Here is a 72,089-nt window from a genome sequence, read left to right as displayed (position 1 = left end):
ATTCAGAAAAATGACAACAGCTACACGGACTCTGTTGCTCTCAGGTTGTAGAGGGCCATGGCAGTAAAAGTCCCTTTGCTGCCACTGAGAGCGAATCTAAAATACTGTTTTCCGTACCTCTTAACTTTCTGTTAAGGTCATAAAGTGATGCAACCCTGTTGACTAGGTCTGAGCTTTGTATCACAATATCCAGGCTCAATTTTGTGCATTAGAGGAGAGTGGCTTTTATTTTCAAAGTTCTCTGGGCAGTTCAGAGTCTCAACAGGGAATCAATTATGATTAAATTTACCATGTAGGGAACATGAAAGACAGTATGTCTCTGTTCTATTCAGGTTTCCCATGTGAGCAGTGACAGAGCGACAGTGAACCAGCATGAACAACACATAGACCCTGAAACTGAAGCAGCTAAATGCAATTCAGCTATCATTTATTCTTACTGTTTACACTTGTACTTTTCCTGCTCTGACATCAAAAGAAGGCCTATTATGGACAAAGAGTTATTATATAGAGGAAGTGCAGGTAGACACGGTCAGTGTGTGTGTGTGCATATAAAATGAAGATCATGTAATCAATGTGTGATATATTACTTCACAAAGCCATCAGTGGGTTTATTTTTACAAACACTGACTGTACACACACATATTGAGCAAACCCACAAACTTGAATTTAACTTCCAATACTGATCCCAAAGGTTTTCAGAATATCGATTACTGTACGGCGGCTGGAAAGTTAAAGTTATGTGATGCAAAACACATCTACACTTTGTAATGGTCCATCCATATTAACATGGCGTCTCAGGGTTCATTAATTCACTCAGTATAAACATGTAATGGTTCATATGAAGTGTTAAAACAAGTTGATACAGAGAACAGTCAAAGGGTGAGGGAAATTGTTTTTTCAAATTTTAAGCTACTTAAGGGGACATTAGAGGGAAAGCCCAGGAATTAAGAGGTTGAAAGAGAAAAGTATAGGAAAAAAGAGGGGTTTACATACCATAAATTGCAGTTTTCTTTGTATGTTTGCCCTGTAAAGAACCTGTTGCCATTTCTTTCGCAGATGCCTGAGAGGAGACAAAGAGGGGCATCTTAATATACATGGTTTGATGTGGCTAAACAACCAGGATTTTACTACTAATCTCACAGAAAGCCACGCACAGCCTCGAATACAGAGACACAGATCAAACCTACATATACAGCACTCACAATTAATATAATATAAACACAATGGCTATATTCCTTCACCTGCAACCACAACAAAACGTGTTCACTGTAACTCCTCCAGTGTGTGCAGTCTGCGTGGGTCTGTGTGCAAGTGTATACACAGAATATGTGAGGTCTAAGGAGCTCTGAGCTGCAGTAATCCAGTGTAGGAATGCGGCGTTAGCTTCTTCCCAGGCTTCCCAGGCCCTCGTCATGCTTTAACCAGCTTACGCTCAAATTCACCACCTCTTGCAAGATTGAAGGAAAGGGCCGGAAAAGTACATTGTGATCATAATTAAGCCCCCCCAAAAAATGTATTGGCATTTGTGAGCTGCAAAGGTCAGGGTTAAGTCTGCTCTGCCTTATCACAAACACACAAAAACGATCCAGGAGTGACACATCATTAGCATTCCTTTTGAATGAATCTGACCCAATGCACTTGAGGTTTGAACCTTGCTCGCTCACAGGTTGTGAAAAATCTAAAAATCTACAAGATAATTTACAGCGGAGGGTGCTGTCAGTGTGAATTTCATGTGGAATTTATGGCATGAAAAATTTACAGTGCGAGTAAAGTTTCCTGGTCTCTGGTGTGAGGCCCTGAGATAATAGTGTGATTTATGACTGACGTCCACTGATACTCATCTTCCCCCTCCCAGCTGTCTCAAACCGCCCTGTCACAACTCAGTTACTGCAGAGCTGCACTGTTGGACGAGTTGCACGTTTATAGAGAGGGATTTTATATGCAGGAGACAGACTGCTGAACTGACGATATGCGATTTCATGTAATGTGGGTGGTTGTGACATTTTTTACTGAGCACAATGTGTACAATTTTTTTCTGCATTTAACTCCACTGGTGGTGAATATTAGAAAAATTATATACTGACTTTGACAACATAATGAGCAACGTCCAGCTGAATAGAGCTTTGAATACTGAGTTATAGATTTTAACAAACTGTGACTGGAGCACAGTGATAAGAGAAAGGACCCATTGTAAAAACCTGTCACCTCCTTTCTTTAGCTTTCATAGCTTTCCTCCAGGCTGCATGATTGTGATGTCAAAAACGTGAGTGTATGTGTGCACACACTCTTAAATATGTAGTAGTGTGCGTGTCCCACCTCGTGATCCCCCTACCTTGTCGCCCAGGGAACACATACCTGCACCGACCCCCCTTTACCCTGAGTCCTGCGCTCGTTGTCTGTCTCTTCCTCCCTCCACATAGCCCACATTCTTTCTTCTGACCTCCATTCATCCTTCCATCCACCCTTCCACCCTCCCACCCTCTGTCTGGGTTAATAAGAAACCTACTGTTCCCTGCTCTGTTTTCAGGTAGGCCTCTGCTGGCACATTTTACACCTCTGCGCTGAGAGAATAGTACTATAAATGTGCAGGGAGTCCAGATATCTGAACATTTAGAAAGCTGGGGAAAATGAGCTAAAGCTTAACTCGTCTCCATAGGGACTGTACCATTATTATTGAGGGGGAAGGAGGTCAGAAATGGTAAGTGTAATTCTTATTTTTGCTGAAGGGGGTTTAGTTTTTATTTCAGCCTTCTATTTTAAGATTTATTGTACAGAAAAGATTAAATAGTTACATCAGAAAGTTTCATGTGCACTATTGGTCATGAAAGTGTGTTCAGTCATATGTATTCCTGTCTCTGTATCAGGGCTTTTTTATCATCATCAGAATCAACATGCCCGTTTTGAGAAACACAGTACATGTGAAGCTAAATAATGGTTACTGATTGGAAGTTCTCTGTAGCATAGTACGCTTCTTTCCCAGTCTTAAGCATATTTTTTTCTTGTGAGTTTAAGAGCAAGCAGGTATGTAATTGTAATTCGTTTTCAGGTGTCATGCTGCTTTACATTGTGGTCGAGCACAGAGCTTGTCAGCGGGGTTCTCTGCTGCTTTCTGGCAGAGCTTCACTAATTCTGTCAGACACACACACGCACACGCACACACGCACACACACACACACACACACACACACCAATGTGCACCCATACTTACCAATGAAAGGTGGCTCCACGCCCAAACAGTGACTCCAGAAGTCAGGGCAGCAGTCCGAGACGGTGCGGTTGCAGAATAGGTCGCAGTAGCAGATGGTGTCCAGGTAAGGCACCGTGCACAGGTCGTCTCTGCCCGGGCAGCAGCCTCCTCTTCTCTCGCAGTACGAGCCAAATGGGTCCCTGATGCCACCAACATGGAGAGGACTGGCAAGCTCCCTCTTGGTCCTCCTAGACAGGATTCTGTCTGCGGTACCCTCTCCCACCACCAGGAGCAGCACCGAAACCATCAACAGGATGAGCTTCATGATAAGTCTGTAAAGGGGGCAGAGATTCAGGTTAAGGTAATTTTATTCGAGCCATGCTTTAGAATAATATACTTACTAAAACAATGAACAGTTATATGATGGAATGGAAAATGTTTGCGAAGGTTGGCCCATTTTTCCCAAGAAGACACACTCCGGCTGCTTCACACTTCACAGGGAGGTGAGGAGGTTACGCTGTGAGCAGGATAATTGGGGTATGACTGCTGCCAACACACCATCCACCCCCCGCTGTGTGTAATTCACATACACACTGATGCATATACACTTGCTAGCACACACACACACACACACACACACACACACACACACACACACACACACACACACACACGATAAATTTTCAAAGCTGGTAGCAAATGTTCAGAATAGAGACCCACATGATCCTTGGAGCATCATCTGCTTACTTTTTTCCAACTTTCCCTTTCAAGCTGCCAAGACAAACAGCAGCTAAATATGAAAATGCATTCAGCAAGAAAGTGATGGAAAACTTGATAATACTTGATAGAAACACAGATTGCTTCAAATGTGTTGAATCATGTATGAGGAGCTAACTCTACCTTTTTTTTTTTTGCTCTCTGCCCCTATATTTCCTCTTTGTATGTGCTGGTATTTAGTCCCTCCTGCACTTTCTTTATCTTTATTCACACAGCACTTGTTGCATTGCAGAAGCATATAAATCCAGCTGCACTATATCAGCTTGTAATTAAATACTGTACTTTATCTGTGAGAGATGCCACTGCAGTCACTTGTCATAGGGAGGGGACATTATCGTCCAAGATTAGGATGCTATCACAGTCACGGAAATAAAGTAATGTCCTGCTGTCAAAGCTAATCTGTCACCCTTTAGGAAATAGTTTGGGTAAACAGATACACTCCATGTGCAATATGAACAATAAAGTTTATCTAAATGCCATGTAGCCTGGTAGCAGGGCAGCAAGAGGAACTACACACATACAGTAAACGGCTGTTTAACACAAATCATATGATCACACTTGTGCCCCAGCTGCAGAGTCTGCAATCTCACAAGTATTTTAGAAGAAATCAGAGAGTATGTGACTTCATATAACATACACTGTGATACATTTTCATTTCTTTTGATAAAGTTTCTCCATTGGTTTTAATTGTCATACAGTTTATTCTCCACTATGTGTATCAATACCCAGGCTTAGCTTGGTGTGTGTGTGTGTGTGTGTGTGTGTGTGTGTGTGTGTGTGTGTGTGTGTGTGTGTGTGTGTGTGTGTATGAAAGAGCATTACAACTCTCGCTCTAAGGTTTGACAAAGGTCAAACAATCATCCATATGTATGGTTGTTAGCTCGAGTGTGTCTGTCTCAGATTACTGAACGGGCGAGTCTACGTGTGGCCGCACAAGACGAGGGGTTGGCCCGCTGCTTACATAAATAGCATCATTAATTATCCAATCAGATCTCAGAGCACAATAGACACCCCGCATATAAAGCGGGGCTCCGGAAAAGATCTTTGCTGTGCCGTTTTCTGCATGACTGCGCCTTTAGTTGAAACACACACACACACACACACACACACTCAAGCATATGGCAGCATGGGATGGGCAGGTCTCCTCCTTTACACAAGTGTTTTGTTGTGGCAGACTCGCAGCAGTGCAATAAAACACCCACCAGTCTGCTGAGGCCTTTAGGTCAAACTGTCAGTGTAAAAACCAAGTGATGACCATAATGGTGCCTGCTGACAGTACCCCGTCAGTAGCTTCCTTACACAGAGCACCTTAAACTATAAATCACTGTTATTCTACCAGTAGCTTCAATATAAGAAAACATGTGATAGTGTTTGGCACCGTTCTCAGCAAAAGTGGGACAAGATTATTTTAGCTGATGAGTCCAAATCAAACTATTCTGTAAAACTCAATATTTCAAACATATCAACAAAATCAGGTAAATAATGAACAGCATTTGACCTTGAGCGATAGATATTACAGATTTGATTGCAATACATAATACACTGACGTTGCAGCTCACTTGAGTCTTATGAAACATGGGTTTTACAGAGTGTCACTGAAGCTGCCATATGGCCCATCAGTGCTCCGGACAGCTGCAGCCAAGCTACTGATCCCACACTGAAGCCACGGGACAGATGAACCCTTAGCACTGGCAACACACACACACGCACACGCACACGCACACACACACACACACACACATAGATAGATATAATGTACATACACATATCACACAGTGCATACAGAGCCCAGCTGTGTGTCACAGCTGGGCTTCAGTCACAGCTTCAGGACCAACCTACACAACTAAAGCGCAGTGCTTTCGCTTTTAAAGGGTCAGTTCACCAAAAGAACAACAACACATTTTCTCTCCTACCTCCACTGGTATCGAGGCACCCATTTAGTTTTGTTTTTATTTGGGATAACTTCGATTTAATTTGAAAGTAGCAGAAACCATACTGAACAATTTTGCTTTCAACTGAATAAATTGTCTCTATTAAAGATTTTAACAGCATGCTGAAATTTTCAAATGTAATTTTTCAATGCCGTAGGGACCAGTAATTAAAATTTCTTCACCTAAGCGTCTGAAATTAGAGACTAATATCTCAAAATACAGACAAATAAAAACTGTATGGGTAAGTGAAAAACCTATGCCATATTGTAATTTGGGTGAATTTAACCTTTCATTTCCCTTGTTAACTCATGTTCTGTGAATGTACCGTTTCACTTTCCTTCACACAGCTGACCTTTGAGATATCTCAGCGCCACCCACCAGATGATTCAGGAATCTTGGCTCAGTATATCTGTATAAAAGCTCTTTCAGCTCTGTTTCCCTCTGTGTGACACAGTCCTTGACTATTATCTGTCCAGCTGTATTTTCAAAACACCCCGCGGGTCAAGGCAGTGGACAGCATTTATAATGCCATACAGGTGTCTAATAAAGCCTGCACCCCAACAGGTGAGTGACGGGATTACTGCTCTTGATATATTATCAGTCTCATTGTGAATTACACAAGAGGAACAGACACAATCAATGAACCCAGTAACCCTTTTGAAAAGTAAAATCTCAGCTGTCTCCCACTCTTATTCTTGAACCTATTAATAACATGAATATTGTGTCCTATAATCCCACACCCAGAAGGCAAATATGCAACAGTAAAGACTTAAGTTCTGCACCTTTGGCTAAATAAAGATAAGTAGTGATGCAGAGAAAGAAAATGAAGGAAAGAAATAGAGACCATCAGCAAACATATAGAATAAAATAACTAGTTTCCTCTAAGTGAGAGATGTTTAAAGTAGAGAAAAGTGTATCTGTGACGTTCAGTTTGCACCTGCTTCGAGTCTGGAATAAAACAGAGCTGCTGTCGAAGGGTGAAAAAGAAAGTGAAAAGTTTCTTTACCTTGAGCTGAGAGAGAAATCCGGGTTTTGTAATCCGATAGAAGCTTTGTTGATGTGTTGCTCAGGAAGTCATTCACAGGTAGAGTCAGTTTGGGGTAAAAGTGAACTTCCCTCCCAGCCTCTCTCACAGGATCTGCTCCGTCAGACTCTGTCTTCTCTATATACAGGCAGGCAGTGAGAACTACCACTCCGCCCCTCCGACCCCTCTCTCCACCCCCCCACTCTCTGCCCTCTGTCCCTTCCTTCATTGCCTCCTGCTCATTCTCCCTCCCTCCCTCCCTCTCTCACATTCACACTCACATTTCTTTCCCTGTGACTCCCACAGGTCAGCTATCTCCTCATGTCTTTCCCCTCCTTATCAGACTGGAACCACTGCTTTGCACTCAGCCACATCTATATTCTCTCTGCTGCTCCTAATGGTATTTTCTTTCCACTGTCACTTTCTACTAACAGCACTTTCCCCTGCACTATCTGTGGTTTTCCCCTGCAGGTTCACATCTACTTGTGGCAGACACAGTGGTGAGTAATACTGACCTCCTGTCCACCATCTAGTGGTCAGTGGTTGCAAAGCTTCACCTCAGGCAGCCAGGAAATAATTTGATAGCCTGTGGAGGACCTCCCAGCTTCTAGAAATGGACTAGCCTCTAGAGGTGAGGTTCTGGCTCAAGTTCTAGGAAGGCCAAATTCCCTGAATGTTAAAAAAAAAAAAAATTACGGATGTTTTCTTTCTGAATGAGCCACTTCAGTTGTCTGCAGTCTGTTTTGTAACATCTCCTCCTTTCCAAGCAGAATAGATTATGGCTTTTCTTTAACTAGAGTTAAAGATTTTCATAATTTATCTGTGAGCGAACCATTTCGTGTACTGTATATATAAATCAGTCCACTGAAAAGATGGCTACTTTTATATTTGATGCAAAATTAAAGACAAAATATAAAAACGATCAGCAGTTTCCAATGTTATTACTCAAAGTAGATATGATTTGTTTCAGCATTTTGTATTTTTTCTGGATAAGAATGGTAAACAGGTATTTAGAAGACTGACATGGTGGTCCCGAAGGACACAGCTGTCCCATGGACCACCATTTGGGTTGATCAATAAGCTAAAGGCTGAATCAATAACTGTAACACAGCAGGGTGTTAGACGGAGCAGGGAGGGGAGGGCTCCTCAGGACAAAAGAGAACACTGACCACACAAAGGTACGTAAATATCAGTGTGTTGAATTTGTTGAGGAGAAACAGCAAGAGAAGAATATTTACAGAAAACGGGCTCCAGCAGGTCCAGACTCCAGTCATGCACTGGCTGATTGATCATTGGTCAGTTTCAGCCGCTACTCATCAGAAATGAACAAACAGTAAAAACAAACAATTGTAAAATATATAAGCTAAATAAATAAGTTTCAATCAGTTTCAAACATTCAAAGATTTTTTTCAGTCCATCAGGGCAACGTGACTCCACTGTAAAAGAGCATTTAGGTGACGTTATTAACTTGTTACATGTGAAATCTCACCATAGTCTATCACATAAATGAATGAAATGCTACGACTTCTGTTCCAACTTTGATCCTAATATGTCAGCAATTATTCGGACATCTAAAACTAAAATAAGTCAAAAAAATAATACTCCAAAAATCAAGTTTTGTTTAGCGAATAAAAAAAAATGTCATTGTTAGCTCACACGCCCTGTGTTAGCACAAAACACTCTCTCTTTCACTAGAGAAACATATTCCTTCCACCAATACTACAATATAATATGAAATATGAATAAGATGGGTAACCACTACTATAAAGCAAAATATACTTTATATTTGACACAGCATTTTGAAAAAGGAAGTCCAACTTGCAAAGTACCATAGGGCACACTTAGATGTGAGACAGAGTTTCTTATGCAATAACCATCTCTAAAAGCAGTGACTGATATCAACCTTTAAAGCCTGAATCTGTCACGTACAAGATTCAAAATAGTGTCTCTGATTTACAGGACAGAAATGAAAAGCTCCCAGACAGTTTCTATCAATAATGTGAGTAAGATGAGACTGGTTGGCATGTTTGCTTTTCATACAACTCTATAATTATGGCTTTAAAACCTTTTACGCAACCTTATACTTCCTGAAGAAAAGCTGTAAGCTTTTTATTACTCAATCATTATTACACCTTTTACTAAACATGTTGTTGGCCTCCCAGTGAAGATTGATTCAGTTGTACTTGCAGCAAATGATTCATGCACATTAGAGTATGGCTGTGATTCTTCGTTGACGGTAAATGCACAAGAACTTGATTGTAGCCATCTGTACAAGACGTGTGTGTGTTTGTGTGCGAGGACCCTCAGATAAGGCCTTAACAGACCCCTGAATCACAAGAGGAAGTCACAGAACGAGGGAGTGTGTGTGTGATTCATCCTCAACTCATCAGCAAAGACAAGGAGAGTGAATCACTGTGGATGGCTATTAGAAATACTGTATGTTTTACAGGATCTGTAGGTGGCGTGTTGTAAGACTCATGCCAGAGTGTACATTTGATATGTGCGCACGTAGGTCTGACCAAGCCTGCAGTGACTCAGGCCCTCACAAGCCCTCCAGATGTTTAAAACTGTGACACTTAATTCGCCAAGGCAGCAGAGGAAAAAAAGAAACAGATATCAGATCAGCAGTGCTTCTGTTTGTGAGGTCATTTCCCGAAAATAGATTGAACTGTGGAGGCTGAGGACACACATGGTAACAATAGAGCCTATACATACACAAGGAGTGCTCAGCGAGTGCACTCCAAGGAAATACATACACAGACACACACACACACGCACACAAAAAGACAGTTGTGTGCACTTACTGACGTCTGCACATTTATATGAATAGACTTTAAATGTGTTTAATTAGGAAACTTCAGGAAAAAGGCTGTACCTTTGAGATTGGACCTGACAGGCATATGGCGTAGGCCAGAAACACACACACACACACACACACACACACACACACACACAGTCATCTTGAGGAACAATCCCTCTCTTTCTCATGATCATTGCATCAAAATCCTCCAATGATGCTTACGCAGCGAGGCCGGCAATCCCAGCTGCAGTGTGTCAGGGTGGAGGTCTGCTCCCTTGACCCCATGGAGGAGTGGACACATAGCCATCTCCACCTCTCTGGAGCATTTTCAGTTCCAAGAACATGTAGGATGAATGCCGCTGATAGTAAACATGAATGGGCGTGCCGACAGCATGCACGTGGACGGAGTGCATCAACAATCTTCCTGGATGTTTTGTGGCAGTTACTGTAGCAGCAGGTGTATGGAAAAACACCCACGTTTGTGTTGATGAGAAGCACAGACATTTGGGAGGCTATCAGAATTTCATTGTACTGTTTGTTCTCTCTCCTCTGCAGCTGGAGCTATGGAACATGACAGTTTTGTTTTTGAAAACAGTGGACGTACTTTGGTTTGGACGCTCAATACTTCTCACAAAATGACCCTTACATCATGGAGTGTGGAAATGAGATTCACTACATCTATACTAGTCCCCTAATCCTCTTGTTCAGGTCATTTTCGGGCTCAAATTGCTTCTCATGTTGAGTAAAACAGGTCTCGATCCTGTTTGGGGATATGCAGTTGCTTTCGTTCTGTGTATCTCCAGGACAAAACACCTGTGCCTCAGTCAGTCAGCAGAGGACAAGGACAAGGACGGTAAAAGGAGAGTCTTCTTTTTGAAAATCCTTTTGACACTCAACTTAGCAGATTTGAAACTAAACTGTGGAAAGAGGATGTCAGGTCAATTCCTGAAAGTGACTGACTGTGCTAAAGGGCAAAGGCAACAATCGCAACAACTCAGTACAAAAACTACACACACTGCACACACACACACACACACACATACATCTGTTCATTATCAAAAATTATGCTGTAAACTTTTGTTATACCAAAAAAAAAAAAACCAACAGCCAAGTCTCAAGGAAATTTCATTGATTTAGTACCAAATACGTGTTGAGGAAAATGCAGTTACTGCCTGAATTATGTTCTGTGGCAATGATTGAAAAGAAGGAAGTGATTTGTTTTTGTACCACATGCAGGTTGTAAGGAGGTGGTCAGGGTGGAAAGGGGGTGAAACTCAGAAGTTTGACTCTGAGGGAACTGGGTTTTCATCCTGAGTGCTGTGTGGTCACGTTTAGGCAACAGAAACACTTTGCTTAAGTTAAGGGGAAGATCATGGGTTTTGGTTAAATGTAAATTAAGTAAACAGTTTGTGTCTCATGCTTTTCAGTATTTAGCCAAGACCGTGATCTTTCCCCAAACGTAACCACTGCATAAGAATAAAATCATGCTTTAGTTGCTATGAGCAGATATCATATCAGTTGGTATACACACCTCGACAAAGCCCTTTTCCTCAGTTTCTATCAATCTCAAGCACATTCATCTTCATGAGATGAAGAAATGGATTAGTCAGCATGTACTGCAGGATGCAAAACGCCATAAAGGTCAGTCTGTCTGTCACTTTTGCCACCCACATATGTCTGGCCGTCTGTCACATCAGATTCATATTGATTGTGAAACCACTGACTTGCAGACTGATTTTCGCTGACTAAAAGTGACAGATTCTGAATCATTCAGCCATAGGAAAAACTGAGTTGCTAAAAATCTCTGAATTTCATTCACATCTGCAAAATTAAATATGTATACAAGATTTGCTTGATAAGATTCATCAGTCACAAGTTCAGCAGATTTTGAAATAAATTTTCTCTGGATAAACATGGAACTTCAGTGAATATGCCGCATGTGCAAACCAGAGACATGTTCATCATGTTGTAAATTACTGATTTAAGAATAGATGTTTCACCATCACAAATTATATCAGTGCTTCACATTAAGTCAACTACTGTAGTATCTCGGTTTAGGTATTGTTCAAGGACTTTGTAATGAGAAACCATTACGTATTCATTGACAGTCATGTTATCACTTTAGTGAATGCTATAAATCAAAGCGTTACTTTGGCTAAGCTGAAAACACTAAAAACTTCAACTTGTCATGATTTACTTTGAAAACATACAAGGCACTCGGAGAGGGAATGATGTACAACCTCTCATCAAATGCTTTCTTTTTTGTCAAGAGACAGATCTGGCACTATTGTATACGGTCACTATAAATCTATTAAAAAAGATATTTTATTACTTTAAATTACACTCCATGGTATCTTCAGAGCCAGAGATTACACATGAAACAGTGCCTCAAGGTGTCTGTTCATCTGATTGCATTTTGTTGACACAAGTCAAATTTACTGTGTGTGACATGCAGAGACTTGTTGCTTTGATAGTTTTGTATTTTTCAGCTGCATGCACACCAGTGGCGTGCTGTGACTTTTATGGATAGGCAAGCAATTCAGGTGTTTACTACACCAATGACAAAAATATAGACCAGACTGAAACGTACCTTTCCATGACAGCAGCAGTAGCAATTGAGGGCCTGTCCTGTCTCATGATTTTGTGCTGCCTGTCTTTCCTGTGCTGAAAGTTGCTGCCCTGTGCCTGGACATCTTCTCCTTACACCTTCCTGGATGAAAAGGTATTAGGATTATTCTTCTCAACTGACAGTAAACATATTTAATGTGCAATATGGAGGAAAAACATATAAAAATCACTTCTATCAAAAATATATACCATTAACTGACAATGACACACTCCAGTAACCACACAGAATCCAGCATTTTCCTGCCTCAGTGTTGTTAACCTTTCATGGCTCATAGTCTGGTGTGGTTGGGAAGCACAGACGTGGGATCTTGGGTCTTGAGGAATTGTAGCTGTAGTTATAACACAAACAAGCACAACAAGCTTAAGGCTCACATACATAGCACTGTATGTTCAGAGCTATACTGCTAACTGCTAACCAACTAGCTAAATCTGTGCTCCAGTCGCCAGCATCAACGCGCTCTCTCTCTCTCTCTCTCTCTCTCTCTCTCTCTCTCTCCCTCTCACGCACGCTACGCACATAATTCCTGAGAGGAGATGCGCTGCTTGTGTAACAATGTCCCGTCTCAAACTTCTCAAACATACAGCAGATCTTACACCTGCTCGTTTACATATTACTGCTGCCTCCTCACGCTTAACGCTGCCAAGTTTAGTTTCTACACACGTCTGCGCATGCGTATGATGCGTGCAATATCAGAACGGTAAAAGCTGAGGTCGTCAAGGAAAGGTACGAAGGTTACCGTAAACGCGCGTGCGCAACCCCCTAACAAAAAAACCCAACAATCTCCATCCCTTATCAACGGGACACGGTCACGTAACACTCATGAAAATGACAGAAATAACCGTTACAAGAGCTGGAAGTTAAGCTAGCTTGCTAATGCCTTGCTGCCACCACAAATGGGCAGTAAATTACATGATGGATGCAAACAGGCATGAGGTTCTTACTGCACAGGACGCTGTTGAGAGATCAGATGTGAGGACAGATTTCGCCTTTATTTCAGTGTCATTCTAATTCATGTCTATTTTTAGCTTTAACTAAATAACAAAAAACATTAAGTGAAAGATTAATTTTGGGGACACAGAGATTCTTTGACATTCGAGTGGAGGAAATGTAACAGTGGACAGAGAAGGAATAATACACACCCTCCCCCTTGCCAATGATGTCATCCCCTTACTTTAAACAAAAAGACAAGAGGAGGCATCAGGTGGTCCAACCCCTCCCCTCCCCCTCCAACCACCCAGGTCCTCCATCCATCCATCCATCCCTCCATCCCCACAGGACCTGACCTACCCGTGGTAATCTTAAAACTCTCGCTCAACCATCCGTTCACTGAAAGTACTCATCACTACTAATGGCGCATAATACATCAACCAGGTGTGTTGTATTGACCCTTGTAAAGGTCTCGTCACCAGTATTTAGAATACAAAAAAGACAAAACTTCAGGATCAACTCATTCAGTTCACACATATTTGCACCTTGGACTAACAGCAGGTTGTCTTGACAGTGGTGATCTTAAAGGGAACCTAGAGCTGGAGAGTGCAAAATGGAGGAAGCTATCATACCGTATTAGCTGTGTTCCTACATCCACTTTTGTTTGACCATCTCTGGCTGAATATGAACTGCTCTACAAAACAGTGATGGTTTGCAGATATTTATGAGACAGGAAATTATACTTCCTCTGAATAAAATGGCCGGATGTATTGTCCCCTTAGCCACGAAGCTAACAAGCGCCCGTTAGCTACCAAGCTAATAGCCTTTCTGAGTTTATACTACTTGTGTGTAACGTGACATCTCATTATGAGATTATTAACAGAAAGTAATGTAAGCTACATGCCATAAATACTTTTTTAGTCAAATTGAGGTAATTTCTGAGGCCCTTATTGTGTTCAAAATTCGGAAAGTAAATACAGAGCATTACAGCATATACAGTATAGAGTGAAGAGTAAATAGAGCGTCATTTCAGACATAGTCCTAGTTAATGGTCGGTTAGTAAACTAACTTGGTGAGCTTTTCTTTCTCTCTCATAATAACTCTTTATTGAATTAAATAATGTACAATCTTGAGTTCAAAATGCCAGTATGGGGAAGGGAACAGCAAAGTACAGCTCATAAATCTATTGTCACCAACCAGTGCTAGCATGTTTCCATCTAAAATGTTAGCAAAATGCTGTCCCATCAGGTTGTACCATTATTTAAAAGCATACATGGTAGCATCTAAAAAAAGCTGAATCACCTTGTAATACACTCTTTCTTTTAGAAATACCTTTAAAGCAACATGACTCCTTACAGCATGACATGTTTACAGCTTAATTTCCTCAAAAGTATCTTTTTACACAAATAAAGCGGAGGTAGGCTTGGCCCGAGGGAAGAGTTTTGTTTTATTTGGAGCAGAGTGGGGTTGAGAGGGCCAGTGGTGAGGCTCAGGGGGCGGCAGCATCAGCAGTGCTCCTCACTTCTCCTGTGTTTATCATCTGTTTATCCTGTCTCACACACAACTGTTACACAATCGATCCACTGATGCAATTCAAGACTGAAGAAACATCCCAAGGTTAAGAACAATTTGGTTCTTTGTTTACACTGGTAAATTATTATTTTTAAAGGGCTTTCCAAGTGTTATTTTAGAGCCAATGTTAGACATTTTCTGGCAATTTGAAACCTGCTTCTCTCTTCTTCTGTCTCCTGGACCTGTCTCAGTTCAGCAAGTTGTTTACCATCCACCTCTTGGTCTCAGTGGTTTGTATTGAAAGACAGCAGGACAGTGGATGGTCTCATTGGCTACAGGATGCATGTATGAGTGAAAAAATTAAGCATACAAACACATGCATATGCAAGGTTTCATGGGCATGTGCAGGGCAGCCAGGGACTGTATGAGCTTTTTGATACTAGTCAGTGTCACAGGAGCGAGATTGTCTCAGTCAGGGGCTACAACAAGCTGGCAAAGACATGAAATTAAATTCCTGGATGCCTGCGGAAACATCCAGCACCATGTCAGATGGTTTTACAGTGACCGTTACGATGGAGACCAGAATAGTATTGGTCCAAACAGAGTCTTGACTTTCGAGCAGCATAAAGAGGGTGTTTGGGTTGTCACAGAAATGTCAAGAGGGTGAGAGGCAGGAGATGAACAAGTTCAGTCACCAACTTGGTGCCCAAATATTTTAAACGGAAAGTATTGCTAATATAAAATGCATTTAAATGTCACGTGTGTTTAAATGGCATCTATTAACAGTCTCGTGTTAACAAACCAGAGCACTTTATCATTCATTCCTGCTTATCTTATCATCTGGAACAAAGCATTTTACATTCACTCAGCGGACACTTTTGTCCAAAGTGACTCATACTGTTTCCCCACATACTCATAGTGCTCGTCATCTGGAACAGTTTGAGGGTCATTGTTTTTCTCTGGGACCCTTTGACACATGAACACATGACAAATCACCAATATGATTTATGGACAATATTTGTCCCCTCATTGGTCACCAAACACAACAACTTCACTTCACGTATGCACAGTGGATGTTTAGACTCTTTCGAGACAATAGTTGTAACATTGTGTGTGGTGTGTGTGTGTGTGGGTGTGTGTGTGTGTGTGTGTGTGTGTGTGTGTGTGTATGTGTGTGTGTGTGTGTTTGATTGCTGTTTGTTTGTGTATTTGTGAGAATTTTAAAAACCATGTATGGAACTAAAAACCATCACTCGTGCATCAGCCACTTCACATAGCCCTGACTTCTGACCCTTGTAAACCTGAAACCTCTTTGTCTGTAAAACCATAACACTAACCCTGTAAGACCATCAACACCGATCCCCTAAGACCATCACTGTTTGATGACAGCACTTGCTATCCATCAATATGCTTTACGTTAAGTTGCTGACAGGATTAGGTTAAAGAGGCACAGTGTGGCCAGGAGACACAGAGCAGACAATTCCACAGATAGTATCAAACGCACATTAAAGGACAGCCACATCAGTGAGGGTCTTATCTTAAGAGACTCGTTCCACCTGTGGCCTCTTCCCATTCCACCTCCATCTGTATGTCCCCCTCCTCCATGTTCCTCCTCCCTGGCGTGTTCCTGCAAAGCTCCTCTAGGATTCCCAGGATATCTTAGATACACTATCACAAAGCATGGCAGAAAATTAATAAACAAGGGGAAATAAAAGAACAGTGTGCTTAGAGAAGACATAACAAAATAGCTCTGGTTTCTGATGTTCCCATTTGGTTCGAGACAGGTTGTTCGGGATTTCTGAAGCAGAGAAAAAAAAGGTTGAGAGTTAGAGAAAAGAATATTCTAGTTTCTTAAGAGCAGGAACCTGGGAGTCAGGACACCCCCAACAGGTCCCATCATAAATCTGTGTGGTCATGAGATGGTATAAGACAGGAAAAAGATTCTGTAACACAAAATTATGTTCATTTTATTTGCTTATTTCTTGTAAAATCTTGGATACTTGTACCTCTTCTTCCATCTTTACATCCTTCAGATGATCTTTGCTTGAACTTGCACAGCTCATGCCCTTGCACAAGGACATAACATGTGAGGATGTGTCACAACTGGGCATTTCCTCACTTTGAAAGGTCACAACCCAAACATGTAGAAACAGCTTCACATGCATCAAGTAGGTGCATTACTCTCATTTAATTTGGAAAGTTGATTCTCTTCAAATTAATTATAATCTAATAATAAATACAATGTAGAACATACAAGATCATTTAAAAAATATTAAAAGCGTGGTTGAAATTTAAGAAAAGAAAGAAAATATAAATAAAATATATGAAAGAAAACATGTGTGAAGCAAATATTGTTAGTCTGTTGTCATCACCAAGTGAACCATAAACACATAAACAGATAGAAAAAAAAGATAAACCAAAGGTACTTGTGTTTACTCACGGTATTTAATGTTGACTTGAGCCACACTGCTCTACAGCATCACAATATGCCATACAAAGACAGGAGCCGAGTGCAGAGTGACTGAGAATAACCCAGCTCCCCTTGGGACTGCTGCCTGACCCTGGATAGAATAAAAAGAGCTCAGTAGCAAAGTTCACTCTCACCATGACATCACTAGGAAAAGTTTCATACTGATTCAACCATTATCAAAATACCCCAGCAGAATTTTTGCATTGTTCTCCAAGTCTGGGCACAACTCCTCGCCTTGCTTCCTCTTTCTCAATATCATCTGCCGGTGTCTGATTTTTAGACAAACAATAGCTCATACATTTCTCTCTGCTCCATAAAATGTAATTTTCCATTTGCATCACTGCCCTCATCTTAACTAAAACTCAAACATCACTGTGAAAAATATAATCCATAGAGGTGTAAAAGAAAAGACACAGACAACTAATTTTTTAAGCTTTGAGACAGTTAAAAATGAATGAAATTTAACAATATTTAACGTGCTATAATATGAGGCGAAACAATTAGGGGAAGAAACCACAACAGATGATGGTAGTGGTGAAGATGATGACGTGGCGTGTAATGGTCCTGCGAAGGAGGGGGTGGTGCAAACTGGAGCCACGTTAAGCCTCTTAATTGTTTAAGTGACATTTAGGAATGGGAAACACAGCCTGCATCGACAGATAATGTCACTGGGCCTGGAAACACGATCAGTTTAGTTAACCAACCAGGAGTCACACCACTGAGACTGAGTGCTCTGAAGCCACAGGGCGTCTCAGCTCAAGAGATGTTTTACTTAAATATTGTTATCACCCAGAGCACCGTGCCTCGGCTTTCTCCTCTCCCTCTCTCTTTCTGTTTAACTTTCACTCCTCAACCTCACTCATTTGAAAAGCTGTCCCATACCCCACATGCTCATCCTGCTCAGGCACAGGTGGGTATGGATAACCACCTAATGTATACACATCCGTTGCTATAATCTCTCGCTATGAATGGAATGATGCAGAGATAAGGAAAGAGGTTTCAGTCCAGTCGCTAAAACATGGGAAGGAATTTGGAGTGAGTATCAGCAGCTTTGCTCTTGCATAAATGTCCATTTTCTGCCTCTGCATGTGGAAACAATTGTCCATTTTTTGTTATGATTTTACTATATTATGACCAGGCAGTTTGATTATGCAGGGGAGGACTCTAGAAAATAGTAGCTGGGCAACTGTTCTTCTACACCTCGTCCATAGAGAATGTATGTAACGAAGCAGAAATCACGCAGTTGTCATGATTTCGCAATTACATAGCAGCTGGAAAAAGTTCAGTCTCTGCTGTTGAATTTTTATAACAGTTAGGAAAAGATACGATCACAGACAGCAATCAGTGCCCAGCATTCCTCAGCAGTGACATCTTCTCACCTGCCTCGCCCTCCTGCCTGCCAAGTTTCAGTTTTGATCCTGATGGATCTAATGAGGAGGAATCAAGTGCCATTACCGCACAGCAATCAGCAGACAATGAGAAGCACACTTTTATTTCAACGACCTGACTCAGCTGGAAAGTGTCAAAACATCAATTTGGCTCAATTTTCTCCCTCCTTCTGTCAATTTTAGGACTTGGGCCAACGATGTTTTGCATTGGGCTTGTCACTAGCTATACATGCATATCAATTTTCATTGTGAGAACATAAAGTTTAAATATAGTTATTACTCCAATTAACAGCAGTATTTTGAATACGGTAAAATAGTTGACTTGTGGCTAATTGCCCCCACCCCAGCTACTACTAAAGACACACTAGTCTACAACTAAAGACACACTGGTCTGCACAAACTATATATATTTAAAAGTTATGATCATTTGTTTAATAAAATATATAATAATTTAAATATAATAAATCAGATAGGTGTAAAATCACTGCAGTGTGTCTGAAAATATTTCTGTAAATTTCTTTAATAATATTCCTGTGATATTATTCCTGAAAACAAACCGTTAATCCTATTTGCTAAGATATTGCTAAGAATCATAAATACCAAAATATAGTAACTAGAGTCTGTCTCTCTTATATACACACAAATAACATAGACAATCAAATTACGAAACTGCACAAATCCTTCATCCCACAAATAGATTAACAAGAGAACCTACTTATTATTTGAGGTCTGACCTTTCTTGTTTTCATCATCAATTAGTACCAAAATTATATACAATCATAAATAGCAGAATAAAGTAAGACACATTGCTAACATAACTCTCTATATATAACTATAAACTAATACAAACAAGACACACACAGGTGGGGGAGTGCAGGACGTTCCTGTTCTGTTCACTCATTGGTCCTCGGTGGACCAGCTTCAACAGTGGTCGACTCATATATTCTGATGATTGAAATGAGTCAAAATATTTAAAGTAGTGTTTTGATTTATTTATGTCTATGCTCTGTTTTTAATAGATTCACATGGAACAAAGCAACACCAGACTATGAGACTATCCAAATCTTTTCCAACTTTACGCATAATTTTATCAACGAAAGTAATGAACCACACAGACAAACTGGGGCTTGTCTGAAAGAATTATTCTTTAGATTAACTGAGAGTAAACCTCATGTCAGTTGTTCAAACCACTGAGGAGTAATGACGCTCTAAAGACAATGATATAATGATAATAATAATAATAATATAGGACATATATACACACATATATTTTGTATCTAAATCCGCCATTGCACAGTGGTCTTACATCATAATACATTTCATGATAATAGTCTCGCCAGGCATAAGAGACAGAGTCGTACATTATAACATCTTCAACCTGCAACTTTAATCAATTCAAATAACAAGAAGCAGCATCATTGATGCTCTGTTCAATTTATATAATCACATAAGCTCTTTAAAACTAAAATGGTTAAGATTTACTGTGGGACATGATGGAGAGATTTGTCTGTATCAGACTCAGTGACCCACTGTCACCTCACGATTTCTTGTCTTTCTTCATCACTCACGTCATCAGCTGGGACTAAACTATTTAAAACCATTAGAGGCATTGTGTTGTTTAAGTCGAAGAAAAAAGGTCCAATCCAGTAATATGATAATCCATTACAAAATGCTCTTCATATCACATTAGTGATCACATCAGTTGTCTTCAATGTTTTATGTTTTAATTAACAGTAATCAAAGCACTGTGACTTCATTCATGCTCACACAACACATTTACATTATCATGACTTTAGGGTGTCCCCACACTAGACATTCTTGGCTCCCCTCATGGGGAATATCAGGGTCTGGGCGTCCTATAATGGAATGTGGATCAAAAGGATACCACATCCTCGACCATCCTGGAATGTTGGGAATGAAGGGAATGAAATGAGTATTTAAGCCAGGATGAATAAAATATTTGTAGGGATCTGTAGGGAGTTAGAAGAAGGACTTGTTTGGAGAAAAACAAGGGTGTAGGTTGTACAAGAGAAAATATCATCCTTAACTAGTAAGAAGCTTCAGAAGACAGTGCCCTTTGGATATGATGAAAAGAAAATCATCTATAAATGTAAAAATGTTGGTTAAGGAGGCTTTGCCCTTTGCACATTTCTGAGGCTCAGCTGTTCCTCCCTGATTGAACAAACTTTACAACATTTAGCCATCTGAGACAAAATGTGAAACATCTAAGTTATTAGATGCATCACATCATGTTTGGTCCACTTTAAACTGTGTCACATGGTCTGCACAATCCAAAACAAGAGTAGGCCCTATATTAGACCTGTAGTTGAGATTGTTTGTAATGTGTCAAATAATGGCAAGCTCAATGCATTTTCTTGGCTCAAATAGATGTACTGTAGTAGCAGAGCTTATCATCCCCAAAAACACTGACAGGATATCTAACAGCTACCTGTTTACATCCCGTATTAAATAGAGGAAAGAATGAGAAAAAGGGGAGGCCAAGATATGAAGGATGGCAATGGATCCAAAAAAAACCTTGACATCCAGTAAAGGGAGTGTGTTCTAAAGCAGGACAAGGTCGCTCTCTGGTGGCTGTAACAGGTCTTCCTCTCCCCGGTGAGCGCTTACTCACGTCGATTGGTGTAATTAATTCGACACATTCAACAGAAAGTAAAATACAGAGACAGAGGCAGCTGCTGAAGACAAACAATAACAAAGTAAAATGAAAAGAACCGGCGTTAGCGTTAGCTCTATGAAAAAGAATGTTCTAGTCATGTTAACAGCGTCCGTTGTCAAGGCAACACCATACGAATCTGAGATAGGCTTAAGAAAAACAAGAGTGCTCACTTTGTTGTCATTTCTTGCAACCGGAACAAAGCGGCAAAACCAGACGCTCATTGGCTATTAGTGCGCACACCTGTCCCTGATTGGCCCGTGAACGCCTACAAACTTGCTACTTGTTTGCGAAGACGTGAGAGTTCCACGGTTTTTGTAGGCTAACAACAACCAAAGAAGGAGTAAACATGGCACAAGAGAAATCCGCGTTTGAACAAACTTTTTCTTTTAATCCTCTTCCCTCAAAGACATTCTCTTTCCTACAGGACAAAGGCGCTTTGGCAGTGTTCATGAAATGGTGAAGATATTTAGCTAACCAGAAAACTTAAAAAAAAAAAAAAAAATTAATTTCACGAGTTATCACCTTCCTCTTTAGCGTAGCTGCTAGCTGTACATTTACTTGTCCTGGATGTGTGTGTTAATTTCAGGTCCATGCTGGGGAGGATTTCAGCTCAGTCTTACAGCTTTGACCAGAGCTTTTACCCTTACAACAGTGAAAGGTTTGCTCTGGTAAGACCCACCACAATAAGATAGGGTACTACTCTCACAAATAATCTGAAATTATAGTAGTGAATGAGCACTGACTATTAGGACAGGCTGGATAAATGAAAATTACCCTTAATCATGGACTGTCTTATTGTAATGGATGTACAACTGGTAATTACTTAGTAAAGAAAAAGTAAATTAAGCCTAATTAAATTAGCTTACTAAATGTGGAATTTGCTGCTTTTCTTTGTCATATATGATTTATTAAATATTTTTGAGTTTTGGATTTGCAGATTTTTCACTATTTTTGACATGTCATAAACTAAAAAAGAAAGAAAGAAAACTAAAGACAGCTTAATCAATTAGGAAAATAGTTGCAACACTAACCTGACACAAATTACTTTGTCTCTGAGGTCCAAAACAGATTTAATCATTTTCAGTACTGAAAAAACACATTGAACAGTGATGCTGAAATAGATTGAGTTCATCAGTGTCACAAAAAACAAAAACAATTGCAGGTTGTCTGTTTTAATAAAATGCATTCCGTGTTTATAATCACATTTGAATGCTCTTGATTTCACTCTGTATGATCAGTCTTTCTTCAGAGACCCTGATGTGGCTGCCAATCTGAAAAAGATGGAGGCCGGAGTCTGGGTGCCTCTTGGTATGTAATATCCCCAAGAAAGCCTTTCATCACTGATCATAGGAAATTGGTCTCATCTGCTGGACAATATTTGCTGTCAGATCTCTGTGGAATGTTTTTGAGTTTTGTGTTCATAGACAAGCCAGTAGTGTCTGTCGATGTGGAGGTGGTGCCTTGTACTAAAGTTTCCATGGAGCTGTTTGACCCAATCTACTCTTGTGGCATCCTGAGGGCCTCTGGACATATTGTTAAATGCTTTCATGACGTCTACCCCGACTATGATGAACTCAGACAGGTGACTCTCTCCGTCTGCTTCCATCTGTCTGTCTTGTCTGTATCTATGTGTTTTGACATGAGGTCAGTGTACGTCTTCCTCTGTTCCTCCAGATGCTGCAGGAAGAGGACAGTGAGCACTACTACGTGGTTGGGAGAGAGGAGCGAGGAGAGTTTCTGTTTCGCCTCTTCAAGCACCTGTGTCTCGGAGGAGAGCTCTGTCAGTATGAAGACACCATTGATCCTTACATCAACACTACTAAACGAGTGTACAAAGATCTGATCAGGTGAGCAGAATCAGGCCATGCTTGATGCTATTCTGTCCAAATATATAGTCAAATCAGGTTTCCCTACATCTCCATGTATACACACATATCCTGTCTGTGTAATTTTAAAATGGTCTTGTAATTTTATGCTTTATTCTGTAGTGTTCAAAAGGATCGAGACACAGAGAAGATCAGTGTTGTCTCCACGGTGCTTAAAATCAGTGCCTATGTAAGTTACTTGTTGAGACTTTATGTCAGCTGTATATATGAAAGAGTGTCTATCACAACATAATTTTATTGAATCTCACCTCTAACTGGAATGGGAATAATCATGACTGCACTGCTCTGTTTGAAGATATTACATTAAAAATTTAAGCTTAAATTGCGTTTTTCAGTTTAAATCTTACAACCATTATCAATAATCTGCAAACCATAGCTGTTGCTTCCCATAACTTCAACAAACACTATTGTTTATCCCTTGAAGGATGAGTCAGGACGATGTTACCCAGGGAGACGAGAGGAGGAGCAGACGTTTGCCTATTTAATTATCGACCCCTTCAAGCGACATGTGACTTTGTTCTACCACTTCTACGGTGTTGGAAACTTCACGTCGTGACAGTGAAGAACCGGAAATGGTCCTGTGGGCTGAATCGGACCAGGGTGCAAAAGGGAATAATTTTCTGCTATTGAAGTGTCACAATAAAATGTACCAGTCTTCATTCACAAATGATTTACCTTACATGTTAACTATTTTTAAAACATCAGTTCCATGGTAATGTTCGTCGAATTTGAATTAAACTTAAGATTTTTTTGCCATCCAATTTCACCCTCTGTTATCCTGTAAATATAAACCCTTACACAGTTTTATATAGAACAGTTCAGTTTAAAGAAAAGAGAACAGGCAACATACAGTCCAAAGAGCTTTATTGAAACAAATAAATTAATAAGTTAGTCAAGTGAGCTAATTTTATCCTCAGCAGATACACATTTTTGTATCTCTTTTAAAGATCAAATAGAGGTGTGCATTAGATTAGAAAATAAGATAAGTGCCATATGTCATCAACCAGTAGCTACATCAATCGGAATTGGAAGACTTTGTTAGGTTAGCATTTTGCTTATTGCTTTGATCAGTTTTCATTTTAACAACAGTTCCAATACCTTAGAGAGCAGTTAAAGGGCAACGAGCTGGAATGTCAAATGGCAGCAAGTCAGTGAACGATGGATGGTAAGGACGTCATGAAGAAGAACAGAGTGAAGAAGAGAAAAGAGAACGTGCAGATTGAGTCATGCATAGCATTCAGTCAGTTAGACAATCAGTTACTGTTTTTCATACTTGGTTTCCTAGACTAGTGCCCCCTAGTGGCCTCAGAGGTAGTTGTGTGGAAGCCATTCTGGTCTAAGTGACATGCTTATGAAAGGACACATGCCTGCAGAGTTTCCTGTGGCGATACAAATGTCCATGCCTCCAGTCTCCAAATCTGACAGGTGTTAAAATACAGTAAGGGCGTCGACACGAAGAGGTCCTGGTAGGGTTACAATGATATGCTGAATATACATTAATATTCTCAGAAAATATCAAAGGATGCAACAGTCATAAAAGACTAACACCCCTAAAAACTATGTGTTCATAACAATTTTGATAGAGTTTCTTCAGTTAGATCAACATTTTTGCAAAAAGAGCTAATGGCTATTCTCATGTGATATTTCTATCAAACACTGTTGTCTTTAAAGCAGCATTAATATTTAAGTTTGAGATAGAAAGCCGCACCGTATCAGTTACAGAACGAGGACATAGAAGGCACAGGTCATTTCCTTTCATGACTTGACTCAAGACTTCACAGAAGACAACCTTAATTTTTTTTTCTAATACTGGGGCCACTACTAACAACAACATGCAATACAGTGGTCTCACATACATTTTCATGAAGCTCAACATTCCAGGTGACAATGATGTGACAGTACTGTTCAGAGTAATAACGCCTCTAATAACGAGACATCTCTGTTATAATTTAAGTCAAACAATAAAGCTACCTAGCATTTCTCTTTGAAATGAATGCAAAGATTTTACAATGCCAACAGCAAGCTCGAAGTGCCATTTTATTCCTCATGGCAGCGATCTAAAATAAATAGATCTAAAGAGACCGACAAATGAAGTACTGTACATTCACTGTTTGAAGTCTAGGCTTGGCTTGAATGGAGAAGTGGAGCACCTGAGTCAACTGGCTTGACTGAACCAAATAAATGAATCACTTGCAGGGACAGACGAACTGTTTTCACTAGCCAAATACAGTATGATGAATGTTTTCTTAGTTGAAGCTGGCAGCAATTATCTGATGACATTAAAAAAATATGAGCTTAAAATACAAATGAGCTCTGCGAGTCGTGTGCGTGTCAACCTGATCAGCTGTGTATAGTTACAGTTGTGTCATCCATGATTTAGCTTGACAAAAATGCTACATTTATTTAAAGATCATATCTAACTGAATTAAATATATTAACTTAAACCCTACATTCACTTTAACAACCAAAGAAAAAATCATTACAAAAACATAGAAATTTGCTGTTATAGGTTACACAAAATCGAGTACATCAACATAGTTACAGTAAAGAAATTAAAACAAAATGATAAAGTTACACATGACAAAAATGTGTTATATTTATCAAGTGCCAATGTATTTAAGTAAAGTAATTGCTTTCATTGTGTGTATGTGTGTGTGCCTTTGTGCACTCTCCAGTTTTGTCCATAAGCACGGAGCCTTTACTGTGCAACAAACATGTCCAAGAAAGAACCAGAAAAGACAGACAAGAGTAAAGTGGACTGGCATTGACAGTCAGTGTGTAACACCTATAAGTGATGACTGAAGCCCAACCCTGCACACTGTCTGTCTGTAGTGAAGCTGTAAGGCCGGAACCATTTCCTAAGACACGTGCATTCATGAGGATAATGGCCTGGAATTCATGCGCTGGACCTGGACACCTTACAGGTTGTTCGTTGTTTAAAACTGCACCAAACTGGCCAAAAAGTCTCTGCAAGTGCATGTACCATGTGATGACTGTAAGAGCGACAAGTATCCTGCTGTAAGAAAGGTTGTGAAGTATTACTGACTGCCTGAACCAGCTGACGTGGTAAACCTGACCTGAGGCTTGATGTGAGTTACGAGGAGAAGTGCAGAAAATGAATATCTAAAAGAAATGTCTAAATTCTGAGGATCAGTGAGGTTTTATCTACAGGACTCGTCTGAGCATCATGCATGTTTGGAGGATGGGCTGCAAGACAGAGTTTTAAAGATCATGTTAAGAACATAAATTCTAGTTACTAGAATACTCAAATAGCCTTTCAAACGCTGCAAAGGAGGGATTTTAGACCTGTGATAGGACATTTTGGCTCTGTTAAATCCTAAACAAGTGGGAACATTCCTCACTTGAATGCCAGCCAAACAGGGAATAATGTCTTGTTTTTTTGCAAGTGGGCCTGTTGGAGAAAGAACCTCTGAGAGAAGGAAAGGAGATCAAAACAAACAACAATGTACAGTACACATCAGTCACATTCTTCCAGCTCTGTTTTCATGTGACAGGTTTGGGCGATTAAAGCAGGATTTACACATTTAGAGCTCCCTGGTTTGGGTGGGAAGTTGTACCGTTTGTTTTGGTGAGGTCAGCCCAGTCTGGTGTGGTCAATGGTGTGAATGCAATATCTGCAGATGGTACCCATTACATTCATCACAGTATCATAGTATTGTGATGCCATCCTAAGGTACTGAACAAACGAGTGGCATGGCACGTGCAGCACTGTCAACTGAGTCAGAACACTCTCGGGGGGGGGGGGGTCTCCAAAGATTTGTGAAACCTCAAAGCTCACAGTATCTGATTATCTAAAGGTGAAGCTTCAAAGTAGGCATAGATATAAAGCATGAGGTGAGTGGGTGAAAGTGGTTCAGTAGTCAAGTAATAGTTGTTCATGTGTCCTCTCTTTATCTCCATCCTAATCTGGTGGGTTGAGAGGGGGGGGGGGTTCCTGTGAGCAGCTTTGGCTGAGGCTCCTTGTCTGGTGGAGCCATCTGGTGGCCTCTGTCTGAATCAGCTGTGGAGAGACATTCACTCGAAGAAAATGGGGGTGAGGATGCTGTTTTGAGATGGGTTGCAGACAAAAAATGAAATGAAGGGAAGAGGAGACATGTAGTTCTGGCTGCTCGGAGTGAGGGCTCAGCTGACGGAAGACGTACTGCGAAGGGTTTCTGTCTGTGTTCGAACGACCCCCAGATTGCTCAACTCACTGTCATTCCAAGTTGCCACTTTCGGACTGGGAGATGTTGAGCGTGTTAGCAGAGGGGAAGAGGTCTCTTTGGTCCGTAGGGCTGTGGTAGTCAGATGTCAGGTCGGGCTCCAGGAGGGAGGACAGGGTAAAGTGGGATGAACCTTTCTTTAGGCACTGGGAGTAGAAATTGAGCAGGAGGTCCAGCTTGTTCTCTATGGACTGTACCTAAGGAAACACACACAAGTGGCAAGTTTTTTTCACATTTTGTTTTTGCCAAATCCTGGCTACGTTAATGCAGAGGGGGGGTGTCCTGCAGGGAGTTTCTTTCATTACTGTTTCTGATAAGATGGACGATGACACTGGGGCTAAATGGGTATTTACTAATGTATTGAGTGCTGGTAACACAATACCTTATTATTTCTTAGCATTCAAAAACAACCCCAAAGCCTCTTGGGAGCTGTAGTAAAGACTGACCGATGACAGAAAACCCATTGACTAAGTGGAACAGGGACTGCAGCTGCTAAATTACATCATTTCCTGCTCTCAGTTTATTGCACTTCCCGTACTTTTTATGGCAGCTTTTCTTTTATAATCCACCAAAGTGAGTAAGAGCGATCCATTGAGATTTTCTGACTGATGTAAATGATTACACAGAAAACACTGTTTTGTTACCTGTTTCTCCACCTTGACTACACGTCCCATCATGCTTAGCTCATCCAGTGGGTCCAGTTCTGGTGGTGTCTTCTCTCCTTTTTCAGGGCGTGCCTTCTTATCGGGCTGAACTGTTCCTCGTCCAATTATCTGGTCCACCCTTTCACACAAATACAATAAAATTATAATGAATACATATCTAATAAACTTGAGGAAGACAAAAGCTTGGCATTCTTTTTATATTCAGCGAATAAGAACACTTATATGCTTTTTTGCCACGAACTAGATGAGGAGAGCCATAGGAACTGCGTCCCCCTGCTTCCAGTTTCTATCCTAAGCTAAGCTAACCAGCTGCTAGTGGCAGCTTCATATTTACAGTTCAGACACGACCTGGCAAGGAAGTAAATATCTTTAAAAGAAGCAGCAGCACAAAGAGCAAAAACAAATCATGGCATGAGCACACAAAGGAATCTTTATCTCCAGTTTAAAAAAAAAAAAATCTCATTCAGTTATGAAGCAACAAACCAGTAGGAATTAAATGTGTGAAACCCACCGCATCTGCAGACTCTTGATACGGCCCAGCATGTCCAGGTGTCCAGCAGAGTACTGCTCTATGACGTCCTTCACATCATACGGACGCAGCGTCTCCTTAAACTTCCTCTTGGCCACAAGGAACTTTAAGATCCTAAAAAAGGCATCAAAAACAAAAAGCCCAGAATGTTATCGCTCCTCTGGGTGCCTTTAAAGAGCCCCACACCGCACAACCACATATATATGGACATACAGTAAACCTTTGGAAAAATGCAGGGGCAGGACAGCCATCAGAAACGATGCAGCCCACCCTGAGAATAACAAGATTAATTACAGTCAGTGACCTTATCATTCACAAACAGCTTCATAAAGAGAGCAGAGCACCCCCTTACTAAACCATATGGATATAATGTGATGATGACAACATCTTCCAGAGACATTTGCTTATCAGTACTTGCTGTTTCAGCAATTAGCACACATCCACAGATAGGAATAACACACACACACACGCACACACACACACACACACACACACACACACACACACACACACACCTCTACAGCCATGTTGGAGCCACTGGTGGACCACAGCTGCTCCCACTCCCAGTGCACACCCAGCTCATCATCACCACCCACGTCCCACTGTGGGGGGAATCACACCGAGGAATGTTGACCCAGCACTACTCTGCTCGCCGAACACATCACTGACAACATCCTCAGCCAGAGTCGCTCTGGTTGGAACGTCACGCTGGAGGGAGTGGAGGATGTGCAAGAAACAGTGGGAAGAAAGCGGAGGAAAGTTTAAGTGTGTGTGTATGTGTGTGTCTGGAAGTGCCTGGCTCTCTGTGTTAGGTGGGTCATTCAATTCCCTTCTTATCACTTATGCGATAGGCAGCTCAGAGATGCTGGCTCCGCAGGACTGAAAAAACACCAAATGTAAGCGAGACAAAATAAAGACACTCAAGCTGTCATCTCATCATGTGATGGATTGCACTACAAGTCAAACTGGGAGAGACGAAGGAGTGAGGAGGAACAGGGGAGGGAGGAAGGGCAAGGAAGGAGATCTTTATTTTATTTTATTTTTTTTTTTTCACGAGGAAATCCTATCTCTCACACCCAGATGACTAAGTCCACTATAATACTCCCAGTTGCCTTCACAGGAGGAAGAAAAGAAATCACATCAAAGGTCTTGAAACTCTCAGCTGTTTCAAGAAAACATCACATACACACACATACACACACACACTAGAAATATAATGCCACGAATGCATGCATGAGTACAACTACACACTCTCGGTCAGAAGTACGTACACACTACAGTAACACAACCACGAAAAGGGCTAAGCAGGAGCACGGGAAATCTGAACTTGTGAGAGAGGGGTCATTTTCTGAAATAACCACTGTAACCTTTGTCCAGGCCTGCAGCGCTTGCATTTACCGCAGCCACATACAGCACACAGTCTTGTGTATTGACCGGTGCTGCAACAATGAAGAGGAGAAGGTGCGAGCGAAGGAGAAGAGGAGTGAGAGGAGGAGGAGTGGTGGTCCACAGCTGGTGCCGTAGCAGCCGTCAGCGCACTCTTCCCCCTCACGCAGCACTCCTGTTTCTTGATGACTCCTGCATTTGGGGTATTTTTGCAGGCGGTCTTTTTTCTTATTTTGCAGGTAGATGCAGATTTTTTTGCCAGGGTGGGTCTCAGGTGAGGGTAAAAGAAAAGGCTGGGGAAATGGGAGAAGGAGGGGGTGGGGACTTTTGATTTGGATCCTCCGAGGGTTTCTTCAAAATGCTGACTCTCTCTCTCAGTCGATGAAATGGCTTTCTTAATACGTGGTTAGATCCGAGTGTGGGCCCCTCTCTGCCCCCCAGAAAATTTCCAGCTACGGCGCAACAGTCACCAGCAGTGGTACAGTACAGCTGGCACTGCTCGCTGAAAGATATCATACCTTCCTAATGTTGGGAAGTTGAGATGTAAAAACACAGCGATGATTGGAGGGACAGGAAGTGTCATCTGTGTAATAAAATGCTTGCATAGACAGAGCAAATGTTTTTGCAATTCAGCAAAGGTGGATTCCTGACATTCTCAAATGGCAAGGTTTTATCTGTGACTTAAAAATGACACGCATCCTAGGTGGGCCAAGTAGGTTGAGACACTGCAGGGGCAAGTCTGGATCATCGTCAGATAAGACTACCTACCTGCTGTGAAGTGAACTAAATCTAATGCACACGCTACAGTACGTGTATTCAGTCATTCTTAAGGAGAAATATACTGCGTTAACATTATATGAGTTTAAAAATATTATAGCTGAAACGCTACAAAAACTGATGACGATGACAAAAGATCAAATGGTTATAAATAGTAGGTATGTCCAAACTATTTATTTAATAAAGTGGGCACTTCATCTGAGACTGCAAACATGCAGAAATTTGCAGAAGCAGTATTGGATTTGTGTGTGTGTGTGAACAGTCACAGCAGAGACAGTGCAAAAATTATCACACCTTGTTTCCCCATTCTCTTCCTCTTCTCCTCTTGCTCCCTCTACCTCTCCCTCCGTACATCAACAGAGCACCAGACGCATTTATTCAGGCAGCCAGGCACTGATAAACCACACGCATCTCTCTAAAGTGAAGTCTCAGCACTACGGCCTGCTGCAAAATTCTGTTTCACAGACATCAATCATGAACCTTACAAAGACGCTGCATGAGTATGTGTGCGTGTTAACACAGTGAAGCACCTGCTCTTTACACACCAGCACTATCTATAGGAACTCCCTCTCTTTTACTGTCCGCAGCACAGAGCCGCTGAGGTCAGAGCTATATGCTGAGTCAAGTGCAAACCCGAGGAGAGATCACATAATACCCTATCAGCAGCCTAACAATATCAAACAATAATACATGCTGAACTGAAAATATCCACCTGCTGTATGTCTACGAAGGAGAAACCTTGGGGTAAGTGTTAACAAAGCACTTGGTTCAGACAGCTGACTTGCGTTACTAACATCACAATGTGCTCATTTGTAAAATGGAAAACAGGAAGATAAATGGATGGACTGCGTTTATATAGTGCTTTTACCCAGAGTGCTTTACAATTTGCCTCTCAATCACTCAAGCACACATTGATAGCAGCAGAGCCTTGGTTAACCTTACGGAGCAAATTGGGGTTCAGTGTCTTGGATACTTCAACATGTGGACAACAGGAGCTGGGCCACCGGAGACACGGATGACTGCAGCTTAACATTCATTATGTAAAAAACAAATCTGAATGATGTTACATGAATCACTAAACTGTACTGACAATACACAAATTCATGTCTGTACATCGATAATGTAATTTTAGTGTTTACAATCAGTGCAGCTGAAAGAATCACGGCAGCTTTAATAAAAAAGAATGATCAGGGATGGACATGAAACTTTATTCTGGGTCTCCAGAGTCCTATAAAATATTTTGGGACCATTTTAACGGGGCAGTTGAATTTCAACATCCCTAACGTTGCCCCATACCCACACTATATCCTACCTTCTTCACCATTCAAAAGGTGCACAGAGTGCATATGGGACTACACAGACAGCGTCACGCTATCATGAGAGAACCTGTGAGGGCATGTCGCTGTCACACAGGACCAAAAAGAGAGTCGTTATAATCCACTCTCATCAGACCCCCCTGGAGACCAGCCTGGCCCCAACACCAGATGTTTGCAAGCAGTTGTAGTTTTTTCTGCTACCATCAGTGAAAAACTCTACGCTGTTACTCTGTGTGTAATTCTGTAACTGTGTCAGGTTAAGGGTATCTAGGTGTACGTGTCTATTGTTGGGATATCTTCTGTGGGATATTTCTACCTTTAAACACAGAAGGTTGCGCAGTTTTGCATTTTGCACGTTATAATTAATTCCTAATTTTAATAATCATGGTATAGATTTGACAACAGTATTTGACAGTATTTCTTCACAGGCTCACACTCTTTGTTCACAGGATATCTGCCACTGACATACTACAGGAACGATGAATAAAAGAAAGAGATGACACAGTGACAGCGATCAAAATCAATGCTCTTAATCAGTTGTTATTACATTTGTCCCAGTCTAAGCTGTATATCATACTTTACTGTGATCTTTCATCTCTACGGTATTCCTGAGCGCATTTGCTCGCGTGGCCTCTGATAGGGAACTCTATCACGCCACCTTAAACGATCAGGCTGAATGAGCTGGGCTTGCTGAGCGACAAGGTCAGACAGGGGAACTAACCCTGCCTGCAGGAAGGCTCAGTTACTTCTCCTAAGTGGACATTCGTACTCCGTCAGTTGAATCTGCACACGCATGCACCTAAATGGGGGAGCAGCATGTTCACCTATTAATGCAGGCTATAAATATCATGAGAATGCCTATCGTCTGAATACACATGCATGGGTTGTTTGTGTGATCAAAGTGACCTTATTCCACTGGTGACCAGCAGCACAACAGCTCTGTGCCTAGCTCATATGAATCATATATTTTTTTATGTAGTTTTATTGCAAAAGGCTTATTGGGCATGTGTGAGTCCATATACCCAAAAAAGGGCTGATGTAATAACTTTCCAGGGCGATACTTCTCACTTTCCTCAGTTTTTCTCATAAAAGCTGAGAAATTTAACACATAAAATACAAAATTCCCAAAGTACAGTTGTGTATATTTTGTATATTGTATATGATTGGGGTTGTGCAAAGGTTGAACTGTACAGGAAATCATGTTCTTGCGTTACAATACAAGAGGATCCATCACCCAAAAAACAAATTTCAGCAGGTTTGATCTAGTTCTACAAAGACAGAACTGCACATTGTATCACTTATTCCTTTTTGTTTGGTGATCAGTTGGAAAAGAAAGTTTTTGTTGTTAGTGCAATGGCTCACCTGACAGCTCGTATAAGTGTCTTCACTGCTGGGATTACCTCCTCCATGGCCACGTCATAATATGGTTTGTCTTCTACACTGTCCTCCCCGACTCCCTCCACTGGACCAAGGTAGAGGGAAGAGATTCAGAGACAAAATTTAAATTAAAAGATTCTTGTGAATGTTAATGAAAAGTGTTCGTGTGTGTGTGTGTGTGTGTGTGTGTGTGTGTTGCCCACCATCAGCAGGAGGTCGTGGTTTGAGGCGAAGCGAGGTGCGGAAGCGCGTGCGGTCGTTAAAGCTCCAGCTCTTCTGGACCTTCCCCGGGCTGGTCATCTCGGGGACGTTCTCCTGGCTGGGAGAGCGTCTGACACCGGGGCCCGGGGGCAGCGGTGATGCCTTGTTCCGAATGGTTTGGGACGATCGGGAATTGTTCATCCTGATCCGATCCCGGAAACCCATTTTACTGCTGACAGTGAAGATAAAAGAGTCAAACTTCTGTAAGCAGAGTATTCTGTTCGGATCATGAAAGGCACTGAGTTTTTGTCAATGATCACAATGTCCATGCGTTTGACCTTAATGGAAAACTAAACTGTGTTATCCCGGGAGTTTAGGGATGCAGCAGAAGGGCAGCCTGAGCTTGTTAGAAAAAAAGTTTGTTAGTAAAAGTGAAATAACACAAAAAATATGGCCTATGATTTTTTTTTTATAACAGACAGAAACTCATCAACAAACAGACAAAACAGGGAAACAAACAGACATTTACATTTTGTCTCCCTGAAAGAGAGACGAGCTGATTTATCATGGAGGCAGTTTGACCTGAGGGACCGCTCAATACAGCCATGAACTGATTCTGCTCATTTAATGTGCCTATCATAGCACCTGATTCAGCAATATCAGACTGAAACCTGATTCAAGACTTGCAGTTGTGCTGGGACGGCGGAAAATGCTCCACCTACCATCAGACCAAAGACACACATCCTTAATCCCTTCAACAGAGAGAATAAGCATCAAAATATTGGCTTCAAAGTGCAGCCCTACAAAAGGTGTCTCATAAGGTACTCTACAACACTCACTACAACCCGATAGGTAACGTCATCTATTTACAGGAGAAAAGCTATTTGATGGCCATTCTCGCCAACAGATTGACCCCTGACGCTGCTGTTGTAGCATGCTCTGGAGACCACTCCTTCTCTGCAGCCACTTACATGTTACACACTGTCACGGATCCATAAGGAAATGCAAACGTCATGCACCACAGAGCAATTCCAGCCCAGTCGTTTACTCCTGCATCTTTACGATGATATATACTCTTCGTTGTGCGTGTGTTATAGCAAAGCCATTTGAATTAAAATTTAAATAGTTAAGGGATGTTAGTGGACACAGCATTTCATACGAGCAAGCTGAAATGTTTCAGGTAGACTGGAGTAAATGGGGGAAGATCGAGTGAACGACCTTTGCATGCTGTAGGGAAAGGAAGTAAATGATTTGGATGCATTCGGGACCATAAAATTTCACTGACTCTTTCAAAAAACATTGAAAAATATGCACATGCAGACAAAAGCATTCGCCCTTAAAAACCTTTTTAAAAATGCAGCACAAACATACTGGTTTGTTAGAAAGGTTCATATGAGTAATATGAAATATAAAAGCATGCTGAATCATTTAAACCTTCTTTTCAAGAAGAGTCAAAAACAACCAAACAACTGAATTGAAAACATGAAGCAAGTCTACAGGGAGGGAAGGGAGATTCCCTTGACTTCAACGATTTCAATTTGTGAAAGGTCGTTGCTTATTTTTGAGTGAATATATAGTTTCCTCGTTTCATCAGAGACATTTGATGAAAGGAAAACACATGTATCGATCTTGTCACAGTCATAATACATCAAGGACTTCTGTCGTGTTTTCAACACATGGTTTATCATGACCTTCAAGCCAAAGCAACCAAACTCAGTCCCAGTTTCTCCAGTGCTCACAATAAAGACCAAGCTGGAGAAACACTCTCTTAGTGAAACAGAACACAACATGTCTTCACAGTAAATGATGCACTCAAGCATTTGAGGACCAGAGTACAGTGCCTATCATCATTGAAAATAAGATACGTTTCATGGCATCTGCTTCTACTGGCAATTTTAATTGAGCTAATTCTTCTTTCTGAAACTCACAAACTGTGAGAAGTTTGATTTTTTAACAATAACGCTAAACTTTTATCAAGCCACTGCACTGGCCCACAAATTTTGGAGCGTTTCAGGCAAAGTTAGTGCATAAGTGAGGAAAGGGATGTGTGCATCATAAGAGGAGCAAGAGTGGTGTGTGTTATCGAATGGTGAAGTTTTAGCGTGCCCCGTGCACAGGCTCGTTGCCGTGGATACCTCTGCTTGCGGCCAGCGTGAATCCTGAAGAGACCCCGCTTTTTAGAGAGGAGTTGACTGGGGAGACACACAAGGCAGAGGGAGAGAGGGTGAGGGGAGGAGAGGAGTGGAGGGGGAGCGAGGGGGGGTGAAGGAGGATGAGAAGTTCTGGGACAAAACCTGGGTACACTGTGAACCCGTGAGGATAAAAGGCAGCAAAGGAAAAACCAGAGAAAGAGGGTGAGGTGTGACATCTCAATAATCCAAATAGCCCTTTCCGTTCCTGCTCTCGTTCCCTTGTCTAAAACCACAAAATAAACTTCTGAGAGGCAGGTTTGGATTATGGAGACACGCTCAGTGAGGAGTGGGTGGGGAAGGATCATGCAACAGTAGTGGGCTATAATGTTTCACCCGAGTATATTCATCAAGACAGCCCATTAAACAACATGGTGTTAGAGCGGCAAACCTCAACTCGAAGACATCTCCACCAGCAGAAGTTGTATTACTCAGATACACCAATGTGCTTCTCTCATCTAATGCATGCACAAGTCCAACATACACCATTTACACAATCAGCCCTTTGTTACCTTGGCGCTTGTTAAAGGTTTTTGCAAAACAAAGTTATGAGCCTAATGCAGCAAATTCACCCTAATTACGAATATCCTCAAACCAACAAGCACAGCTCATGACTAGAAGAACAAACCTGCATGGACCTTCTGCCTTCCTGAGAACAGATGAAGGATGGAGGATGGATGGCATGGAAAAGACACAAAGGAAAGAAACGGAAAGAAAGAGGAAGACAGGAAGAGGAAACTGATGAGTGAATAGCGGGAGGCGGTGGAGATGGCAAGAGTATGAGCTAAGCAGACAAAGATGCTGAAAAGCAGGGGTTCCTGTAACACAGTGGTCTCAGATCGGACATTAGTGAAATATTGTTAAACACATAACACGTCCATGCAGAAAGCTCCGGAAGCAGTCAGCCTTGATTTTGTGTGTGTGTGTGTGTGTGTGTGTGTGTGTGTGTGTGTGTGTGTGTGTGTGTGTGCGTGTGTGCGTGTGTTTGTGTGCGTGTACACCTGTTGAATGTACTCTTCTTTATGTCCCCACTGTGTGTGAGTGTAGGTAGACTTTTGGCCACCTGTCTGGGTGCACTGTGAAGTTATGAGTGGTGGCGGTGTGCGTACCTGTCTCCCGACAGGTAGGGGGAGCTGTAGGGCCGCAGCCCAGACAGCAGCGTGTGGTAGGAGTTGTGGAGAACCTTCTTGGTGTTACGCTGTCGCTGGAGGTGACTGAACAGTAGCGTCAGTTCTCTGACAACCCACGTGCACAAAAAAAACGACAACAAAAAAAACAACACATGACAAATGAACAAAAAAATAACAAATAATGAACAACTCACAAAAAGGCCAAATCAATGGTCCAAATGCTCAAAAGAAGAGGGATACTTGAGATTAATAAGATGATATGTGAAAACGTGACGATTTAAGATATAGCAAAGTGAACATTTTGACTTGACATTACTATAAAACAGATGCATGTTTCTATTTGTGTTTCTCATGTTCCCCTCCTTTTAAGCAAATAAAAAATTAGTCAAATTAATACATAAATGCAAAATATAAGAAACCACTGTGTAGAACAAAAGTGATGAAAATGTAATTGAATAGTGGTGGCAGAGGTATTTCAAAGGGCTGGGCCAAAGTTTAATTTAAAAATGTAATAGAGAAATGAATACTATTGCTTTTTATTAAAACCTCCACTGCACAGAACTGAGAGGGGTTCTTCATGGGTAAAAGGTTGCAGGTGTGATCTGTGTTTTGTTTATAATGATATGAAAGTATGAGCTGAAGACAAAGTATCACATACTAGTTTTCACAATTCACCCTCTTGTGATGCAACTCTCAAATCTCTGTCTGCATTTATTACACAAATGACCAAAGGCAACTAAAGATTTTCTGATGGTTGAATCCATTCAGTGCTGAACATGTAGAGTTATGGCAGCGCCTACCTGAACGAAGGCAACATGCTGTCATAGAAGTACCATGTAGCTGTTAGATAGGAGTGTTTGGGATCTGTAGAGTAGAGACGCCATGCAGCCTAAACAAAGCCACAAACACACAAAACAGAAACACAAAGCGAAAGTTAACATCCTACCTGACTCTGCACTTGAATTTATCAAACACCATGTAACATAAAGACTTCATGTCGCTCACTGTGGCCATTACCTGTATCAGGTTGGCAGCAGGCATCCTCCTCTTCTCAAAGTGCTTCTGCCGGTGCTGCTCTTGAACCTTCAAGGCAAAGCCTGAGCCCAGAATGCCCTGAGGGTCAGAGGTCAAATTTAAGTTAAGAGTGCAACCAGGCAGACAGGAGCAACTGACGAAGATATGAGTAAATACACAGGAGACTTACAGCAGGCAGGGCAAAGAAGGAGACTCCCAGAAGAGCAAAGCCAGCAGCTAGGAGCCGTCCCTGCCAGGTACGAGGGGTCTTATCACCATAGCCAATAGTAGTGAGAGTAATCTGTGAGCGTAAAGACAATGTGATGGGTTTAACATGATGCAAATTGCATGGGGGTAGTGACAGACTGCATTTGTCTAAAAACCAGCTAACATTATTCTCAGAAATGCAACATCACACAAAAGATTTAGCATGACTCTACACTCCAGTTGCACCTGACATTTATATCAATCTAGTCACATGAATCGAGTGTTAGCTAAAAATGAAAACTGTCTATAATCCAAATTCACGTTTTAAGATTGCTCTTGCTGTCACTCCCTCAATCGCTTGGATAAAAATATACTAAATATAAAATATCTGGAATACACAGACTGACAACCGCTCACTGGCAAGTCTTCTACAAAGGTTTTGCTCACAAATAGGGATTATTACCACAGCTACAAAAAGCCTGACTGTGTGCGTGTGTGCGAGTGACGCTTGCATTATGCAATACTCACAGTCCCCCACCAGAGGGAGTCTGCATAGGTGTTGAAATCTGAGTTGATGTCTTTCTCTGCCAGGTAGACGAGGAAGGAGGCAAAGATCAGGACCAGGAAACCTATGTACCAGGCTGTAATCAACTCCTGGGAGAGAGTGAGACGAAGAGGACGTATCAATCACACCTGTCAGCGGCAGCAGCAGCATCTTTAACATCATAATCCCTCCTCTCATTACGGTAAGACTACCATCGTTATTGGCTAAATTCCCAACATCATCACATTTAGTTTCTACTTTGACTTGGCTGTGCAGTTCTGCTTAGACAGCTGATGCATCAAGTCATCATCGTCACCACCATTAAACTGGGTTCTGCAGCCGACCGGTGGATGTCAGGTGTTTAAGTCAGCACAAATACTAAAAACTGTTGATGAGCAGTTAAGGGGGAGTTTGGTGTTTTACGGCAATCGAGTCAGTCGCCTCACCTCTTATTCCTAAACAGTGAAAGTTATTAAGTTATTCATCCCATTAGGAAGCATCATGACAGTCATCACCAGCCTTTTACTAACAACCCTCAACCTCCTTCCTGTATTTATCAATAATCCATAATATTGGATATAACCAACATGCACTAGTATTCTTTTAATTGTGAATGTTTGCACAACTAAGACATGTCCATAAATGTAAAATGTTCTCAAACATAAACCAGAGAATGTGAGTTTTGTAGTGGAACAGGTGTAAGAAGAGGATATATTTTGCAGGCTTTCATTCCCACCTTGCTGTGTGCGTAAACCACTGAGCCCAGTAGCTTCCAGGTGCCTCCCCGTCTGTCCATACGAACCATCCGCAAAATCTGGAGGAAGCGCATGCTCCGCAGGGCCGAGGTGGCAAAGATGTTACCCTGCGTACCTGCAGCGATCACTGCCAACGACGCCACAAATACTATGAAGTCTACAGGGAAGGAGTTCATTCCACGGAGACATAGAGAGGAGATGAGGGTAAGGTGGTGTCCAAATTTTCACATGGACACACACAGCACTTTGTCAGGGGTTTGTGTGCTGTTCACACACACACACACACACACACACACACACACACACACACACACACACACACACACACGCACACACACACACTAACCTATGACACAAAAGGGCTTTCTGGCAAATCTCAGCCGTCCCTGCCATCCACGGTATCTGCAGCAACAGCCAGCAGCCCAGATCCTGATGAAGTACTCCAACCCAAACACCACAATCATCACAAATTCCTACAAACCACAAACACACAAAGAGAGAGAGAGAGAGACAGGTAAGCGACATGCACTGGTCAAGTGAGCGCAGTGTTTTACAGACCATCCAAACAAATACACCCCCACCTACCCCCGTTTTTTGTATGTGTGTATTTTTTTCCTTTCAAAAGTCATAGTGAAATCCAGTGTGACAGTCTTTCATTTCATGGTGTTTCCATTAAATCTTTACATTTAGTATTTAATATCAAAAGTTTAGCATGAGTACCAATATTTCAAAAGAAAGTTGTCCCTCTAAACAGAGCATCCAAATTATCCATTTTATTTAAAGCGCCATATTAACATTCATGAATATCTTAATCTGTTTATGGCTTGGTGACAATTTCAAGAGTAAATCACAAAAATCCATTTGAATTGTTCTCATTTTCCATCAGCTTGCCATCTGTGTACTTCCTGTGTTGAATGGGAGAGTACACCGCGTGAAATCTCACAATCAAATGCACAATTAAACGCTGAACAACAAGAGATGTGAAACAATGAGGGGACAAAAAAAATAAGCAAACATCAATGGTGCGGACAGGATCATGTGAATGTGGCGACATAAAAAGTAGCAAAGTACGCAGTATGTCGCAGGAACATCAAGGCTGGGATGTCAGTTTTCCAGTCTTTATTTCTAGCGCATGAACCCACCACTCCTCTCCCGGAAACCACTCCTAATTTCTCTCTGTGGGAAACTCTGATAACTGATGTGCATATACTTCACATGATTTACATGACCTTTGATCTCTCTATTAAACCTTTTTTGGTAATTGGTAAAATTAATCAAATAAGGGCTGATATGTTGCAAAGCAAGAACTGTATATTCAAGACTTAAATGGACTTACTTCTTATTTAACAGAAGCTTAAATCAAATATCAAAAAATCATAAAGGTTATACCATAAAAGTCACAGCCTGGTAACACACCACTCTGTCAGCCTTTTCTCTTCCTCTTTGTCTTTCTTACTCTCAGGTTCTTGGACTGTACGCGCAGTTTAAGGTGCACTGAACCAATCTGTCATTAGAGCAAATGTTTGCGTAAGTAAAGTCGACTAATGGCTGATTGCCTGCTAATGGCTGAGTGATTAATTGGAAGAGTGAACGGAGGGAATGTGGAAGTCAATCAAACGATTAAATAACACGTAAAGATGAACAAGGTGGAATGAGAGAGTCGGGGGAGAGGGGGTTGACAGAGGACGGGTCCGGTTAAGGAGGGAGAAAGCGAACGTCCGTTACCTTTCAAAAAAGCAGCTTGAGCACAGAGGAAGAGGGGAGATTATGGGATAGCTATTAGGATTAGTGGATCATGTCTGTGATTTCCTGCGCCGTCAACAACACCTGAATCTTTCCACCTGCTTACATGGCTGTCTGCGCCTCCACCGGCAAACAAAACAACACGCATGCAAGCACATACACTGCAGTAAGTGAGATGGTGTGTATGAAAGGGTATGATGATGGATGCTGAAGTAGTCAATGTGTGTGTTTGTGTGTGTGAGAGTGAGAGAGAGAGAGCGAGAGAGAGAGAGGGACGGGGTCTTACCAGGATGAAGAGGCCTTGGTTGGCAACCTTCTGGTGGTCGCGGATGGTGGAGAACACAGACAACACCAAGCAGCTGAACACCAGCAGAAAACTGAAACACACAGACACACACACACACACACGGTCAGTAAACACATTTCAAAAATACGCACATCAGAAATGAGAACAATCTGGGGTTATGCTAATCCCTTTTGAGAAGAAATAAATGGACTAAATAAAACCCATTAAAATGTGCTTTGTTCACTCTCTGAGTGATTAGCCAACAGAGAAAACCTAAATTGCAAATAAGCAGGAAAAGATTTGTTGATCCATAACAACAAACACAGCATGCTGACTCATATTCGGTCAGTGGCACAAGAATCGGAACAATGAAAGCAAGCTTAGTTGTTTTTGGCAAACGATGGTTAGAGGTAAATGTAGGCTTCATCCCGCAGCATTTACTGTGTTGGGCTTTATGTCAGCCGAGTGCTTGCTGGTGTAAAACACCCGAAATATCCATTGGGTGATGGCAACACAATCAACCTACTGACTTAATTTTCTGTTGGAAGTGATGTGTTAGATGCCGCATAATGATGAATAAGCCACGCCCACATGCATCAATTAATATCAGACTTCAGTTTTTGATTAATACTTGCCCCCAGATGCATGTGCACCGAATTTGGTGAGATTCTGTCCACCAGGTTTTGAGGTCTTCAGTATTTGTGGCCCCTCTATGGGTCAGGCTCAAAATGCTTTAGTAGGCCTATTCCCAAACATGGCCTGAATACGTCATACCACAATTTACCATTATTGGACAAATGGTTAATGAGTTATGGCCAATTTACTGCTAAGCCCTGTCCCTTGTGGCATTTATTGGTCAATATCTTGAAAACTAAAAAAGACATCACCAAGCTTTACACAGTTTTTGATGAGCTTGGTCCAGTGATGATCTACAGAAAATGTTGTGTTTTGTGTTTAGGAGGAGATGTCATAAATTGTTTTTTCAAAAAATTCCAAATCGAAATGCACCTTCAGTAGAAATGATGCGGCTTGGGCCTGAGAACTCGGGGCTGTTGGACAATAACAAACACATAGAATATTCCCAGCCGTGTTAAACTCAACAGTTAAAACATATTTTACTATAAGAAGACTGGTATCATCCTCTCCTTTCAACAAAACACGGGGACGGTACGTCTCTGCTGGGACAGAAATTACTGTCCTGCAGAAGTAATGGCCACTTCAGTTTGAGAACTACTCCAGAATAAAACACAACATAAATTCTGGTAAATTGTGCCTTATCCTCGAGGTGCTCTCATGTTAGTATAAACACTTCATCTTCGGAGTAACGTCGAGTCTCCATCGCCATGCTTAAGTCTGGCTCATGGACATAATTTGCAGTTTCTGTTCACAGACAAAAATATCATCGTATTCAAATCTAGTTCATACTGCAGTTTGTCACATACAACTATTACATCCATGATGTGAATTCCTCTTGTCTTTCAGAGGGAAAATTAAAGAAGTATTCTCTCGTGGACAAATCCTTTTGGGAACAGGTTACTAACTCCCTGCCAAATAGCAAATATTCCTTGATGTACAAAAAAAAAATCTCCACTAAGGATGATGTATTAACTCTAACTTTAAAGTTAAAACATTTATTTAAGGAATGGTGTGCTGCTGAAAAGAATAATGTCAGCACTTATGTAGTAACCGCCACACTCTGTCCCTCTTAACCAGTGGAAAAAGTTATTGTTAGAAGTTGTTTCAGTGGAACTGTCGACTGCGAGATTAAAAGGACTCACAGTACAGCAGAGCAAATCTGTTGGGAGATTGGTCAACATTGGAGCATGTTGATCTTTTTATCAGCCACTTTACTTCTTGTGTTTCTTTCATAATTTGTTTTGTTGGTGTTTTTCATTCTGTTCATTTTTGTAAGCTGAGCAGAGGTAGAAGTTCACTCAAAAGAAAAGATCACAGAGATCAGACTGAAGAATAATTGGTGAAAAACATATCAAGATTTTGATCTTACTGTAAATATCACGCTTGGTACAATAACTTGATTTATTCAGGCAGCAAGCTGGAAGCAACAAAAACAATTACAAACGTCATAAAAAAAAAACTCAGATAATAAAGCTCTAAAATCTCCAAACTGTATATTGTACATTTTACTACCTATTGTTAATAAAGTGACAGTCAGCAGATAAAGCTTTGATAGTTATGTTCTGTTTTGAATTTTCTATATTCTTATTTTTACGATATTGTATCTGTTTCAATAAGTCATATTAATTAAAATGAGTAACCGTTCCAACTGAGCTCACCACGCTGAGATGCCGATGACAGAGCATCAGTTATATCAATATCCTTTAGTTATCACATTTAGGTAATGAGAGTAGCTGACAAGGCAGTCAGAGGCCTAATGGACCCATGGGAAAATACTTTACTAGTGTTGGTAATCCCCCAAAGTGCCAAACTCCTCATGTGTGATACTGTTACAGCAGCTCAGTGACGAGAAACAAAAGTACCATCATCGTACGTCTTTGACCAGGGAATGACTGCATGAGAACGTGCTGGGTAAAAAAATGAAATGAGAGAGAGGCAGAAATGAGTGCCACACAAACACACACCAGCTCTGCCTGCTCTCTGTGCCATGTGAATCCAGAACAGTGTGGCAGGATTAGCCAGGTGGCAGCTGCTGGTCCAGCTGGTCTAGATGTCAGAGCCCAAAGTTAGAGAACACTTGTTGGACGCTAAACCGGGTCTTATGGCCTCACACAATGGTTCCCTTTCTGCACGATTAGTAACGTAATCGGCAAGTCTCTCATCGGGCTAATGTTTGTGAAGGGAAATGAATTTTAGCTGCTCACTTTAAAAACATGCTTAAAACTATGGGTTTGAGTCGGACAATAAACAGCTGCTGAAAAAAACAAATATTGGACTGAATATATAACGTATATTCTTAATTAGTGATTCCACAGACAAATTTCCACTGGAATAAGTCTAAAAGGATTGAAAAAAAGCCAAATATAATTAGAGAAACATTCAATAGATTCATCAGCAATGATTAAACAGAAGAGGAAACAATAAAAAAGACCCATATCCTCTCAGACTAAAACCCTCAGGGTCTAATTGGTTGAGTCAGAGTTGAGTGAGATGGTATACATTGTCTTGCATCAGCCTTACACCAGAAATGATAGAGGACAACAGGAAGGAAAGATAAGAGAGATGTCCAAAGTTGTGTGGAGTTTGTCCTGCATCCTCTTGGCTCACTGATCTATCTGGAAGAACGACAACAATCCACGTCCCCCCTGCAGTTAGCAGAGGGGACATGGATTGATTGTGGAGAAGCCCAAAAAAAAAGAAAAAAGGAAAAAACAAACGAAAAGAAATCATGATTTGATTAAAAAATATATCTATTCAAATTTATTGTTACATTTACTAATAAATTAAAAAGCTACAATAGGCTGACTGAACAGCACACACCTCGCACCAACCTGAGGCAGTCGTGAACCCTTAAAGCCACTGAGAGTGCAGGAAAGTCAGTTAGTAAACTAGAAGTCGTAGTTAGACAAAAGTAATGGATTAAAGGTTGAAATAATTAGCTAAATGTAATGGAAACATAGTTAAAATAGTTGGTGTAATGGATACATGGTAGTAATTCAAATGTAAACTTTGTCTAAATTCAACCTAAATTCTGACATTTCAACTAAATGAAAAAATGACTGCAACAACTTTTTTGTCGCGTTACTTAACACTTCTCTTTAAACCGAAATGAACACATTTGGTGCTGATGAAGAAGTACTTGAGCTCTTCTGATAGGGATCTGGCGACACATCAGACAAAAAAAAAGGTTGGGAACCACTGTTGTGTAGAGGATTAGTTCATAACCACAGCATGTCAGGGATAACTGGCCTATATATCATCAAAACAGAATTTCTGGCAAAGCAAATGTCTGATTAGACCGGTAGTGATTCAGTAGGCTCGATGTGAAAAACCTGGTTTCTGTCGTCTCGTTTCTCCACATTACATTGCTTACAAAAACACTGTGCAAAGAGTCAGTGAATGAGCAACTTGTCCAACTGTTTTTGTTTTGTCTGCCTTTCCGGCCACAGTTTCCAGATGGCGAGACACTACAAATAGAAAGACAAAGTAGCTCTAAGACAGCTAGAAAGACACCAGAAACCAAGTGTAAATAAACAGTCACCCCCAAATTACCACTGTGTATTTCTCAGCCCAGTGACGCGTGCACAGAGGAGAGTTTGTGCTTCAGCCACAGCGGACTTAGTTTGAAAAAGGCACTCAGATGATGCAAACAATACATTTTGGTCGTTCATCAACTGAGTAATGTGCTGACTACACTGTCTGTCTTTTTCCCCTCAATTAACTCAAAGCTCTGTGTGTATTTCCATAAGGAGGAGATTAGTCGGGGGAAGCATCTCAGGTGGTTTCCTTCATTGACTTGTCCTTTATGTTACAGCATACATATCCTGATGGACAGCTTGGCTTCTACAAAATACAGACACAACATTTCCGTAACTCTGCATTTACCCGAGAACAATATTACTGCTTACATGCAACAACTACGAAACCGCTGCAACGAGCTGCTGCCAACACGGCTCACCGTATCTGTGAGCCAGTTTGCGTAGTCACAAAGTAGATTTCTGCTGGGTGTCGTGTAACAAACCCTTCAAACCTCATCTCATTCAGACCACAAGCCACAGGCAGGCCTCAGATCACACCTGCCAAACTCACATATGGCTGTAAAATACCACTTACACCGTCTATGTTGAAGTCCTCCAACCTAGTAAATGCTGGTGTTCACAAAATCCCCTGAAGAGACCAAAATCGAGTGTTAGGCTGTCTCTCATTTCCAACTCCCTCAGCCTGTCTGAGCCTGTCATTTTTAATAGTCATGCTGGCGACATGGCACTATGAATGGCAATATTAGTCTTTAAGTCAGTCAGTCCATCACTTTGTTCCTTACGGAAATATTTCAACAGCTATTGGATGGATTGCCATTAGATTAGATCATTAGAAATTCATAGTCCCTGCAGGATGAACTGTAATACAGTGATTTTGGTGATCCTGTGACTTTTCATAAACTCAAACATCTTGACTTTTACTATAGAGGGTCACCTTTTTTTTTCCCTTGTTCATTTATTATTTATGAATGGAAATCCACAAATGTTGTCCTGTTTGATCTCTTGTCGTCAGTGTTCAGCTACAGCTTCTTCAGATGGAATTAAATGACCTGAGCTTGTGTCTCTTCTGTCGTCCCCAGTGAATAAGTAAATACGTAAATAAACAAATATATTAATTAACAAATACATACGTAAATGAAACAGATGAGGAGTCATTTAGGTAATGCGTGATGCACGTGGGGGGAGGTAACACTTTCTCCACCTCAATAGCACCACCCACCTCCACTCCCTCCTTTCAGGGAAATGTCAATTAAAAGCAAAGCATCAGTCGAAATCCATAAAAACAGCAAGGATGGTCTCGGGAGGACATCGAAAGGTTTTGTTGATGCTCTTCTGCATCAACAAAATATCTTCAGATGAAATATTTCAATAAAGACATCCGGCAAAGGCTTCATAATTTAGGATTTAGAGAAGAGAGAAAGTAAATATCAGAATGAATATTGCTCCCATGGCCAAGACAATCAAAGAAATCGTTGAATCCTCCTCTCCGTATATTCAACACAGGATAGTCTCATCAGCCACAACTATATGTGAGCCAACCAAGGTTGAAGGGAGGATAAAGGGAAGTGAAAGCCCTACTCATTATATACATTATAAATGGGCATGTTAATGTATAGATGCACCATGTGTCACGAATCAAAAAGACCTTCATGATATAATGAATAAAATAATTTACGAAAGTCAGGCACTCAGGAGATTTACCATAAGGCTGTCCACATTAGTAATTGCTCCAGAACTTCTTAGAAAGAATAATGCATGCTCTGCTATATACACAGAGTATCTGACTTTTCTCCCAAAGCAGAGCAGAGTAATTTGTCTCATGGACACTGAGGAGAATGGAGAAAAATGCAAGCACAGTAAGACAAAGAAAGAAAGAAAGAAAGAAAGAAAGAAAGAAAGAAAGAAAGAAAGAAAGAAAGAAAGAAAGAAAGAGCACAGTTTTACATGTTTATCTGAATAATTCTCATTCATTTTCATCCCAGGTAACTCGAACCAATCACTGTCCCACACCACGTGCCTCTGTATGTATAAAGTACACTTTGGCTCGGGGCCTGTAAAGCTCTAGAGGGCTGTTGGGCGGCTGGTGGGGCTGACAACAAATAAATGCACAGCAGAAGCGCACAGGGCAACCAGATTGCTTTTAATGGAAGCTAGACTGGGGGCTTTCACTGTTCTTTTCCTGTAAACATACATAAGTGAAGAGGGAGATCTCACATTACTCTGACTGGCCTGTGAAAATACTGTAGTGAGATAAATAGGTATCACGAGTGGTAATAAAAATATATGACATTGTGTATTGCTATATTACACTGTGTGTGTATGTGTTTATGAGGTTAGCGGCATGCCTGGCGGAGAGGAGCAGAGCTGTAGTGCGGGAGAATGCACCTTTGATTCAATCATCACTGGATGATAAAGCAGCTATCAGTAACACATAACAGAGGAGGCAGGAGGGAGAGGAGAGGGCGATAAAGAAGACTGAGAGGGAAGATGCAGAGAAACAGATGAAACTGACGTAGAAAGATGTGAAGACAGATGGTTGATGATTCAAAGAGAAAGAACAGTTTGGAGCAACGCCGGTGAAATAGTAAAAAAGAGAAAAAAGGGAAAACAGAGCAGGTGAGGGATGAAAAGGCCCTTGGGTCATGTCGCGTTACTTGTACCTGTACCTGTAAAGTGCGCGTGAATGTGTGCGTGTGTGTGTGTGTGTGTGTGGCGCCAGCCCCGATCGATGAGGCTCTGACAACGGTTTTCAGGCATTGACCCGCAATCTGTGCACATGCTGCAGGTGCACAAATACGCAAACAAAAAGAGAACACACGCACAGTCAGATTATTGAACACACACTTTCAGTGACACCTTCCACAAGGACATACACAGGTAAACATATAGATCTGCTTAAACAAAGAAAGCACAATTAGGACATGAGATTTATTTATAGTAGAGTCTGACATACATGTATGTGAACTGATGACAAATGTCACCTTGGACACTTCACACCTTTACAAAAGTGGTAACTACAACACACAGGCCTAAACAAAGCTCACAGCAGCGACGTGCTAACAAGCAAAAACTAAAGAGAAGAATTATTGCGCCCAACCCGGAGAGGAGTCAAGAATCAAAGAAGGTAGCACGGAGGAGGAGGAGTGAGAGTGTCATCAGCAGAGAAAGAGAAGGGAGGGAGAGGAGAAAGAGAGGAAAAAGGTGAAAACAGTAGAAAGATATTAATAGTGTTTCACTCTCCTTAAATAGCGACTGCTGGCAAAATGTGTGCAGGTAGGCTGCAGAGCTCAGTGCAACACAGCCCAGAACAGGCAGGTCTCTGGGCCCGTTAGTTACCCCCTCCCCCTCCTTCTTCTGGGACAACAAACTTTTCAAAGTAGGAACAAAAAAAAAACAAACAACACACAAACAAATAAGAGATGAAAAGTGCTTTTTCACGAGGAAAGAAGCTGACTGAGCGTTTCAGAAGCTGTAGCACTGACCAGGAAGAGAGAAAGGGAAGGGAGAGAGGGGGAGAAAACCCGACATGAGAGTGTTGCATAAAAATGAGAGGAATGTGTTTGTTTTCTTTTGAATGCCACAACCTTCACGAATATTACGTGACTAGATCAATTATTTACATAACTGAGAGAAACAGTTGTGTAATGAGTGCTGGTCACACTGCTGACAAAGGCGCAAACTTGGCAGTTTGCATCACGCTACTACTGCGGACACTTCCAAACAAATAATTTGCCTCATTACATACACGCAAAAGTGCCACACACTCTCCATCGCAGACACATGTCTACTACGCAGCCAGACAATCACGCACACATTCACACACCTCACCAAAGAGCCAGTGACTGCCACGCTGTTCCACTGTCTGTCCACGGATGATGCATTTCAAACAGTGTGCCAATTAGACTGATACATTTTCCAAGCTGGAGAATGTCACACCCAGTCACAGCAGCTACGAAGTATCTGCCATCAACACACACACACACACACACACACACACACACAAACACACACACACACACACACACACACACACACAGTGTGTGCACTCTCGCAGACACCAATGTTACATCACATCATAACTGAGTCCTTTGTCTCCAGCTTTTGATTCATTGAAACTCTTTCTTTATTTGCACAAAACACCAAGGCTTCTTCTTTCTTATTTTCACTGAAAGTTGGTTGCTGGCTCTCTGTAACACAGGAATGACCTGAACCCTGAACACTTTGATACTGAAGTATCACACACATTGGATTAAGGGTGCAGTGCTGCAAATTGGAGTTCCTGTAGTCTTTGCATCAGGTGATTTATCAGTGCCTTCAACCAAAATAAAGAAACATTTCAATCAATCTCTTTCAGAGAATGATGTGAAGTGACATTTCATTAACGATATTATTTTGGATTTGGTTGTTTCCAGCCTTTTATTGTCACAAGGCATAATCCTAAATACAAACACTTTGGAATAATTACACCACAAGAGACACTGAAGACACTCAAACACTAAAGATGAAACTCTTGTTAAATATTCCTACTGTTACAATGTATAAAATATCCAATTTAACAAGCAATTATCTTAACTGCAGAGTCTTAAAAACATTTTTTTAGAAACCAGAGCAGTGAAATAATTTCTGCTTTTGCACTGCAGTCAGTGTGCCTTTGCCAAAATCTGAGGTCATGAGGGCCAGCCCTTTAACACCAGACCACCCATTTACCCAGCAGAATATTTGCAATAAAAATACTTTTACATTTATTGCAAGCATGTTATTGTACATACTTGTACATTTTGTGAACAAACATACCCTTTCTGGACAGTTGTAACCAACTCCAGTCCACAAGCCTGAACTAAAGCTGCACTAATCAGGGGTTGCTCATAATGATCCACAGGGAATTATCACCCAACTACAGTTACCCTCAGCTCAACAAAGACTCTTATTTTGGTTCCCTCTCACCGAGGTCTCATCAACCTCATTTCCTGCTGTTTTCAGTGATAAGTTCTGCTAAACCCACTGAACGCTACCTGCAACAAGATACCATCTAGCAGTCCATTTTTGTAACCACTTATCAGGGTCAAGAGGCCTGAGGCCTATCCCAGCAGGCATTTGGTGAAAGAGAGGGTACACTTGAACTGGCTATCACAATCACAAACCTAAGTGTGACCAACAAGAGGCACTATACTTATATCAGCTGTTAATTAATGTTCATTTTAAACTGTACCTCAAGTTACTAAAACTCACAAATCCCCAAATACAATACAGAGCACATGACCATGGAGCCTTCAGTGGCAGTTCTGACCTATACTGACCCATACTTAATCTTTCATATCTGCACCATGAGAGGCTTTCTTCTCATTATCAGTAATGATTCATTAAACAAATTGATTCAAATTAACAGCATTTTAATGTTTCTTGACACAGTTATCTTCCAATGTTGTCTTAATCTGTACAGATAAATTCAGTTCTCATAAGTATTCGATTTTTTTCACACATACGGTGCAATAAATACACTGTTTATTACAGATTCATGTAGAATAGTCATTATAGTGAGAAGTGCACTGACAATGATGGTCTCTGGTGCCTCAGTGACATGTTTCTTTGCAGACATGTGGTACGGGTGGTTAGAGACTGAAGAAATATGTCCAGTTGGTCACATTTCTAACCAGTAAATGGAGCGAAATTAAGGTAGGACCACAGAGAAAGGATAAATTCATGATGGTTTCATGAGTGCTGGGAAAGCCTGTGTGTTTGTGTGTGTGTGTGTGTGTGTGTGTGTGTGTGTGTGTGTGTGTGTGTGTGTGTGTGTGTGTGTGTCTAAGCTGATCTTGATTAATAGTAATAGCACACAATTTCTTGGTGACCGGTGGTGCTTTGGCCTGATGGGAATATCAGATGAGTGTGTTTCTTACGACATCAGGACAATTCAGTGTGAAATTGTTCACATAAATTATATATATGTATGTATGCGATGACAGAAAAAGAGGCTGGAGAAATGAGATGTGATTTATATACATCGACATCAGTTGTCCACTAAAGTGGAAAAAATGGTGACTATCATAAAGACCCGAATGAGCTTATAATTACACGTGAACACAAACACACACACGCACGCACATACAGGACGTACAAACAAAGCATCCGTTCAGGGTTGATCATGGTACACACAGACACACATACACGCACACACACGCACACACACACACAACCTAGCACTGCAGCCTAACGCACATGTACTCAGAAGACCCGCTCCATTGTCTCTGATGCTCTTTCTGATTCATGCTCTTTGCTGCTTACGCACTTGTTGTCAGTGAAGAGTACTACACAGAGCTGGGAGATGCGACCAGGGTGCAGGCGAAGTGCTGAGAGAGCGCTGACATTTAGCTGTGGTATTGTTACCAGCAACCAGCCAATTAGCACAGAGTCAACAAACCCTTTAGTAGGTGTACAGGCTGCCACTTCACACACCAGTGTGCTTTTATAATGCTGACATTTAACCATCGCAAGCTCAATCTTCACAAAGCTTGGATCAGCAGGGCTGGTGGTTGGGAAAGGGTCGCTGTTCATAGCAAAGATTGTAAACGGGAGGCAGAAGGGACATGTGACATTTCTGAATATGTTTTCTATAAAAATATGCTGCACTGAAGAACTTCGAACCCTTGACCAGAAGACGTACCAGTAGAAGTCAGGACCCAATCATGTGGCTTCTCCGAGGTTTATTGGAAACGAACCACTCCGCGACCCAAAACACACAAACACCTTATACTCCTTTTACCCCCCTCCTTGACCGGGGCTACGACTGAATCTCAGGCCAATCATCATTACTCTGTGACAGGTCTAATCTTGTTACCATGGCAGCAGGGATCTCCAGTGATGGATTACAGAGGGTCAGGGGCAGCTCTCCAGGATTGAGAAACAACAAAAAGAAAGCAGTGACTGTAACATTTGAACTCGTGGTAATAGGATTGGCCCAGAAGTTTGAGGTAAGGGGTGTGAGAAAGTGAACCGGGGTCACACACAACCCCGGTGGTCAGCGGATCTCTAGGAGGGGATCACAATGGTTGCAGTAATGTTAAGGCCAGCGTTACTAATACCAAGATTGGGGGTCATTTAAAGCACTGTGTGAAAATTATCACATCTGAATTATTGCTGCATGTTGTGCACAGCTTTATCAAATACGGGGCGACCTTTTTATAATTTTCATTATCAAGATTTGAGAGTTAATAATGAATAAGGACAACTACTGAACTATATTACTACTGAATTATATTTGGCTTTGTTTGGAGACAGGAAGTTGCTGGACTGGAAGACTAAGGAAACCAGCAAATATTCCCATTAGAGAAGCTGCTTAAAAATGACTCAAAATGATCAACTGATAATCAGAATTGTTACTCATTAATTTCTCCTCAATTAATTAATAAATTTATCAGATAATTGTTGCAGCTCTAATAGACAATGAGTCTGAGTTACTCTATAGTGAGCAGTAAATCAAGATTTCTGATACTTGCAAATCATTGTCATTTTCTGTTACAATACACAAGTGTAGAGCTGCAGAGGGGTAATTTTAGTATCTGCAACATGTGCCACAATTTGCCACATACCATCGGTACTTCTGTTTTTTCATAGACACTCCTAAACAGGCTCTGTAGCACTACAACTATGTTGTCCGTTGGTAACCACAGCAGCAACCCCATGACCGCGAGGCTGGAGTTCCGTCTTTGATGGTGATCCCTCAGTTGGTATGGGACAGATATGCAGTGTGTATACGGATGGTGAGTTCTGTGCTGAGGGCCTAGAGTCCGCCTCGCTATCTGTCTGCTAGCGTTATCTTTGCTGTTACTACAGTCAAACACTGGTACCCAGGTCACATCACATGGAGGGGCTGCACTGTGTTACTCCTCAGTCCAGTGTCAGTGCTGCTATCCCTCCCTGTCAAACTAAATCTTTGTGTCTGTCTCTGCGTGTCTTTGTGTAAAGTAGTGTAGTCTCTTTATGTTGTGTGTAATTTTAAGACAGAGTCCAGAGCCATGTGAAAGAGACTTACATCACCTTCCAGTGAAGCCCCGCAAAAACCACCTTCCACACGAAGATACCACACTTGCAGAGTTTTTGCCAGTTTACACAACCACTTGTTGAGCTGCAGCTATAACCACAAATGAAGCACATTGGCCAATACTGAGGATTTGCTGTTTCTTTTTTTTTTTTTTTTATTATTATTATTATTTGTTTTTTAGTCCTTGTACTTTGAGCAATATCACTATCCACGACAGTGGGCAAAAGAGCACAGCTAACATAGGATGTACTTCCTTGCAGGATAAAGGGCACCGCTCCTCATGTACCGCTGCAGTAAACAGTAAACACATAGCCATGTTTTTACTTAATACATTGCACAACTATATCACTCTCTAAAAACTGTTGACCCTTGTTCGCTGACTGAGCACAGCACAGGAAGTATGTTTTCAACGCCTGGACTTGGCCTTCTGTTTGCCTAAAGTCTGAGTCATAAATATCTCATCCTTGTACAGTGTGGTGTTATTTTTTTCCCTTTGACACATATCCCCCTGTGAACGGACAAAAACATGGATCAGGATAAAGAGCATTCATAAAGTTTACGCTTTCTGTCCAAATACCAAGTCCCTCCTTCGTGTTACTAGACTGGATACTCATCAACATAACTCAGTGCCTCCCACACAAGATTTCTAAAGTCAGCATCTGCCTTTAAGATTTCAGTATCACAATGGACGGATTATGTGAAGCTAATAATATGTAACAACAACATGAATAACATTTAAATGATTCTCAAAATGTACCCATGTCCTCCTCAGACCCCTCTTTCATCCACCCCCTCTCACATTCTCACCCTAACTTTCCCCCACTCTTTACAATACTCCCTCTGTCATCTCCTCCTCTTCCTCTCTTTAGTGTAGCTGAAGCAGAGCCAGGACCAGAGTGGACCACTTGTGGGCCTCTCAGCCACACCCGCCCCCCTCTTTAACTCATTACAACCAATTAGATGACAGACCAGGGAAGGCAATGGCGGATGAGAGAGAGAGAACAGAGGGATAATACTCTTCTGAATTATTCATCCTTTTACTGAAATTCACCCTACCTCCACCCAGCTCCTGCTCTCTCACTGCACTGATCCTCCTCTTGTTGCTATTCTCTCTCAGCACTGTCGCTTCAGTCTCTCACTTGACTCTCTCTTACACTACGTCCACAGTAAAGCCCAGGGTACGCTTGAAACAAACTAGTTCGTACAAAGTGATTGTAGCTTTTCCAAATGGCCATAGGGCAAAAGCCTGCCATCATAGAGAGGGAGGGGATGTAATTAATTGAAAAAAATCAGGATAATTTCAGTCACTCTCTCCTCAAAGGCATCCAGCTGTGGCTGAAGCAGCTGAAGAATGAAAAGTTCAAACCCAGCCAACTTTCTCACCTCTCTACCTCTACCTCTCTAGGTATGCATTCCTGACTACTGCCCTCAGTTTTATTGGCCTGGTCTGAAGTGCCCTGTGCAGGACACTGCTCAGACGTCACAGGACACCATAAGGTCTGGCAGCTGGGGGCCGAAATGATTGATTGAACGCTGATAAGTAGCAAAGGCTAAGAGAGAGAGAGAGAGAGCGCTAAGGAGAGACAGAGGAAGAAAGACAGAGAATAGATATAGTACAGTAATAGATGTATAGATAGAAATAGAAGTGAGGGAGAGAAGGGAAAAGTAGCAACGACCACAAGGAGTGAGTATCAGACTGACAAGGAGATAGATAATGAGAAAAAATAGTGGACAAGAGACAGAAAGAGGTGGCTGAATAATGGATTGGACAGACGAGTGAGACGAAGAGAGCCAGAATGGAAAAGAGGGAGAGATGAGGTATCGTCTGTGAGGTCTCATCACACACTTGCTGACATTGCTTTAATCTCAGGGCCAAGAGAAGACCAGAGGGTCCACCGACACACGCACACACACTGTTGCACGGCGAACATGACTAGCGGCATGTAGGGACAGATTTACTGCGTGTTTGTATGTGCACAGAGCAGCGTTGGCAGCTATTTTTTTTGCAAAGGGAGTAAGAAAACATGAAAGTCAAGCAGGACTCCTGCATGACATCATAATATACAAAAATGAGGACAGTTTGATGTGACAGGTTTATGTTTATATTTGTATCTCACACTTAACCATAACATAATCCATTACGTTGCAATACATTTCTGTACTTTCTACACCGAAACCTGTTTTGACATCAACTGAAAGGTTTTCACCATCAATAACTCTTCATTATGTTCGATCTCTGCTGTAAAAGAAGGGATGAATTAGTGTGATGTGAGGCCAGAGCAGCAACAGATGTAGAGGACTTGGACAAAGTCTCTCTCCCTCCTGCTCTCCTTATAGTGACTGTTGACAAGGAACCTCTTCATGTAGTGAGCAACCAGGATAGAAACAATAAAGACAAAAGGAAATAAAGACCTATGAGGAGGCATAGAAGGAAAAAGAAAGGGGTCGAAAAGCAGGCAAACAGATGCAGCTGAGATAAAGAGAGAGCACAAAGTTGTTGGAAATAGAGATACGAAAGCAAAGAGACAGATTACAGCAACAGGAACCGAGAAACTGTCACACAGGAGTAGAGGAAATGACACCGCGATCAAGTGAAGCAATTGTGCAAATAGGACATTTTAGAGGCGGAGGGGGCCGAATGCAGGAAAAACACAATCTCACAAGAGTAGCAGGCAGCCTGTGTAATTATGGCTCTGTCGTTAACATTTGATTATTGTTTATGCTCTGCCCACAGTGCCATTGGCCAGGCATTAACACACACACACACACACACAGAAACACATACATACACACACGCGCCGGCGCTATCTCCATAAACCTGCACATGCATGAGTGCACACACATTTTGCAAATGTACAAACGCCAATCAAGACCTTTTCTGACAGCATGCGCACTCAGCCACATGAGCGATGGCACACACACACACACACACACACACACATACACACATAGTATATACACACATTGCAAAGCGCTTTCTGCAGGCGAGGCAGACCTTATAAATACTGTCCTACATTGTGATTTTGTTTGAGCTCTGTCTCCATGGTGCTGCTTCCTCACATGTTTATAGTGACGGCCGTTATAAATTAAAATGATCTTAACAACACTTAAGCTAGGTCGTGCATGCGGGCTCAGGCAGGCAGGGACAACAGGAGAAAGACACAGAGGCCTATCCTGGGCTATCCCAGGATATAGAGAGACAAGAGACAGAGACTGAGCAGAGAGAGCAGGAAGACTTTCAGGAGAGAGGGAAAGAAAGAACAGGGTTTGCTCCAAACGGCGAGTAAGATGTTAAGCAGTTCTTGACAAAAGGTATACTGAAAAACTTGATGATGTGTTAGTGATGGTGGTTTGTGTGTGTGTGTGCCTCTACAACTATGCATACACATCAGGTATCCGTGCACAGTCATGCAGCCTCCTCATCCTGAAAACTATATCCACAGTGCTCACGTGCCTGATGGGGTTCAAGTTACAAACACGTGGACAGAATAAAATCTAATACCAGAAATATAACCAGCCAGAGACACAGTCTGATGTACAGACGCTGTTGGGTGGCTGGAACCGGACGCATCAATGAGATCCACCTCTGCAGGGATATGCACCACAGATGATCTGCCTTTACTCACACAAAATGAAGTTCAATTTTCATTCATACGTTATATTCAAGCTTATATCATAACAAGTTACAACAGTTTAAATACAGTTTACAACTTACCTTCTTGCAGCCAAAGAACCAATAAATACCCAAAAACAAGTGTTGTACAATATGACAATATATACTTTGCAGTAATAGAGCAGATCCCTGAGCATATTAGGCGATTGTGAATGATATTCAAATAAATAACAAGAACTGCTTTAGCGGATTTTATAAATGAATCCATGTGATGAAGCACCTTGATTTGCCAGGTGTCTCATTGTCTGAATCAGTCAAAGACAGACAGACGCACTTATTTTATCCATAATTGCTTATAAACAGTTTCTTAACGTATTTTCCCATAAAATGAATAATGTGAAATAACGTATATAACAATCAAATACGACCTCACTCCAACTGACAAATAACTTGAGTTACTTAACATCTCACTTCAAGCTTCTCATAGGTCTCTGGAGACTTTTCTGAAAAACTCATTTCCTGTTATATTTAGATTTCGATCTTAGTTGTGCACCACAAGCTAAACCTTTCATGCCTCAGTTTCATTACTTGTCAAGTAGACCAGTAAAGGATTTGCTTTCCCACATTTGTATAAACTACCAAGTCAATTCCTTATCAGCGGTTAGCTAAGCGTTAGTTTCCACATCACTCAGTATCTGCTGATCATTGGCACGTGCAGTCGCAGCTGCCCATTAGAGTCAGGCCTTAAGTGTGCTGCTGAGAGATAATGGCTAAGCTAAAGCTATTGATTTAGCCTTATGGCTTTCGCAGACGCCGGCGACACACAGACCCTGCTTCCTAAGCACTCTGCAACACTCTCACTCACACCCAAGGCCTTGATGAACGCAGCGCCCTGGTCTGCCACATCCATCGAAGCCGTGATGTCACTGAACAGACAAGTGAAAATAGTTGACATCCAACTATGGAGGCTCAGTAACCACCTGATTGTGGACAGTGGCGAAAAAGCTTGTGTGAAAAGTGTGTGCGGAGCTGCCAGGCATGGTTACTGTACAGAAGGTGTCAGTGTGCCCAAGCTGCGGGCAATTCCCTGACTTTGTATACAAACAGGATTTAGTAGTGGCTGTTCAATGACGCAGCAACTGTGCAACAATTACAGAGGGTGACAGTACAGAGCAACTTTCCCATGGCTTGTGACACAATACATTTCCAGTCAAAAGAGAGTCTGACGTTACTGGTGGGGCTGTCTATTGTAGCCAAAGTCCTAATTGTCCTGTTTGACCTATCTGCTGGGTTGCAGGGGTTTGACAGTCCTGTGCCACATTGATTTAAAACAGGAGAGTGTGAGAACCAAAGCGGTGGCAGCACAGCTCCTTCCAAGAGGAGGATCCTGGAACTGCCAGGACGAAAGGTGTTGGGAGACATTTTGCAGTGAAACAGAAGGAGGGTAATATTGATCAATCAACACAAATCAGGAGTGCAGGGAAATCATGTCTAATGATATGTCTCTCTTTTCCCACTTTACTGTATTGCACAAACCTAGCCTACAGATTACGGGGGGGGGGATTTCAACACTAAAGTTGTTGGAGTGAAAGTGTAAAGCCAGCCAGCATCGACAACATTGTTTAATCTCATTGTCTCTTTTTTTGTTTTAAACTGGCTGGACAGCTGATTACACGTTTTAACATGAGTAACATTAAAGCAAATTTCCCCATGCATGTGTATTTGTACCTGTGGGCAAATCGCGTTTCAACCCTTTTCACACATCCATCTTCATTGGGAAAGACCTTTTCTACTCTGACATTTTGTTTTGTTGGGCTTGTTTGCATTAGCTGTCAATTTGTATCTTCAAGCTGAAGTTATCCCTCCTTCTCAGCATCACTTGTATACACAGAAATGTGTCAGCAGCTAAGAGGAACATGTAGTTTGGACAACAATCTAGTCTACTGAGCGCACAGGGGGATACACTGGCAAAAATCCCAGAGAATTAAGAAAGTCTCTCATATACAGCATTTTGTTTAAGTGAATGACTGCTACAAGAAAATGACATGACAATTTGTCAGTACTTTGCAGCTCCTGTGGTGTGTCTACTTGAGAAGACTCACCACCACTGCAGAAATTGCAGATGCTATATATTGCAGAGATGTAATAATAAGATATAAAGTAGAAGGGAGCTGGGAGGCTGCCTCTGGATTTTCCTGGCTATGAAAGCAGATCTGGAGTGTTTAGAGGGTCTTGACTAGTCAAAATAAACTCTTGGCATTTCCCTTAGACCCTCCCGGCCAAATGCCACAGTATTTCTGGAGCGCTTCAGTGACAACATCATTACATAAACACAGATTACTGCAGATTAAGGGGTGTCAACACCCCTAATGATCGCCTATCTGCATTGTCTGTGGCTCAAGGTCTCTGATGTGTGTGTGTGTATGTGTGTGTGTGTGTGTGTGTTTGCATTTATACTGCATTTCACCTTCCGCCTTTTTTGCGTTTTCTGCGATGCCCAGTAACTAAACAACAGTAGTTTGCTTTCCTGCTATGAGAATGGTGTTTGTGTGGATATGTATGTGTGTGAATGTGTGTGTGCGCGCGCGTGTGTGTGCGCGCATGTCCTGTTCCCAGGTGAAAGTGAGCACAGGGAGCACGGCGGGATATTGGGGGGAAACCTGATTCCTGGTCAGCCATTACAGGACAGACAGTCCCCTCCCCAGGGAGACAAATTTTGCCCCGAAAGGAGAAATTAATACAGCAACTAACCTCGAGTCTCTCCTCTCTCCAACTCACTGCTGTTCTCCTCTCCATACCTTTCCCTCCATGCACACAAAAATCCCTTGTCCTGTCACAAGTCCTCGTTTCTTTTGAAGGACGATAAAGCCTTCAAAACAGTTGACAACATGTTTTCTTTACATTTTAGTCTACTGTCTCTGTGCCTACTGTGGGTTCCTGACATATCTTCCCTGTTGGCTTGGAAGACACTACCTTTCAGTCCAAGTCAAGAAGCATCTGCCCTGCTGAAGTGTCCTTGAGCAAGAAAACTAGATCCCTACTAGCTGCGGCTGCTGTTGTAGTAGAGGACAAGCAAAAAGAGAATTTTCCTACAGGAATCGATATCAGTATCATATTATCATTGTCATTCATCCTCAGCAACCAATATCATGCGCCATGCTACTCCTTCCTCCTTCTTTCTACTTGTCCTCTGTGTCACACTAGGGTGTTAGCAGGTAGCAAGCCACTCTACGGAAAAATAAAGCCAGAGCGGGGCAGGCGAGAGATTAAAGCAGTTGCTGCAGAAGGTGACGGGCCACTGAAAGAGACATCAGGACACAGGACATGAGACCCTGAGGCAGATGGTGGCAAACACGGGCCAGGTGTAAAAGTGGTGCAGGAAAGACCTCAAGATTTTCAAAAGGTGAAAAACAACATCAGGAGAATAGAGGCATGTGCCACTACTGTAATTAGTGTAATTTAGTAAAGTAAATTAAATATTTCCGCAGATGCGTGAGTAGTCAACACATTTCCATTAAAGAATAACAAATAGAAAAAATTGATCTTCAAACTCTATATTTTTTAAAATATTATTAAGGTATTGCTTCACTAAAGTCTACTTCCTTAAATACAACTGAAAAGCAACGAAGGTTTTAGCATATTTTCAAACAGAAAGAAAAGGCTCTTTGAGTGGCGTTGCTCCAAGAAAAGCCTTTAAAACATTGTGTTACATCAGATGAACGATGAACTGTTGCCCTCTCAGGAAGCACAGACGCATCTGGTCAAGACATCTTGACTCAAAAATGACCTTGTGTCTGTCAAAACTGTGTCTTTAAAATCTCAAGAACACTGCACCAATCCAGTTACTCTGGCCTTAATCTCATTAGCAGCTCGACTGGATGTTGGTTCCTCCTTCAGTCAAATCAAAGGAAATGCCAAAGATGCTCTATCACAGAAGCATTACTGAGGCTGCACTGGTGGCGAGTCTCTGCAGAAGACTATGAACACTGAAGATCCTGAGTAAATATCCAACGATTTTGTAAAATAGGTTTAAGGTAGTCACAACTCCTAAACATTAGGTGACCTGAGTTTATTCACTCTCCAAAATGATGCTAAATTTCTTGACCAAAGCGTCACATTTTAGAGGATTATTTTCCTCATCAATTAAATATTATTTGTCAATAAAGTGTTAGAAAAATAGTGGGGAAAAAAATGTTATTATAATTTCCCAGAGATGGGCCAACCCCAAAGATATTCATTTTTCTCTAATTTATTATAAAGAAAATCACATTTGTGAAGATGAAACTGTTTGGCAGTTTTCCTCAAAAATGATTGAAATGATTAATCAATTATCAAAATAGTTTTCAGTCAATCAACTAATCAATTAATGGACTAATCGTTTCCGGCTTACTAAATGCATATGTGACCATTGTCAAATATTTATTTATATATTAATGTATTTATCCTCCACATTTTAGGTATAGCAGATCTTGCACACTCTTTTACATTCATTTACACAAACAGAGCCTTTTAAGAAAGAAGTTGACCGGCCAATCGGGACTGAACGAAAGAAAGAGGGGAAGAGCTAGAGAGACAGTGAGGGAGGGGAGGTCAATTAGACAGGGCGGTACAGCAAATGAGAGATGATATTCCCACTGAGGAGGAAAGGGAAGGAGGGAATGATGGAGTAGAGAGAGAGAGTGAAGGAAGAGCGAAGGCATTTGGGCGGTTAAGGATTCTTAATGGAGCAGAATTTACACAAGCTGCTGAGGTGAACAGATAAAAAAAATAAATAAAAAAACAGCAGCGGTAAATGAACAACAAGCGTCCAATCTGCAGTCCTGAGCAGGTTAAAAACCCCACACAAAGTGCCGAGTAGCTTTCTCCCGTCACCATTTTACGGTGCCACTTCCCCCTCCACTCCACCCTTCTTTCTCTGTTACTTAGTCATCAATAAAAACGCATTCATGTGCTGACTAAAAAAGAAAACAAAACAAAACAAAAAGCTATTTTCTGACGTTACTCTGACCATTAATAATAAAAAAGGTCCAACACCAAACACATCAGTGGTTTTTTTTTTTGGGGGGGGGGGGATTTTAGTGGATTTTGTGTTGCGTGGTTGAAAACCTGGAAAAACAGGCCGCAATGTTTCCGCGACCCAAGCAGATTAGCTTGCTCAAAGTGGAGACAGATAGACAGAACGCATTCAATCAGCAAACTGTCTGAGCTAAATGAGTTTAATAATGTCAGAGAGGCAATTCAACTTTAATGAAAAGCTTGCAAGATGGATTCGGTGTACAGCACAAAAGAAGTGTGAAGAATTAACCATTACCATATAGATATTTCAAAGCCCGTTTGAGCAAACCATCTGTGGAGAGGTTATGGAGAGCATCAGGCCGCGAGTCTTGCTCTTGGTATCTCCCTCCACATCTATAAATAAGATGGCTTTAGGCTCAAGCTTTCATAAACACACACCATCACTGGTGCTTGTGCCATAAAAGGTTAAGGTGAAGGGATTCCCACACACCATGGAGACTGAAGGGTTTATCTGAGAAAGATTTATCTGACATGAGACGTGTACTTTGGAAATTTGTTAAGCTATTGTTTCAGATCAAAGGGAGATAGAGGGGAGTTCATTTCTGGAAAAGCATAAACAATGCATTATTAAAAGTTGCAACAGATTAGCGAGCACTAAAGTGATCTCTCGTGCATTCAGTTATTAGATAGTGAAGTGTGTTGGTTTAAGATTTCATCCAAAAGGTATTTTGCAAGACAGACATCTTAAAGGAAGTGATTTAGTGATTTAAAATAAGATTTGAAGTGAAACTGAGGCAGCACAGGCGAAGTAATCCGGACTTTTTAGTTTCTATCATGGATATGGCCAAAAACACTTGATCCAGCACATGGTACGCCACTGTTTGTTTTCTGTTTCAAATTTGCTTTCTTTTAACCACGACTGTGAACTTTACCAAACTTTAACCTCCTGTTTATTATTGTAACCATGACGACAAAGGACCCCTAACCTTTATGATGCAATCAGTTTAATGATGTTTCCCTAAAAACTGGCCGGGTCATTTTTGACCTAAACCTAACCAAATCGTGAGCACATGCTTGTCACATCATAAAGAAGATTTATCTTTCAACAGACAATACGACTTTCATCATCCGACTGTTTTCACAGGCCGAGAATGACTCCTTATGACAGGTAAGCTCATTTTGATATGTTAAATTCATGTTATCCTTTAACTTGAGCGGTGCCAATGAACTTGATACATGATATTCTCAAGAACAAGTTTGCTAAATTCTCAATTAGCCTGTCGGGGGGTGTTAGCACAGAGCTCCTCATAAAACAACTACTTTTCAAGACATGTCTCTCTTCCCTACTCATACAGATGATGCTGCTCAAGCTCGAGTCTAAAAAGGCCACATTACTCCCATGTATAATTATGCCCTACATCTCTGCTCCACCTCTGTGAGACATCAATAATACATGACCGGTATATTTTCACCCTCCTTAAATACAATCAATCACTCTGGCTGGTCAGTGCTTGGTCTTGACCCTTTTTCCAGTAAATCCACATGCACTATTACTGTATTCAGGCTGGGGACCAGAGGAATGCTGCATCAAGCCACAGACTAAGATGGAGTATGGCAGCCAAAGGCAACACCAAGACATGACGTGGCTTCTTGGATTTCCACTGTGCTGGTATTAGTTGGTAATATGCAGTATGATCTGATCAGAGGCTGGTGGCCTAGACTGGACTTCCATGGCCCCATAGGACCTCCTGCTGGGATGAATTACTATGGGAACAACACGCAGCCTCATGTGATGTGTGTCTATATGTGGCACTGCCTATGGCGAGAAGGAGACAGGGGGTCAAAGGTGGGGGGGAAACACTGAAACCAATCCTTCTGAATGTTGTGGGGCATCTGCCGAGCTCAGAGGACAAGTTTACACACAGATACTGCACATGCATAGACACACACACACAAACACACACACACACCATACATAGAAATAACAGGGCTAGCAGTAGAGCTCAAATAATGAGTCAATTAAACATATAAACTTAATCTGCAACAATTTGATAATCTATTATTCATTTAAGTCCATTATCGTGCAAATATGCCCATCATCCTCTGGTTCTTTCTACGTTTCATAAAATTGTAAACTTTATATCTTTGTGTTTGTGTACAATGTTGCCACATGCACATTTGTACGATACAGTGTGTCACTGTTTGTGTCTGAACTATGCAGATTCTCAGATACTACGACATTTTCTTCAAACCCAAACTTTCTTGCTGTGCCACTGGCACTGAAACGTTAAATGCTATAAAGAGCTCAGACAAGCAGAGCAACCCTCCTGCTGACATTGTACGTTTACTGCAGGTGAAAAAAAGCGAAGGGATTCAAAGGCGACAAAGAGGTCTTGAGCTTTTATTGCAAGTGAGTGAAGGGTCCATAACAAGACATGAGGCACTTAACATTTCAAATGGTCCACGCATCATTTGAACCAGAGCTTCAGTGAGTGCAAGAGCCTGCTGTGTGTCCAAGCAACCGAACAGGTTGGTGAGCAAAAGAATTTTGTGTGGTCATAGCGTTTCTGGGAACACAGTTGTCTCTTTTAATAAGTTTCTGTGTTCTTACCCCTCCCTTTTTCCTTGGTAATGTAGAAAACAAAGGCTTTTGGTTGGAGTCTGTTCATTTAACTAATGCCAGGACTTCAGGAGGAGAGGAGAGGAGAGGAAAGGAGAGGAGAGAAGAGGAGAAGAGAGGAAAGGAGAGGAGAGAAGAGAGGAGAGGAGAGGAGAGAAAAGGAGAGCGCTGGTTCTGAATTAGCATACAGCTGTAACACTTGCAGGAGAGACTGTCTGAGGAAGTGGTTCCTGCAGAGGAGACAGTTGACATACAGATGTGAGACAGTTTACAATAATGTAACCTGAACCGCTTAGAAGGCAGGATGTTAAAACTACCCGAGACCTTTATCTAGCAGAGAAAATCTGTCTCAGTGAGGGTGCATCTTATGTGCAGCTGTGACAGCAATGAGGAGGGTTGAGGAGTGTGGCGGGACTTAAGTGGGTGCCTGTGGAGAGACATTACAGTGGAGAGCTACCTCACCCCTCTTCCATAAACACTCTAACACACACCTGCAAAGAGAGGCTCTCCAGAACCAACGCATCTGTTTCAACATCCCCCGTTACAATGCAAGACTAATTAAAGAATCAAGGGAAGTTAGCACAGCGCCCTACACAGCAGTATACGGCTCAATTCAATTACAATAGATCAACGCCGCCTTAATTGAGCTTCATCGTGTAATAAATTTGCCTCGCACATGGTTCAGCTCTCAGCATGGTGAGTGCCTCACATATAATTAATGGAAATAAATGCACAGCTGAGGGTGATGATGCCCTCAGGTAGACATATGTGCACCCAACATATTTCATGTGAAACTGCAGAGGTTTTTAAAAAGCCTTGTAAGTTTGAGTCTCAGGTATATTTTGTAATCCGTTCAGAGGGCGACATTAAACAGGCCATTACAGAGGCAGCTCACTTCCAAAGTCAGTCCACCTCCGTCTTTGAGGCCGTGGCATCTGAAACACGATCTGGGCACCTCCGAGCGCCTGCCCTGGCTCTCTGTCAGAGAAATAACAACAATGGCAGAGCTGCCATCCACTCCGACACCCAGTAATGTCAAGGAGAATGTCACCAGCAACCACCCGGAAAAGGCCATTGCTTTTAATGAGGAACACCTCGTATGGTACATGTTGTTTTGTGTGTGCTGCAAAGACATGTTTGCAGTCTCGTGGGAAGAAAAAAGGAAAAAACAGAAAGTAAGAAGTGAAAGAGGTGGAGGCTAGAGTTTGCATTCAGTAATGTGCCAAAGACGTATGAAGAGAACACGCATGAGAGTCGTGGCCTTGCATTGGGATTTCCCTCTGTTATAAACACATGATGGCATTGGCAGGGGGACAGCTGTACTTGTCTAAACAACGACACAGAAAGCATGGCCCGGTCCAAGGAGCCTCCACACATAATGCTCTGTCCACTATGTGCAACACGCATACACTGCTGGAAGACAGCTGCTGGTGCACAGCTGTCTTGGGCTTCACTTAAAAAGAGACTAAAACATACTTAGGCAGGTGTAAATACGCACTGAGTGAACTTTGGCTTTCAGTGAGACCTAACATTCAAACCTAGCTTTTTGTCATTCTTTTTTTCCGTTAAGATATCAAAAAGGTTAAATTCAACTTTGAAACGATCACAAATTCAACTAATTGACAATTCAGTGCAGTGTGGTTTAATGTCATGATTAAATGAGCACTGCAGGTTTTCACATATTAGTCCTTGGCTGTTGGTCTGTCAGAGGGAAGCAGGCACAGCTACCAGTCAGCTCATCCTTTTCCAGTGTTTACATTTTGTTTATATTATAGAGCATATGGCACAGAGGTACTTTAAAGCCCTGACAGAATACTCTCTACAGTGGGGGGTGGGGGGTGGGGGGGTTGCTTTCGTTTGAGATCTATGTTTGGTACATCTGTTTAATTGGTGAAATTTTACCTGATCAGGTTAATAAGCTCTCATGTTGCAACAATGGAGTCCACTCTACATAAAGTTTAAAGCTTCTTAACCATACCTATAACTATAACTACACTGGTGTTGTTTTACTTCCTGTCATGGCAAACATTTCCAGTACTTCATTCACACTTGTTATTGTTATTATCATTGTTATATGTTATTCAAACTCATTAGTCAAGCATGTCAACTTAAGGAAAAACAGAAACTTACTGCAAAGTAATTCAATGAAAAAATATGACTATCAGCAGGTTTCAAAAATGTTTACAAGGGGACTTTGAATGGATTTGAATAAATTCAATTTATTATCCAAGGTCCTCCTGATGATTTAATCAGACAGTGACAAGAGGAAATTGAACACTGGACCCCGTGTTGAGATGATGTATGGCATATGATCGTGCTAATTGCCGCATAAGCAACTCTGCTTGGTTAATTGGAAAATTCATCAAACGACTGCTGGCGTACACTGATAAAAAACATGGGATTGGGGAAACGTGTAATGACGCTTATATCGTAGCATGTGGCTTCATTCACTAACTTATTGAGACTTTAAAACGTTATATTTACCATTTAGAAAACTGAAGAAAAAACAAGTGAAGTTTTGGATGTGTTTGATTTGAGTCACATAAAAAAAAACAATCGCAAGGATGATGGTAAACTTACATGAACGCATGGTAGATGAATGCCCATCCTCTTGGTCTCTCCAGCACGTTGTACAGGCAGTTCTGCAACTTTCTGTAGCGCTTGCTTGAGGCGGATGAGTTGGCCCGGGGTCCAGGCGGCCCGGTCAGCGGGGTGCCCAGCAGACCTGTGCGGTGAGACGGGTGTCCGCGCTCCGGGGTGGACGGCTCGCTTCTCTCCGTGTGGACAGCGGTGAGAGCCACGAACTCTACCCGCCTGTCGTCGTTCGGAGCCGGGGGTGCCAGCATTCTGATGCCGCCGTTGTTTGACGGACTTCCTAACATCTTCAGGCTAACACGATTAAACTACATAAGATTTGACACTTTTTCACTGGATCATCCGCAGGGGCGCAGAGCAAAGTTTAGACCAAGTCATAGTCCTGTTTGTGTTTGCTGTAAAGTGGACTGAAAGTAGTCTACGGATCAGAACACATGAGTAAATATCATCACTGCTATATCACAGCATCTGACTGGTTTGTTAAACTATGAAAGTTATCTGCAGATCAAGTCACGTTCGAGCAAGAAAAGATGCACAAGACTTGGACAAGTGTGTCGCGCTGAAACGTCAGCGACCATTGTTGAGAGTCAGATGAGAGACGTAAACAGCGGGGTGCAGAGAAGTAACTACACGCGCACTAACTCCAGGAGAAATATGAAAGTGAGCTGCTAAGGACCTGCCATCACTTTGCAGAAATGACAGCACAGCCTAGCCTCAACCAAGCAAACCATCCATTCCTATAAATACACATGCAGTTACAAATCAAAGCCAGCAAACGCAGTGGTCACGCAGTAGATTTGTTATCTAAACCAACGTCATTAACCACAATTATTTCATTAAGTTCGCCTTAGCTGTCTCTGTAGTTTTAAGTGGCAGACTGAGCCTCTCCACAGCTGCTAACATCAGCCTGCCCTCGCCTCCTTGTGCGTCTCTGTGGTCCAGCGCTCCTCCGCCCCGGCAGGCGGGGTGCAGCGCGCAGAAGTGAAGACCATCAGTGTGATGTCAAGAATCGCAGACGACCAAACTCCGAAAGTCTGTAGAAAGAACAGGCAATTGTCTGCATCTGGTTTGCAAACGCTTGCAAAGATGGAAACCTCCTTCCTCAACGGGAAGTTGACGTGCAGGAGCAGAAGCGCTGGCGCGAGGCGAGGACTCGCAGTGACGGGGGGATGCAGACCGGACAGTGACTCTTTTTTTCTTTGCTACTGCTGCTTATGCATATGCACCTAAATGCTGCATAATGATTATTAACTTATTATATCAGTTTCTAAGCATCAAAGTGCACGAGGTACTTTGTTAGTTTGTAAGTTATAAGGCAATTACAAAACATTCTTTTTCATTAGTCATGGGTTGAAGTAAAAGTTTCACTTGTCTTTCCTCTAATTGAAAATGTCACTTGTGTTTATTGTGGGAGGGGGCTTGAATCCATGGCTACAGGAGTTTGGGACAGCAGAGACAGGTGCTGGGGGACACAGCGACTCTGACCACAACAGCCTCCACCTCAGTGCACAGAGCTTTCTAAATCTATGACTGTGACACAGACACACAGGCTTGTGGTTATGACACAAATACTGGGGTTATGGAGCACAACGCCCTGTAGAGACATCACCTGTTGGAGGGCCTCTGAGGAATGCAATGAGGTGGTCCCCAAACTCCTGTTGGCCTCATTGTGTCATCTGACCACCGAAAGTGAAATCAGCAAAAGTCAAAATCATTCACAGCGAGCTGTTTTAGCTCTGTTCAGCTACAACAGAAACACCAAGTCAAATGTAAACCTGGAGGAAATTCCTGATTCTTCAAAACAAAGAATGATTCTGCTCTTTTTCTCTGGTACCTTATCACTCACACCTCTGACATCTACATAAGTACACTCCTGTGAAATTAGTCTTGAATAACATGTTTATTATTGGCTGCATCAGACAGAGAAACTGATCATGAACCTCAGACATGTGTTTGGTATTGTGTAAGTTTAACAGTGCTCCATAACAACGGCAGAGGCAGGTTACTCATGCTAACCGCGTTTGTGGCTGCTGCAGTTTATGGAACATGCAGGTCTGCGGATTGACATGTGGGAATGCAACAAATCTAGACATTATTCCCAGGGCCCACTCCCCTTACATAACTTGACATTAGTAATCCTTAACTCTTTACTTGGCATATAGACTGATGGATTTAATGTCAGGTATAAGATAGGATCAACTGTTGACAACTGTACTTATAACAGCAACGTGTTAATGCAGACTGGTGACTGGTCAACATGACGAATCAGTCTGAAATGTAAGGTAAAGTGTATAATGTATTGCACTATCCATTTTACAAAACCTGTTTTTAATTGACTTATAATTCATATTATAACAGAGTATACTGCTGTTGTCGTTTGTTTCATACAGGACCTAAGTCCTCCATCCCATACATTTGATCAAAATTTCCAAATATTGACCGTTGTGTTTTGGAAAAGTTATCAAAAATAGTTTAGTATGTTTAGATGTGCTTCTAACAGTGAGGTATCAAAAAGTATTGGTTTGTTGTTGGTACCAAAATGTAAGTATTAAAAAATATAAACAAATTCAGATTATGATCAGTTGAGAATCACCTAGATTTGTATTTCTCATTTGATTTATAAATAAAACGCTTGAATTATAACTGAATTTCATTTTAATCTAGATGGTGAAAATGTAAGGGCTGGGTTTTTAAAAAGGATGAAAGTGAAACTAACACTACCCACACGTCTTAGCAAAGATGAAACAAGTATTTCCACCTTCTTAATATAACAATATAGATATAATTGACTGAGATAAGGGACAGGCGGATCTAATTTGGGGAAGGTCATCTAACAGTCAAGTCTTGTGGATCGTAAACAGCTCACGATGGAAGAAGGTATGATCGAAACATCTACACAAACAACATCCTGTACTGGGAATCTCCCACTACAACCCTCTCTCTGTTAGCATGGTTTCCGTTCCTCCTCCTTTTTCTCTTGCCTCTCCGTCTCTCAGCAGTCCAAACCAGGCCACAAAGGAAGAAGGTGTCGACGGACAGGCCAGCCCCGCTCATACCCTCAGGGATTTACATCAAAGTTTCAGAGAGGCAAACCCACGCTCCCCCTCTTTCTATTACAGTACCAGCTCTGCTCCAGTGTTACTTTCATCCAGTAATCAACACTTGGAGCTGGGCAGAGTATCCAACATGGCCTCTGGGCTAAAGGCTGCCGTGTGACAACACACAACAGCTGAGCAAGGTCAGACTGTAAAATGTGAATGTGGAACGGATGAACGGTTCAATGCACAAATGTACACTACCAGGCCATAAGGAAGAGCTCACACACACTCATATAAACAGATTTGGTGGCACTCATCAACAACTCTTTACGCGGGTGGAATTACAGTCAGGGATGACCCAGAGTGGACTACAGGGGCCCAGTGTTAGGAGGCGGCTGTTGTGTTCCCTTCAAGCCCACCTATCCCGTCTCTGTTGTTTTTCCACTGCACTCTTCACTCCAAGCATTCACTCACGCCCCACAGAGCCCGCTGAGCTCTGGGAGTCGACAGCCACTCAGGGAATCTATGGGAACTTAAAAATACTCACATCAGCAATTGTTCGCTACACATAGCACAGTGCAAACTCACTCTGTCAGACCCCCACCAACCTTTTATTTCCGCTGCGCACTTGGACGTTTACTTACACCACTTAATGGCTTTCCCAGACCGCACTCTTGTTTGCCTTTATTTAATATCTTTTCTCTTCTGCTTTTTAAAAAAAAATCTGTTTCCTTCTCTTTATCACAGATTTTTCTTAATGGAAAACTTCAGAGGGAGCTCCCATGTTCAGAGAGGAGAAGGGAGGGGAGCAGATGAATTGTTGATACAGTGTCTGATGTGCTGGGTTAATGTTGTTGTGATAAGTCTGGTTACAGTCTTTGGAGAGATGAAATGACCTTGCTTCAAACAACCCTGTGTTTGGAGAAAGAATCCCCGCCGAGCAACACACTCCAACCATCACTTAGATGTTGTCAACTGATGAGAAGAAGTTTTCCTGCAATAATCAATCGGACAATCTGCCTTTCAGCAACACAAGTGTCAACCACAGCATGCAGTGACTCAGGAAAGGAGTCAGGAAATAACAGTAGTTTGGACAGAGAGCTCTCTCAGTAGCCCATTCATGAGCAGTCAAAAGGTCCTTTGTAACTTACTACCACTCTTAGAACTTTTACAGTGACTGAGCTGCTTCTCCTATGACTGTGCAGCATTTACTGACAACCATTCAGAGGGGTGGAGGGGACTGCAGTGTAGACACGACCTCACTTCCGTCAGGCAAAAAAAAAAATGAACAAAAAAAGACTGAGCAAATGCACAAAGGTAGCAGTATTGAAAAGTTATATAACCTGGCTGGTTAAAAAAAAAAATATGATTAATAGGCCACAACAAAAATTTCAGTTTTCTCAGTGAAATCTTGAACTCCTTAAAGTTACTTTCCTGTATATGA

General features: G+C 41.6%; 3 protein-coding genes across 5 annotated transcripts in view; 1 reads left to right on the top strand and 2 right to left on the bottom strand.

The window, feature by feature from the left end:
- The window catches only part of tinagl1 (tubulointerstitial nephritis antigen-like 1), a 20,760-nt gene extending 13,715 nt beyond the window's left edge, over positions 1 to 7,045 (bottom strand). Inside the window, exons 1-3 of the mRNA XM_023412340.2 lie at positions 6,902 to 7,045; positions 3,209 to 3,519; positions 994 to 1,060 (exon numbers count right to left, since the gene is read on the bottom strand). Coding sequence (XP_023268108.1) covers positions 994 to 1,060; positions 3,209 to 3,512 — 371 coding nt within the window. The 5' untranslated portion in view covers positions 3,513 to 3,519; positions 6,902 to 7,045. The remainder of the gene's footprint in view (positions 1 to 993; positions 1,061 to 3,208; positions 3,520 to 6,901) is intronic.
- Positions 7,046 to 21,647: 14,602 nt separating this feature from the next.
- Positions 21,648 to 23,954, top strand: cfap300 (cilia and flagella associated protein 300). Its single transcript, XM_087175563.1, is given in 7 exon segments — positions 21,648 to 21,778; positions 21,909 to 21,990; positions 22,561 to 22,651; positions 22,756 to 22,904; positions 22,997 to 23,169; positions 23,311 to 23,377; positions 23,633 to 23,954. Coding segments are annotated over 7 exon segments (804 nt in total). The 5' UTR covers positions 21,648 to 21,668; the 3' UTR covers positions 23,765 to 23,954.
- Positions 23,955 to 24,055: 101 nt separating this feature from the next.
- kcnq4 (potassium voltage-gated channel, KQT-like subfamily, member 4) lies at positions 24,056 to 68,790 on the bottom strand. 3 transcript variants are annotated; one of them, XM_087175602.1, is made up of 16 exons: positions 67,593 to 68,790; positions 41,551 to 41,641; positions 39,868 to 39,994; positions 39,503 to 39,678; positions 38,751 to 38,876; positions 38,206 to 38,316; positions 38,019 to 38,114; positions 37,802 to 37,890; positions 36,981 to 37,106; positions 36,500 to 36,520; positions 35,818 to 35,874; positions 33,685 to 33,914; positions 33,467 to 33,566; positions 28,608 to 28,739; positions 28,076 to 28,214; positions 24,056 to 27,628 (listed from the first exon to the last, which is right to left on the bottom strand). In XM_087175602.1, exons 1-16 carry the CDS (start codon positions 67,892 to 67,894, stop codon positions 27,425 to 27,427), a joined length of 2,127 nt encoding a protein of 708 aa, XP_087031728.1. In that variant the 5' UTR covers positions 67,895 to 68,790; the 3' UTR covers positions 24,056 to 27,424. The 3 variants fall into 3 exon arrangements, with proteins under 3 accessions (XP_087031728.1, XP_023268099.1, XP_087031727.1); XM_023412331.2 differs by lacking the exons at positions 35,818 to 35,874; positions 36,500 to 36,520 and having other exon boundaries at positions 67,593 to 68,788; XM_087175601.1 differs by lacking the exons at positions 35,818 to 35,874; positions 36,500 to 36,520 and having other exon boundaries at positions 33,685 to 33,911; positions 67,593 to 68,788.
- Positions 68,791 to 72,089: the final 3,299 nt, after the last annotated feature.

The sequence above is a fragment of the Seriola lalandi genome, unplaced genomic scaffold, assembly GCF_002814215.2.
Source record: "Seriola lalandi dorsalis isolate HSWRI2012SDOR001 ecotype SW California unplaced genomic scaffold, Sedor1 jcf7180002054476, whole genome shotgun sequence".
NCBI classification, from domain to species: Eukaryota; Metazoa; Chordata; class Actinopteri; order Carangiformes; family Carangidae; genus Seriola; species Seriola lalandi.
This window is presented reverse-complemented; position numbering and strand designations above follow the sequence as displayed.

Coding starts and splice junctions, on each gene's coding strand:
- kcnq4 (XM_087175602.1), bottom strand. CDS start 67,894: ATGTTAGGAAGTCCGTCAAACAACGGCGGCATCAGAATGCTGGCACCC. Junction 41,642..67,592: donor TTCATCTACCATGCGTTCAT/GTAAGTTTACCA, acceptor TGTGTGTTTCAG/TTTTCTGCTGGTGTTCAGCT. Junction 28,740..33,466: donor ACACTTATACGAGCTGTCAG/GTGAGCCATTGC, acceptor TGCCTTTTTTAG/GATCTTAAAGTTCCTTGTGG.